The sequence below is a fragment of the Medicago truncatula genome, chromosome 3 (genome assembly GCF_003473485.1).
Source record: "Medicago truncatula cultivar Jemalong A17 chromosome 3, MtrunA17r5.0-ANR, whole genome shotgun sequence".
Taxonomy (NCBI): domain Eukaryota; kingdom Viridiplantae; phylum Streptophyta; class Magnoliopsida; order Fabales; family Fabaceae; genus Medicago; species Medicago truncatula.
In genome coordinates, this window is record NC_053044.1 from 41,025,675 (window position 1) to 41,083,709 (window position 58,035).

The 58,035-nt window shown below is 33.1% G+C and overlaps 5 protein-coding genes across 11 annotated transcripts; 3 read left to right on the forward strand and 2 right to left on the reverse strand.

Moving 5' to 3' along the window:
* Nucleotides 1-364: 364 nt before the first annotated feature.
* Nucleotides 365-8,140, forward strand: LOC11435666 (protein BREAST CANCER SUSCEPTIBILITY 2 homolog A). 4 transcript variants are annotated; one of them, XM_039831568.1, is made up of 19 exons: nt 365-694; nt 805-861; nt 1,411-2,367; nt 2,461-2,600; nt 2,698-2,846; nt 3,161-3,283; nt 3,388-3,585; nt 3,674-3,755; nt 3,843-3,893; nt 3,983-4,058; nt 4,152-4,263; nt 4,375-4,446; nt 6,048-6,243; nt 6,315-6,491; nt 6,757-6,899; nt 7,020-7,082; nt 7,186-7,399; nt 7,599-7,766; nt 7,854-8,140. In XM_039831568.1, exons 1-19 carry the CDS (start codon nt 514-516, stop codon nt 7,908-7,910), a joined length of 3,216 nt encoding a protein of 1,071 aa, XP_039687502.1. In that variant the 5' UTR covers nt 365-513; the 3' UTR covers nt 7,911-8,140. The 4 variants fall into 4 exon arrangements, 3 of the variants coding, with proteins under 3 accessions (XP_039687502.1, XP_003601582.2, XP_024633428.1); XM_003601534.3 differs by having other exon boundaries at nt 805-2,367; XM_024777660.1 differs by having other exon boundaries at nt 805-2,367; nt 2,461-2,585.
* Nucleotides 8,141-10,909: 2,769 nt separating this feature from the next.
* Nucleotides 10,910-12,420, forward strand: LOC11439464 (F-box/LRR-repeat protein 4). Its single transcript, XM_024778982.1, has 3 exons — nt 10,910-11,558; nt 11,743-12,299; nt 12,409-12,420. The coding sequence occupies exons 1-3, from the start codon at nt 10,910-10,912 to the stop codon at nt 12,418-12,420; spliced, it is 1,218 nt and encodes a 405-aa protein (XP_024634750.1).
* Nucleotides 12,421-21,204: 8,784 nt separating this feature from the next.
* LOC11439465 (protein argonaute 16) lies at nt 21,205-30,432 on the reverse strand. 4 transcript variants are annotated; one of them, XM_024779948.2, is made up of 23 exons: nt 30,253-30,432; nt 28,769-29,004; nt 28,488-28,690; nt 28,186-28,401; nt 27,927-28,063; nt 27,741-27,838; nt 27,564-27,661; nt 27,273-27,441; nt 27,018-27,134; nt 26,832-26,939; nt 26,625-26,687; nt 26,402-26,515; nt 26,139-26,304; nt 25,949-26,061; nt 25,693-25,830; nt 25,404-25,558; nt 23,456-23,521; nt 22,677-22,740; nt 22,428-22,539; nt 22,284-22,357; nt 22,026-22,120; nt 21,911-21,942; nt 21,205-21,828 (listed from the first exon to the last, which is right to left on the reverse strand). In XM_024779948.2, the coding sequence occupies exons 2-23, from the start codon at nt 28,988-28,990 to the stop codon at nt 21,662-21,664; spliced, it is 2,727 nt and encodes a 908-aa protein (XP_024635716.1). In that variant the 5' UTR covers nt 28,991-29,004; nt 30,253-30,432; the 3' UTR covers nt 21,205-21,661. The 4 variants fall into 4 exon arrangements, with proteins under 4 accessions (XP_024635716.1, XP_024635714.1, XP_024635715.1 ...); XM_024779946.2 differs by having other exon boundaries at nt 28,186-28,407; XM_024779947.2 differs by having other exon boundaries at nt 28,186-28,407; nt 28,769-29,046.
* A 6,627-nt stretch (nt 30,433-37,059) lies between these two features.
* On the reverse strand, nt 37,060-40,350 carry LOC11438506 (uncharacterized). Its single transcript, XM_003601540.4, has 4 exons — nt 39,920-40,350; nt 39,749-39,838; nt 37,516-37,688; nt 37,060-37,411 (listed from the first exon to the last, which is right to left on the reverse strand). Exons 1-4 carry the CDS (start codon nt 40,215-40,217, stop codon nt 37,217-37,219), a joined length of 756 nt encoding a protein of 251 aa, XP_003601588.1. The 5' UTR covers nt 40,218-40,350; the 3' UTR covers nt 37,060-37,216.
* Nucleotides 40,351-50,068: 9,718 nt separating this feature from the next.
* Nucleotides 50,069-53,964, forward strand: LOC25489668 (protein WHAT'S THIS FACTOR 1, chloroplastic). The gene is made up of 2 exons (XM_024779916.2): nt 50,069-50,241; nt 50,494-53,964. Exon 2 carries the CDS (start codon nt 50,530-50,532, stop codon nt 52,003-52,005), a length of 1,476 nt encoding a protein of 491 aa, XP_024635684.1. The 5' UTR covers nt 50,069-50,241; nt 50,494-50,529; the 3' UTR covers nt 52,006-53,964.
* Nucleotides 53,965-58,035: the final 4,071 nt, after the last annotated feature.

Below are 58,035 nucleotides of genomic sequence, written 5' to 3' on the forward strand. Positions count from 1 at the left end.
TTTTGCAGAAAAATTCATAATATTATAAGAATTTCTCCAAAAAAAATTTAGAATTTTTTAACAAAACATGAATTTAATATGAATTTTTATATTTTTTATGGTTAAAAATTCATATTAAATTTATGGTTTGTTAAAAAAATTCTAAAGTTTTTTGAAAAGATTTTTACAATATTCTACACATTTCTGCACAATATCATTAAAAAAATATTAAAATTAACTTAAAAATAGAGACCAAAAGTAGTGATTGAAAAATTTATAGGGACTAAAAGTTGAAGGAAAATTTTAAAAGGACTAAAATAAAAAGATATATATTTATAGGGACCAAAAGACATCTAGCTCTTTAATTAATTTCCGAAGGGAAAAAAGTGTGAGTGAGTGAGTGCGTAGCTAGGAGCAAAAATTTGTTTCCCGCCAATCCCCAAACCCAAAAAATCGAATCCCTAATTTGCTTAGTTAAACCCTCAAATCAAATCAAATCAAATCAAATGCAAAGAAGAAGATAGAATCGAAGAAATGTCGTCATGGCAGATCCTCCCCGACGCCGATAACAATTACCGGTGGCAAATCAACTCCGACGACACTTCAAATGTTATCCCACCTTCACCCCCTCCTTTTTCTATTCCCACCCCTCCCCTTCCTTCCATGTACGATCTTCTCATTCATGCCTCCGCCTCACACCTTTTTCAACCTCAAGGTATCATTCTCATATTCATTCATTAACCTTATTATTTCATTTTTTATTTTATTATTTCTTCATCATTTTATATAATAATCATAATAATTGAAGTGTATTTATTTTTGTAGAGGAAGAAAATGCAATAGATGATAGTTTTGGCTTCGCGAATTCGCTTTTCAAGACAGGTTCTGGAAGAAAAGTTACTATTTCTTCTAAAGGTCTTGTTAGAGCAAAGACATTATTAGGATTGGGATTGCATGAAGAAACTGTTGGTGCTAATATTCAAACACCTCAGAATGCTAAGAAATTTAACTCTTTTCATCAAGACGAACCTCGTTTACAGGTAATAGATAGCTGTAAAAAGACGAGTGCTGCGTCATTTCAAAGTCCTTTAGTTAGTAGATTGAAAAATGGTTTTGAGAATAAAATTGTGCAACCAGATACTGGTAGTCGTAGTGGTGTTGGTGCTAAGCAAGCTCCGATAAAATTCCAAACTGGTGTTAGTAATATTCAAGCCCCTCAGACTCAGAATGCTAGTTTTTTTGATGCTTTTGATGAAGAATTGCCTGATTTGCAGCTTATGGATAGTTGTAAAAAGATGAGTGCTGCGTCGTTTCAAAGTCCTTTAGTTGGTAGGTTGCACATGGGTTCTGAGAATAAAGTTGCGCAACTTGATAGTGGTAGTGTTAGTGGTGGTAAGGATGCACCACTCACGAATTCGCTTTTCAAGACAGGTTCTGGAAGAAAAGTTACTATTTCTTCTAAAGGTCTTGTTAGAGCAAAGACATTATTAGGATTGGGATTGCATGAAGAAACTGTTGGTGCTAATATTCAAACCCCTCAGAATGCTGAAAAATTGCATGCTTTTGATGAAGAATTGCCTCATGTACAGCTTATGGATAGTTGTAAAATGATGAGTTCCGCTTCGTTTCAAAGTCCTTTAGTTGGTAGGTTGAAGAATGGTTTTGAGAGTAAATTTGTGCAACCAGATAGTGGCGGTGGTGCTAAGCAAGCTCCAATTAAATTCCAAACTGCCAGTGGGAGGTCGTTATCTATTTCTGGTGATGCGTTGAAACGCGCTAGGCGCCTTCTTGGTGATCCTGATTTGGGAGATTTCTTTGATGGTGGAGATTCACTTTTCTCGTTTCTGGATCAGGGACAAACCAGCACAATCACTTCCTCCGCTGAAAGAAGTGAGAGTAAAAATACTCATACTCCTTTGGTGCATCAAATGACACCAGAGAATCATCCCAATCACATGTCAAAAAGTTTCACATACCCTTTGCAGCCTTCAAAACAAATGGAATTTTCAAATAAGCTTCGCAACGAAGGTAATGGGAATAACTTAATCGTGAAGTTCGATGATGTTGTGAATGAAAGTGACTGTGGCTGTAAAAGTAGCATAACTCCTGGACAGAAACCTTTGTATAACAAGAATGAAGTGGCTGACACGACAATAAAAAGCTCTTCATTGAATGGTTTTTCGTCAAGAATGGATTCACGTGAAAAACCATTGGGCAGGGCATTGGTGGATATTTCCAATACCATTAAGACAGTTCATACAAATCATAAGCAGCCTGCTAGTGGGAAAAGGAGAATAGGATTACATGCAACTGTTTCTTCCTTTAAAAAGCCTCGAATTTCCAATATCTCTGCCTCTGGTGGCCAAGATGTTCAATATTTTTCTAATGGTATGCATGGCTTAAGAGTTTTTTAGTACATTTCTTTCACTTTTATTGGTTGGAAGATCTATTATACTCATTTTGATATGTGTGATTCTTAAGATTTGGCTCAATTATCCTCTGGTGCTTCTGGATTCAAAAGAAAAGTTTCTACCCGATATCCATTTCACCATCCAAGGATGTACATCAAGGATTATTTTGCTGTTCCTCCATTAGAGCAAAAAGTGGTCAGTGTAATCAGTGTATGATAAAATGTTCTTTACTGTCTTGTCCTGAGACCTCATTTGGCACCGAGTAGTAGTAACTGTAATTTGTACACCAAAATGAAATTTGTTGCAGAATTTTCCGAACCCAGCCAGACAGGTGACATCATGTAATGCAGGAGCGTACATATTCCATGACGGCTCTGATAGTAATGATATGGGAGCAGAAGCTTTCATCCATCTATTGACACAGCACGGAGCGTCCCTGCGTTTTGCCTCCAAAGAGTAAGTTGCATCTATCCTGAACTTGTGCTTCCAGGATCTCTGGAAACTACTAAGGAATAGTTTTTCTATGTAATTTTTTAATGTATATGATGCAAGGCCAGATCAGTTAGGAAGTTAGAGCATGTTAGAAAGTAATTGCAACTTGATATATTCAATTGTTATGTGAATGATAAGAGCTCCTCTGTGGTTAAATTTAATAATTTACGGAGTTTAGTACTTGGAGGGCACTTTGGTGTATTATGTTTTACTTAAACAATGCTCTTTTGCCTAGTCTTAATTGGCGTAGTTTTAAATTCAATTGCACATCTCTCTAGGTGGGTCTTGAATCATTACAAATGGATTGTATGGAAACTGGCATGCTATGAGAGATGCTATCCAGCTAGGTGTGCTGGAAAATTTCTGACTGTATCAAATGTGCTTGAGGAACTGAAGTACAGGTATCTAGTTGCTTAAACATCATATTTTAGGCTTATTTTGTTTTTTGAAAAAGCCAGTTAAATATTTTAGGCCTTTTAAACTAACAATGATATTTGGTGCCTAGATATGAAAGAGAAGTGAATCATGGCCACCGGTCTACCATCAAGAAAATTCTTGAGGGGGATGGATTGCCTTCTTCAATGATGACTCTCTGTATATCTAGCATTCACTCTGATCATGTGCTTGACAGTGGGGCATTATCTGAGCCACAAACCGGGAATCAGAGCAATGAGGCATTAAAAGTTGAATTAACTGATGGATGGTTAGAATTTGAACTTGCGTGGCGAATGAATCTATGATTTCAAAATATGAGATTCCCTGGAACATAAAGTGTTTTTCTTTTTCTGCAGGTATTCTATTAATGCCATTTTAGATGTTCCATTGTCAAAGCAACTGGCTGCTGGAAGATTGTTTGTAGGACAGAAGCTTCGGGTAATGTGCTGGCCTGTTTTTATTGTTTATCTTAGTACAGCTATAACACAGATAATATTGAATTTCCTTCTCATATTCCTTGTGCAGATCTGGGGAGCAGGTTTATGCGGCTGGAATGGGCCAGTTTCACCCCTTGAGGTTTTTTCGTGGATTAGGATTATGATTGAGTATTTGCGTGGATGTGTATTCCTGCTGGATGGTTTTCTCAAATTCTGCTATATTTTTAGGTGTCATCAACAGTTAGTTTACTTCTTCACATAAATGGAACATATAGAGCTCATTGGGCAGATCGGTTAGGACTTTGTAAGCATCTTTTAGCTTGTGGATGTCATTTTTTTAAGTTAGAGAAAATTAGCATCTTGTTCCCTGAGCTTATCTTCTTGAGCTAATCGACAGGTAAAGTTGCTGGTCCACCTTTGGCTTTCAAATGCATAAAAAGAAATGGCGGTTTAGTACCTCAAACTTTGGCAGGAATTACCCGAATATATCCCATTCTTTACAAAGAAAGGTAATTTAAGAACTATTTTCCAGAAAATATGTACCATAAATTTCTTTTCAATTTTTTCTTTTCTTTTCATTATGCTATCCAGAAAATTAAGAACCCTTTTCCTTATATTAGGTTAAGCAGTGGACGATCTGTTGTCATATCAGAGAGGATGGAGAATAAAATGATGGAGCTGCACAATCAAAGGTGACTTCTCATATTCATAAGCAGAAATCACCGTGGCTTAATTAATATCTTAATATTGCCGTGAATCTCCTTTCTGTCTGATGTGAATATTTCCCTCAGTATTGATTGCTTTTGTGTTTGTACTCAAGTTCTCTATCTATGTGTGAGTTTCATACTAGACTATATTGCAAATTATCTGGCTAATTTTTAAAGTTCATGTTACTTTTCAAATGTACCTGCTAGAATGTATTAGATTCTGCAGAAAATTATGGTTTGGTAGGCCTAGTATCTAGAAGCAAGGAAATGAAAGGAAACTTCCTGTTTATCTTGTTATTTTGCATCTCATACAACGTCTACTTGTACGTAACTCTTCGAAAAAGCAACCAGTATAGGGCCTTATTTCTATGAACAAGTACTTGGATGTATTGAATGAAAAACATGTATAATAACTACAAATTTCTGATTTAGTTTCTATCAACGTCATCATCTTTATAAGGTATTGGGTCGTTGGTATCCTGCTTATTTTAATGTTAATACTACGAAGATATGTAAGAATGATGGATGATTGGCATGACAACTGCCAAGGATTATGATACTAATCATTGGGAAAATCTTGGTGATATTTTGTAATAAACTAACAATAAGAACAGGATGCAAAAATTTGACCAAAGTCAAAAGGGGAGCAGGATTGCTCATAAGAGTTCGTTATAAATATTCCAGAAGAAAGGACAAAACAAAAGGAATAAATTTCAAGTAAACCATTTCCTCCCATCTCTAGCAAAGAAATACGTACATCAATAAAATGATCAACTAAATCCTATTTGTAGTTTCTATCCAGCTTTCTTTTACTGTCTGTTTTCTATCTATTGTAAACATACAGTCTTTCATCTCGGGTGAACTATATATTTCTGCAATAGAAATTTATTGCCTTTAAAAGCATTTTTTGGTATACATTACAGATGGTTTGTTACATGGTTATGATAGGTACTCCTGTAGGTAATCAACTAGTTAACTAGTGACTTAATAAGTCATTTAGTTAGGGCATGTGAGATGGCAGGCTATAAATAGTTGAAAAGAGAGATCAGAGAAGGTATTTTTGGTTTTGGAAAGGAAATTGGAGTGTAAATGTAATAGAATTTACTATCAATAAACACCATTTTCTTCAATTTTTTTTTTTTTTTTTTTTTTTTTTTCCTATCAGGTTGCTTGAAGTTTTGTTGTCATGAAATGTAATAATGTTGAACACAAGACTTCGATGTATTTCTTCTCAAATTTGCCCGAATTTATGAGATAAAAATAGGAAAGGACCTCATTAATATTGAGTAATGATATAATTTGATGGCTATATAGGGCAACCTGGCCTTGGGACCAGCTTAACAATCTTAACTTTTCTGCGAAGTATAATTTCTGTTGCCACTGTAAATTCAGATATGGCTTGCTGCATAATGAAGGGCATTAGAATAACATAAAGCAAAAAATGTTATAAAATATACTTGTGACTATTTGTACATATGGGAAGCCTCGAAAAATGATCAGGTTTTTACACAGCGTGTGTGGTCATTTTTACTAGCCGTTAATATGAATTTTGTTTGTGCTGTGAATGATCACCTGTATGGCGTTAGACGCTCGGCTGTTGTAGATAATATCGTTTCGGAGTATCAGAAGGAAATGACTGGTTCACATATTTACGATTACGGCAATAGCGAAGGGGCTAAGATATATAAGATGCTGGAGACAGCTGCAGAACCCGAATTCTTAATGGCAGATATGACTCCGGAGCAACTTAGTTCTTTTGCTGCTTATAAGGCAAAATTAAATGTGAGTTATATTTCTGAATTAGTAAAAGTCTCTATGCAGAAAGATACTTATGGTTTCACATCCATCCTCAGGCAAATAGACAGTCACAAATGGAAAGTTCAATTGAGAAAGCTTTGAAAGATTCTGGCTTGGGAGACAGAGAAGTAACGCCATTTATGAGGTTGCGAGTAGTTGGATTAACTTATAAAAATCAACGAGATAAGCCTACAGAGGGCATAGTAACAATCTGGAACCCAACACAGAAGCAGGTGAGTCTGATCTTTCAATTGCAAACAATAGTCATATTTTCCCATATCAATAAATTTTCAGCATTTTTATGGTTGCAGAATTTTACGCAAATGATTTTCTCATGCATGCCTAGCTAGTTAGTATACACTTGATTTCCTTATTTTCAGTACCTTATCTTAAAATGTTTTTCCTTTTTTCCAATACCTTATCTTAAGTATTTGTCACAAATATCTGAAGATTGCTCACAATTTCAGAATTTCTTTATACCGTGTTACAATTTGATAGCGTCAGGAGCTGTCAGAGGGAGAAGCATATGCAATTGCAGAACTCATACCATCTGGCTCTGATTCGGATGTCCTTCACTTGCAGACTAGAGGATCTACTACCAAGTGGTTGCCATTATCTTCTAATGCAAAGGAACAGTTTAAGTAGGTATCTAGCAATCAGAATAGGATGGAAAAAAAAAAGAAGTAAAAGATAATTTCTTTCTACTTGGCTTTATTATGGTTATGTAAATTCTAATCCCAGCGTATTGTTCTCCTTTGTAGGCCATTTTCCAATAATCGGAATTCAATCCCATTGTCAAGTCTGAGTGACATCCCACTTTCCAAGTATTCTGTCCCCCTAGTCTTTGTGTGTGTGTGTGTGTGTGCTGGCATTCCAAAAAAAAAGCAAACAAATATTTGACATAGCCTTGTTATTATTCTTATACAGCGAGTTCGATGTTGTCGCATTTGTTGTGCATGTGGGAAAGGTTTATACGTCAAGTCAGCAAAAGAAGCAATGGGTTTTTGTGACTGATGGATCCATCATGAATGGTTTACAGTCACAAAAGGTTACCGACACATTGCTTGCCATTTGCTTTTGCTCCCCATTGTTTGATCATGATTCATTTCCACCGATCAACCATAACCTTGCCGGATCTACGGTAATTACATTGTTCTATGCTTTTTGTTACTGCTATTCTTAACTATCCGTTATACTTTTTGTTGCTTGCCATTTGCTTTTGCTCCCTATTGATTGATCATGATTCAATCCTGTTGTTTTAGGCTGTCTGGTTTGCAAAATTCTACCTATTTTCCATTAATTCAGATATTAGATAAAACCTATGTTTTTGTTTTATGCAGGTTGGTTTCTGTAATCTTATAAAAAAGGAGAAGGACCATACAAACCATATATGGGTTGCTGATGCTAATGAAATTTCAACCTATTATTTGAAGTTTGATTCCCCACAGTGTTCTCACCTCAGAAATGCTGCCAGCTCCGTCAGAAGATGGGCTAGCAATTCGAGCTTGGTATGCATCATGGAACCATACTGTATCAAAACTTGAGTTGCATGGCTCAATTTCTAATATGACACTTTGCTGCTTCTTTTTCTTCAGATAATAGAGAAACTCAAGGAAAAGGTGTTGGGTATAGTTGGTGATTGTAAAGCCTAGATGGAGAAAAGAGGAGGAACTATCTAAAGATACGTGCATGTTGCTCTACTGTCTACATAATATTAAACATTTTCTGAAATCCATGACAACATTCACGTAGTTAAAAGTTAACAGGTCTTAAGGTCTTTTTAGTATGTTCCTTTTGAAGAATTAAAATAATTTTTAGATAGTGTAAATGTAAATTTTATCGAAAGGACATTTTATTCTCTATACACTTTTTTGTTTGAGAAGATTTTCTATGCGCATTTTGATTCAGGATGGACAAAATTAAAATAATAGAGAAGAGAGACAATAAAATAAGAATTTAGAGGGATGAAAAACAAAGATTTCTTTTACATGGATTAAAATTAAAGGTTGCTACTTTTTCAAGGATAAATAAAATACGCAAGTTTTGAAAAGATTAAAATCAACTAAGTTTTTTTACTGAGACTAAAATAAAATAAATTATTAATTTCATAGAGATAAAAAAAACATTTAATCCTTAGTTATCTTTCAAATTTTCTTCTGATTCAGTTTTATTGCATACAGAAGCGTATGTCTCTAGCTACCACGTTTTCATACTCAGTGACCCTTTTTATTCATCTTTGAAACACACAGGCTCATCAAATGTTCACCATCATTAAATCTTCGTCAAATTAAAAACTAAAAACTTTCAAGATCTATTAGAATGTGTCCCTCTTAATCAATTTTCCAAGTTTGCAGTTTTTAGGTCTAATCTTCCTTTTCATTATACTATCCCTTTTTAAAATATTAACTATTACCAAACAAATTTAAATTTATATAGAGTTGAAAATATCATGACATACTTGTCATTAATAATCTGTGTTAAGAAATCTAATTTAACTTTTCCCTCCTACTTTCAGTATCTAAACAAAATTTGGGTCTTAACATCTGTGTTAACTATACAATCTCAGAGATATTCACACTTTAACTGGTCAATCAAAATGTTTTTGATGTTCCATCTCAACGAAAGAGCATGAATGTATTGATACTCTAGCAAGGGCCAAATAAAGAAGATACAGCAGATTTTAATCAATATTCACATGTGGCTCTCTGAAAATGACATGTGGCAGCACAAAAATGACGTGATTTTTATATAAATATAAAACAAAAGGAAATTAAGGTCGACAAAAGAGTCCAAACAAGTGGGCATGGTGTATAAAATATCGTGGGGCAATTTAGTAACATGTTCCATTACAAAAAAAAATATCTAAACGTGGAATCACAGTCTATACTCTATATAACAGTATCTAGAAACATAAACCAAAACAAAACAAACAAGAGCATCTTTGTCTTTGTGTACTCAACGGAGCATAGAAAGAACAGAAAGCAGAACAAAGCAAAGAGAAGATGGAGGGTGCTACAACTGCAACTGCAATCATGAAAATCAACGGTGGATTATTAGGAAGGATTATCTGTGATCGTCCGATTCCAAAGCGCGGTCAGGTGATGGTTGGAATTGTGTTGGGATTGGCCAACTCGGTTGTTTGCATCTTCATACGTTCCATATCATGTGCTGCTCCTTCTAGAGTCCAGCTTTTAGCTTAATTTGTAACATTGAATGTAAGCATTTCAATTTTTTTGAGAAAGCCTTCAACACTATCCTAAAGGAAATTCTAGTAATGTATATAAGAAATTTCAAGTTAACTGTGTTCATCTTTTCTCTCTCAATGTCTTGATGTTTAATCACTAACTCATGTATTTAAGAAATTCTAGTACAGTAGAGAACGATTAAAATTTGCGGATGTTTGTGTCTTTAATTTTGTGTATATGCGTGTTTGTAATTTCCAATATAATCTTTATCATTATTGGTCAAAATTTCTGGATCTGTTCTTGATTTTTTCATCTTCCTTAGTAAGACATGTCAAGTCTCCTTGAATTGAAAGGAGGGTTTTCATTTGCTGCAATGAACAATGGAAGAAGGAATGAACATTCTAATATTGTTTCTCATTTATGTATGCAGAACAAATGTTGCGAACATCCTTTTCACATTTTTCATTCAAAAATAATGAAGCAAATCAATACACTATGATCACCTGCAAACCTTTAATATATTGACGGCATAAAAATTTATTTTATACTATCAATGAAATAATGATTCTTTTGCATATCATTAATGAATGATATTTTTGTTGAATGACTTATATTTTTTCTTTTTCATATAACATTAAAAATAATATACTGCATATTAATTGAATAGTATTTCATGAAATACGGTTATATATTAGAAAAATACTTCATCCGTTTCAAATTATAAAAAACAAAAAATTATTTTCTTTATCCTAAATTATATGCATAAAATATTGACTTTTATTCTATTAAAACATGTTATTTCAAAAAAAATATCATTTTTAAAGTGAAATTAAATGCAAGTTGAATTCAATTTACGTTCTATCTTATTTTCTCATTAACCAATAAAATATGTTTTTACATTTTTCCGTGAAATTTAATAAGAAAACAAAAAACTTTTTTAAATGACAAATAAATACATAAATTATAAGAAAAGGAGAAAGAGAACCAAAAAACTAGACAACACCAAAAGAAAAGCTAAAACAACATCAAAAACGCAAAACTAAAAAGAGCTTTGCTATTTCTAGCGAAGCAATTTGTCCCAAAATTATCTAGAATAGCCTATCACCGTTAGATTGGGAACTGCCACAATACATGGGTGGATGACATACAAAGTGGATTGGGCTCCACTTAATTTAACACGGTCGGGATACTGTCGTGAATTGTTTTCTCGGGAGAAATAGCTTTTTCCAACTAGAGCTTTGCTATTCTAGATCATGAACTAATTTTTTTCCTTAGAACTAATGAAGGTATATAGTAAAAAAACTCTCAATCAACAAGAATTTTATGTATCACTAACGTTTAGACGAATACTCCGTCAACTCTTCTTATTGTTCTATATATATATATATATATATATATATATATATATGAATCAAGTGTTGGCAAAGTTATAAACATAATATATTTGGTTTCCACTTAGGAGAAGAATGGCAGCAGGAGGTGGTTTACCGGACGATTGCTGGGAATATGTGATATCCAAACTAGTATGTGATAACCATTGGTACTTAGATACTCTATCCCTTGTTTCCAAACAGTTCCTCTCCATCACAAACCGTTCTGTTTATTCCTTAGCATTAATCTGCAATCCATGGCCACTCTATTGCCTCTTCCAAAGGTTCCCAAACCTCAAATCCCTCGACCTCTCTGGCTTCCGCGGTGACCTAAACACACTTCTCTCTCGATTCCCTCCTTGGTGTTCCATCACTTCTCTCAACCTCTCCAACCACCCCACCTTCCCCGTATTAGGGTTGCAGACTATTCTCAAAAACACCACTATATCATCAACCTTGACCTCTCTGACTTGTTCAAATATTATTTCTCTCAAATCTATTGATATAACCTTCATTGCAGATTCTTTCCCGTTCCTCCAAGATTTGAATATCAGCTTTCCCCTAGGATTGAGCGGCTATGAGGATTACAACAATGCTCTAAAGGTTCTTACTCAAAAGCTTTCAAAACTCTGCAAGGTTAATCTCAGTGGTAACATTGATGATTCATCCCTCCTTCAACTGTGTTTGAACTGTGAGTTTCTAGAAGAGGTGGTTTTGTTTTATTGCCCTCGCATAACAGATGATGGTATGGCTTCTGCAATCTGCCACAGACCGACTTTGACTTCTTTCTCTTTTTGCAACCACTGGGCAGCAATAGAAGAGAAGAACATTACTTCATCCTTAATTAATTCATTGGCCAATTTGAAGAGCTTAACTTGTTTAGATTTGTCCTATTCATATATTAGTAAATGAATTGCTTCACTCTTTAGCACTTGACCCTCCTCCTTTGAGGAAACTTGTCCTCAAAGATTGCTCCAACTACACATATTCTGGGATATATTATTTATTGTCAAAGTGTCAATCACTGAAGCATCTAGATATTCAAAAAGCAACGTTTTTGAATGATCCACTTTTCAATAAGCTGTGCGCTTTTCTTGGTGATTTGGTGTTTATTAATGTGAGTGGTTGTGAATTGCTCACCAATTTTGCCTTGTTTGCACTCCTTAAGAACTGTCCTTTACTCACTGAGATCAAAATGGAGTCAACAGGAATTGGAAAGGTTTCAATGCCGTCACAGGATTTGGTTGTATACCATCAAGTGAAGTCTCTCCATTTGGCTTCCAATTCATGTTTGCGAGATGAAGACATCCACATGTTTGCTTTCCTGTTTCCTAATATGCAACTTCTTGATTTGAGCTCTTGCTTTTACATTAAAGAAGGTATTGATATAGTGTTAAAGAAATGTCGTAAGATTAGGCATTTTAAATTTGTCCGGTGCCGACAAGCTAATCTATGTTTGATCAACTATGAAGCTTCCAAACTCGAGGTATTGAACTTGTCAAACTCAAGAATTGATGATAAAGTATTGTATGTGATCTCAATGATTTGCCCTCGGCTTCTGCAACTGGACTTACAATTTTGTAATGATGTCACAGAGAAGGGAGTGAGACTAGTAGTAGAAAAATGCATACACCTGAGAGAGATTAATTTGCAAAATTGTCGTAAAGTGTCTGGTAATATTGTTTCCTGGATAACATTTTCAAGGCCTTCATTGCGAAAAATAGCGGTTCATTTTCATTCCTAAGACAATGATAGGGAACTCTCTGAGCAATGTATTGTTTGCTAGTATTCTAGAATTGCTCTGTTCGAGCTTAGTTTTTTAAGTTTCTGATCTTACTTTTCTTAGATTTTTTTTTTTGTTGAAAATGTAAACTTCCTTTTGTTTGAAGTTATGATTAAGTAAGAATCGCTCCAATTTATATCTTTCTCCTATTTTTCGTATTTTAATGAGATCCAAAAAGAGGCTTCAAAGCTCACCTTATTGTATGGATGTACTTTAGCAATACTCTCCCTTATCACTATCTTATTAAATACAGTTTATTTTAAACCTAATTGTAATAAAACCATATTTATTATGTGGTCATGTTTTACAATAATTTTACATATTTGATACATATTTTTTTCTTTTACAAAACTATTACTGTTACTTTTTCTTGGAAAATGGTATTGCTGGAGATGAAATCAAATTTATTTTTCACTCAGAAAATTAATACCGGTTGATTATTATATGATCATATTCTTGCAAAAATCTTCTATATGATTGCCATTAAAACTACTGTTTTTCTCTTCTTGAAAAATGGTGTTGACGAATATGAAATAAATCAAAAATCCGAAAACTATGGATGACAATGGTGCTTGCTTGATTTCAGTGTCATTTTCAACACGTTGTTTGGTCTCAACACAAATCTATGGATGACAATGTCTGCATTCAACATAATTGGCCTTGCTAGAGTCTGAGTTTCCCTCTGACTAGTGATCTGCTGTTAAAAACTAAAAAATTGATTGAATCTATGTAGGTCATCCATATTTTAAATAAGCGTTGCTTAAAAAAAGTGCATATAGCTAAATCTTAATTCGATAGCCTTTACAATTTTCACAGTTATTCCGTCATGGATTGGTTGGTTCTCTGTGTCCTTCAGTAGTGATAGATTTTCAAGTCTGACAAAAATACCTCAGCATGTTCCTTCCCCACCCTTTCATCCTATAAGCAGTGATAGATTTTCAAAATTTATACATGTATGTGAGTCAATTATCATTATTAGAGTGGTTCAGAAAGTGCAAGGAAGGAAATTTACTATTTTAGTGAGTTAACAAACATTAGTAATTTAGATGAAAAGAACAAGAACCTATTAGAACTGTGTTGGCAAAGCTTAAAAAGAACAACTACTAATCTTTTTTTGTATAAATAATTGGTGATGAAGTACTGTAAGCAATCCCAAAGAGTTTCCCTCGGCTTCTACATCTGAACCTGGAACATTGTCATGATGGCACAGAGAACTGAGTGAGGCTAGTGGTAGAAAACTGCATACGCTTGAGAGAGATTAATTTGCAATGTTGTTATAAAGTGTCTGCTGATATTGTTGCCAAGATGATACTTTTGAGGCCATCATTGAGAAAAACAATAGCACCGCCGGATTTTGCTAGTATTCTGGAAGTGCTTTGTTCGATCGAAGGCTTATTTTTTCTTAGATGTTACATAGATTTTATTTATTTTTGTTAAAAGTGCGAGCTTCCATTTCTTTTATTGTCACTGGTCTGTGCATGATAACTGCACGAGTAAACATTTATCTTGTGACATAGAATTTGAACATTTATTTTTGACGATCTGATTGTTTACAAACTTGGTACATCAAGTCATTGACTTTATAATGCCAATATTGGGTGTCATGCTCTTTTCACTATTTGAAGAGCTTTTCCTATTTTATTTTTCAGATTAAATATTTGGATTCATGTGCCTACTAACTCATGTGATCATTTGGGATTCAAATTAACTTTACAATTTGGCTATGCTGTTTTGGTGCACCCTGTCAATTCAATTTATTTAATTTTTACAAACCAAACTATTAAGTTGTAAATTTGTTTTCACCCTACTTTGAGTACCTAATCACTGTTGTATAGATACTGTTCCATTCAACATTTGTTTAAAGTCAGTTTTAGTTCATGGAACTATGTTTTTTTATATATATATTTATAAGTCTCTGGCCGGTATATTATATAAAAATTACCAATTTCACATTTTTATCATCTCAAGGACTTGGTTTAATTTGTCGGAAACATGTGTAATTTATAATGATATCCGTATTACTAATTTTGAATTAGAAAATTCTACTAGCTAATACTTATTGAAAGATTTTCCTTCTTGTCTGCCAAATTTGGAATACTAGTATTTTTCACATCAGTGTGACATTTGAGTACAAGGTGGGTAGAAGAAATAACTGTTTCAAAACAAGTAAATGTATGCAAAGAAGCTACCAAGTATAATGTGAAATATTTCCCACAACCCTCGCTGGGATTTCCTTTCCTAAAACAAAATGTATTTGATGTTCCATCTTAACGAAAGAACATGAATGTCTTGATACTCTAGCAAGCAAGGTCCAAATAAAAGATACAGCATTTTAATATATTCACACGTGGCTCTCTTAAAAAATGACATGTGTTGGGCCAAAAAATGAAGTAATTTTCAATAAATAAATAAAATAAATGGAAATTAAGGTCGACAAAAGAGTTCAAACAAGTGGGCATGGATGGACCTTCGGCTTGTGGCTGCCAGCATTTTGTTTTGGTGGCTGTAGTGTTTTTGGATCTTGATTATGCCTTGTGGATTGAAAGTTGTATATGTTGTTGTTTTGCTTTGTTGTTTATTAGTGCTTCTTACACGGGTATGTGGCTAATAATATTTGCCGATTAAAAAAAAAAGTGGGCATGGACCGCATTGTGTATAAAATATCTTGGGGCAATTTAGTAACATGTTCTATTACAAAACAAATATCTAAACGTGGAATCTCAGTCTATATATAATAGTATCTAGAAACATAAACCAAAACAAAACAAGAGCATCAAATTTGAAGATGGAGGGTGCTACAACTGCAACTGCAATCATGAAAATCAACGGTGGATTATTAGGAAGGATTATCTGTGATCGTCCGATTCCAAAGCGCGGTCAGGTGATGGTTGGAATTGTGTTGGGATTGGCCAACTCGGTTGTTTGCATCTTCATACGTTCCATATCATGTGCTGCTCCTTCTAGAGTCCAGCTTTTAGCTTAATTTGTAACATTGAATGTAAGCATTTCAATTTTTTTGAGAAAGCCTTCAACACTATCCTAAAGGAAATTCTAGTAATGTATATAAGAAATTTCAAGTTAACTGTGTTCATCTTTTCTCTCTCAATGTCTTGATGTTTAATCACTAACTCATGTATTTAAGAAATTCTAGTACGGTAGAGAACGATTAAAATTTGCGGATGTTTGTGTCTTTAATTTTGTGTATATGCGTGTTTGTAATTTCCAATATAATCTTTATCATTATTGGTCAAAATTTCTGGATCTGTTCTTGATTTTTTCATCTTCCTTAGTAAGACATGTCAAGTCTCCTTGAATTGAAAGGAGGGTTTTCATTTGCTGCAATGAACAATGGAAGAAGGAATGAACATTCTAATATTGTTTCTCATTTATGTATGCAGAACAAATGTTGCGAACATCCTTTTCACATTTTTCATTCAAAAATAATGAAGCAAATCAATACACTATGATCACCTGCAAACCTTTAATATATTGACGGCATAAAAATTTATTTTATACTATCAATGAAATAATGATTCTTTTGCATATCATTAATGAATGATATTTTTGTTGAATGACTTATATTTTTTCTTTTTCATATAACATTAAAAATAATATACTGCATATTAATCGAATAGTATTTCATGAAATACGGTTATATATTAGAAAAATACTTCATCCGTTTCAAATTATAAAAAACAAAAATTATTTTCTTTATCCTAAATTATATGCCTAAAATATTGACTTTTATTCTATTAAAACATGTTATTTCAAAAAAAATATCTAAACGTGGAATCACAGTCTATACTCTATATAACAGTATCTAGAAACATAAACCAAAACAAAACAAACAAGAGCATCTTTGTCTTTGTGTACTCAACGGAGCATAGAAAGAACAGAAAGCAGAACAAAGCAAAGAGAAGATGGAGGGTGCTACAACTGCAACTGCAATCATGAAAATCAACGGTGGATTATTAGGAAGGATTATCTGTGATCGTCCGATTCCAAAGCGCGGTCAGGTGATGGTTGGAATTGTGTTGGGATTGGCCAACTCGGTTGTTTGCATCTTCATACGTTCCATATCATGTGCTGCTCCTTCTAGAGTCCAGCTTTTAGCTTAATTTGTAACATTGAATGTAAGCATTTCAATTTTTTTGAGAAAGCCTTCAACACTATCCTAAAGGAAATTCTAGTAATGTATATAAGAAATTTCAAGTTAACTGTGTTCATCTTTTCTCTCTCAATGTCTTGATGTTTAATCACTAACTCATCTGTATTTAAGAAAGAGAAATTATATTTGTACATCTATTTTATGACAATTTTTGTACTAACATTCTCTCTCATACTCACATTATCTTCTTATTCTCTCTCTTCTTTTTTCTCTCTTTATTGTTTTTGACCAATAAGAAGAGAGAAAAGGTAGGTTGTCACAAAAGTTATCAAAAATGTTGTTCAAATATCATTACTCGTAAATTCTAGCAATACTTTGGTGGGTTAATAGTGTTTTTCACCCCTGTAATATATGTCATTTTCGGTTTTTGCCCCTATAAAATTTTCGGTTTGATTTGCACCATCATAAAAATTTTATTTTTCGGAAAACACCCTTAATAGACCATTCAAAAATCAAAATTTCTTGAAAAAAATTCTGAAAAAGGCCTATTAGGGGTGTTTTCTGGAAAATAAAAATTTTACGAGGGTGCAAATCAAACCGAAAATTTTATAGGGGCGAAAACCGGAAATGACATATATTACAGGGGTGAAAAGCACTATTAACCCTACTTTGGTCGAAATTTCTGGATCCGGTCCAGGAACTATTAACGGCGTTCCTTAGTAAGACTTGTCAATTCTTGTTGAATTGAAAGGAGGGTTTTCATTGGCTGCAATGAACAATGGAAGTAGGAATGAGCATTTTAATATTGCTTCTCATTTATGTATGCGTAAGAGTCCCACATCTGAGACTCAAGCAAGCAGCAGAACACATGTTGTGAACCTCCTTTCCACATTTTTCATTACAAAAATAATGAAGCAAATCAATACATTATGATCACCTGCAAACCTTTTAAAAACATATAGGGCAAGTTTGAATTAAGCTTATTTTATTTTAAACGTATGGAAAACAGTTTATGCAAATAAATAAGCTTTTATCTTAATTTATAACTTCTCACCAACGAAAATCGTATTTTTATAAACTGTTTTTTTCATAAATTACTTTTTCTTTTTTTGAAACGGAAAATATTATTCATCGACGAGAGGGTGTAAGACACTCCCAAAACTCGCGGAAAAAACGACATTACAAACTTATGAATAGTACCTAAAAATTAATTTATTTACATAATTTGTTTTGTATAAGCTCAAAATAAACCTAATTCAAACGGGTTCATAATGATGGCATACAAAATTATTTTATACTATCAATGAAGTATTTATCATTTTAGCTTTTTTCAATTTTTTTAATTTATCTGTTGCATATTATTGATGAAGGATATTTTTGTTAAATTAATGACTTATATCTTTTCTTTTTCATATAACATTAATTAATGATATATAATTTGAGACGAAATGAGTAATATATAATGAAAGTAATTAAAATTCTCAATCGTCAACAATTGAAGAAAAAAAATATATTGCAGTATTAATTGAATAGTAAGTATTTCATGAAATACGCTTATATATTGAGAAAAATACTTCGTTTTCAAATTATAAGAAACAAAATAATACTACTTTCATTGTAGCTGAAATCGAAATATTTTTAGTGAGTTTGTAGTGTTATGTTTGAATAGGCAACACACACATTCATTCACTCAAATGCCATTCCACGCCTACCAATAATAACGAAACCATGTAATTCAATTTTGTCATGCATCAGTCCTAATTCAATTTTGTATTTGTTCCTATTATCAATCCAAAACAAACTTGCTACTGTCTATCCTTGCTCCAACTGCACCAAATCTCTTGCACGTATCATTTTCGCCTCATTACTAATTTGTTTATGCACTACATTCAATCATTTTGATTTATAACTTCAGGTATTAATACTATTGCATCCTATATTGGTCCATTGTTGATATCAAACCTTTTTTATTTTTTATTTATTTTTAAATTGTTATCAAACAATGATAATTCAAACAACCAATGCTGCTGGTGTCTACTTTGAATGTTTTAGAAGTGTACTTCTGCTACTATCAACTTCAACATTGTATCAGGTAGGCCATGGCTGTGAAGTCCACATATTACCGACATATCCTTCATTGCCGATTATTTCCTTTCCCTCTCATGTTTCCTAATATGCAACTTCTTGATTTGAGCTCTCGCTATTACATTGAGGAAGGTATTGATACAGTGTTGTAAGATTAGGCATTTGAACTTGGCCTACTGCTAACAACCACAAGCTAATCTATATTAATTTGATCAACTATGTAGCTTCCATTCCAAACTGGAGGTATTGAACTTGTCACACTCAAGAATTGATGATAAAGTATTGTATGCGATCTCAAAGATTTGCCCTTGGCTTCTGCAATTGGACCTGAAACACTGTTATGATGTCACAGAGAAGGGAGTGAGGCTAGCTGTGGAAAACTGCATACACCTGAGAGAGATTAATTTGCGATATTGTCGTGAAGTGTCTGCTAACATTATTTCCTGGATGACACTTTTGAGGCCATCATTTATAAAAATAACTGCTCCGCCTCATTTTCATCCTCGTGACAATGAAAGGAAACTCTTCTTTGGACTTTCACATGTTTCCAATTAGATACGTTACTGATTTTGAGTTAGAACTTGATTTCCAATTAGATACCATTACTTTCTCCATACATTGGTAATTGCTAGCGATATCCATATACTGATTTTGAGTTAGAAAACTCTACTCCGCTTGTTTTATGACTAACTAATACTTTTTGAACGATTTTCCTTCTTTTCGGCCAAATCTGGAATACTAGTATTTTTTGACTCTAATCTTTTGCTAGAAACCTAACTTCATTGTGTTTTTTATCCTTTGAGATTTGCCTTTGATGATAGAAACAACTTCTATATTGCCTTTGATTTACTCTTACCCTTCTTTTATTTTATGGTGAGTTTAACTTTTTACCGGAAGAAATACACTGTTATTGATAGTTTCTGCCATTTTTCTTCTACTGTCAGATTTCTATCTATTGTGAACATATAGTTTTTCATCTCAGGAGAACACTATATTTCTGCCTTTAAAAGCATTTTTGATAAAAATTGCATATGATTTGGTACATGCGAGATGGTATGCTAATAATTGAAAGGAGAGAGCAGAGAGGGAATCTTTTGGTTTCGGAAAGGAATTTGTTGTGTAACAGTAGAATTTACTATCAATAAGCAGCACCATTTTCCTTTTTGTTTTGATCTACCTATCATATGCTTGAAGGTTTGTATAGTCATGAAATGTAATTATCCAAGTTGTTGAACATAATACTTCAATGGATTTCTTTTCAAATATGCTTGATCTAATATGACATAAAAAAAGAGCATCAACTTGACAGTCTTGACTTTTCTATGAAATATAATTTATGTTGCCTTTATAAATTTGGATATGGTTAACTGCATAATGAAGGGTATAAATAAATAAGATGAAACCAAAAACGTTGGAAACCATTACTGGGTCTATTAAGCATATAGGAAGCCCAGAAAAATAATCAGGTTCTCACAATGCCAGTATGGTTGTTATTTTCAGCCAATTGCAAAGAATAATCATATTTTCCCGTGCAATAATTTTTCAGCATTTTTATGGTTGCAAATAATTTTTTTTATGCATGCCTAGCTAGTTACTATACACTTCTTTGAATACCTTATCGTAATTGTTTATAATGGACATCAGAAGATCGCTCACATTTTCAGAATTTATTTATATTGTGTTACAATGTGATAGCGTCAAGAGCTGGCAGGGGAGAAGCATATGCAATTGCACGACTCGGACCATCTCGCTCTGATTTGGGTTCACTTGCAGACTAGAGGATCCACTAAGTGGTTACGGTTATATCTTCTAATGCAAAGGAACGATTTATGTAGTAGGTATCGCAATTAGAATAGGATAGGAAAAAATAAGCTAAGATTTTTTTTTCTTCTTCCATTCATTTGTGAGCATCAATAAGGTTTTAATCACCCTATTGTATGGATGTACTTTAAGCAATAATCTCACTTATCACTGTCTTATCAAATACAGTTTATTTTACACCTAATTGTAATGAAAGACCAACTATTTTTTTATGTGGTCATGCTATTACCATTACTTTTTCTCTTACAAAACTATTACTGTTACGATGTCAAAAAAAAAAAACTATTACTGTTACTTTTTCTTGGAAAATGGTATTGCTAGAGATGAAATCTAATCTAATTTACTTTACACTCAGAAAATTAATACAGTAAAGTTTATTATATGATCATATTTTTGCAATAATCTTCAATATGATTGCCATTTAAACTACTGTTTTTCTCTTCTTGAAAAATGGTGTTGATGAAATATGACATAAATCAAAAAGCCAAAAACTACTCAAAGGCACTATATGGCCTTTACAAAATATTGGTTCAGACATTTTTATAAAACAAAAATAATTATTCGTTCAGAACTACCATGCATTCAAAGGATATATACTGATAAATACTAAACCCTTAAATATGCCATCAACTGACGAAATTTATGAAAAAATATAAAGCCACTCACTAGATCCACCTATGTTTCACATCTAGAAAAATGTTTCAACTCAGTACTAGACTAGTAGTAATTCACTTCTCATCCTAACTAACACCAAAATAGTGAAATCATAAACCAAAATGATCAAAACCACGAAAGTAGGCTTCACATCAGTGTGACAGTACTACATGACGGACAGAGGAAATTACTGTTTCAAAATAAGTAATGTTCGCACAAAAGCTACTAGTATAATGTGAAACATTCAATATTACCACAATCATGGTAATAGGAATATTTCCGACAACCCTCACTGAGATTACCAAAAAAAAGTTGGGTCTTAACATCTATGGTAACTGTACATCCCATAGATATTTACACTTTAACTGGTCAATCAAAATGAATTTACTGTTCCATCTCAACAGAAGAACATGGAGTCCCTGACATCTGAATGTAACTTTGGAAGCTCTTGAATGGGGATGTTTCCCTCTGAATCGGGACTTGGAGATGCTTCTGATAAATCATCAAAATTCATAAATTTTCTCATTTGAGCTGCAGCATGGTGGGCATAGTATATAGGTGCCACTGAAGAAAAAAGGAGGGGGAAATTAATAATAAAAAACATATTTCAAACATTGTCATGCAAAAGACAATTCTGATGGCATACCAATTGAGGTTGCAGCTGTGCTCCTCTGGTTCCTAAAATAAGTAAAAGACAGTAAGCATGACAATCTGGGGGTAGGTCAAACATGATAATATAAACAAGGAGGTAGAATGCTTACACATAAGACAGCGAATTGATCAAGTTTTGCAAGCCATCTGACGAGAATCCAATTTCATCAAGCAACACATGATAATGCACAGGCCTAGACGTTCCCTATTATATATAGAGTAAAAGATTAAAAAGGCATATTAAAAGTTAAAATGTCAACACTTCAACTGGCGGTGAGATATTTCACTGGTACGACATGCTCTACTAATGCTTGTAAAAGGAATATAACTAAAAAAGAAAAGTGAGGAAACTAGATAGAAAAACTTACAATCATTCCAGCATGAGCACACATGTAGAAATCGTAATTTCTTGGATGCACAATGTTTGTATCAACAACTGTCCCTGTAGAGGAAAATTTATGATAAAATGTTCCCAATTGTTTGTATATGTACAGGACAGAAAAGTAGCATACCAGGAGGAACGTTTTTTTCCAGAGCATTAGCTTGAAACAGCTTTGTATGGTGATTCTTCTGTGCCACAATTACAGTGAACTTGGGAACATCCCCATCAATATGTTTATAGGCCTGTAATTATAACAGTTTATCATTTATTGTTGGTGATTCAATTAGGATCTTCTTTTGGTAAATTTCGTGGTAATTTTGTTTTGAAAATAGAAACAACCAATCAAATTGATCAACGAAAAGGGAGGGTTGCACACAACCTTTATTATCTGGTTAAGCTCTATATCTAAAACATGTTGAAATTGAGATTCACCAACTCCATCCCTGAACAAGAAAAGACATCAGAGTGAATAAATATCTTACGAGATGAAGGAATTTGAAGCAACCAAAAGTGAGTCCATTTTCCTGAAAAAACTAAAATTTGATAGCCACTCATCAAATACTAGCACAACATAAACTAATAACTAGATATCAATAGGTTGATGTTAGTTTTCTTTCCTTAAATTAGACACTTAATGTCTGTGTGTATCATTTGTTACTTATTTGATTGAGTAGCAAGTGATCTGATATGTATTAAAGCACTTAGGGAACCCTCCCTTAAAAACCAGATGTCAAGGCAGAAGAATAAAACCACTTAAAATACTCTAATGTGCATCCCATACTACTCGATGTGGGATTTAGGCAACAAATTAAACCGAAGTTACTATCACTGCACTGCCCTTGAGAGATGACGTCTTGGCGGCGGCACTCTGCAACATTTTACTCGGCTTTTTCCGGTCATCCCCTTCATAGGGAGCCACTACTTGGGGAACCCTCCCTTAAAAGCTAGCTATCAAGAGGGAATAACCAAGCCCCCTTAAGTACTCCACCGAACATCTCATATGGGCAACCCACAATGCCTAATTTCTACTAATAAATACAAGTAGCTCACCATGCATTAATGTTTTCTTGATGTTATTATAATAGCCATTATCAAAAACATCCTAAAGAACAAAGATGACTATATATCTAACAAACGTAACAAGTTATAGAATGACACCTGAAGAGAATAATTTGAGTTGGTCTGCGGTTACCACTTGAACTATAGAAATCTAGAAGCAATTCCCTGCAATGAAATATCATTCAAATTTTAATTGATACAATCATACATGTATACATCACAACAAATAAAGATAAAGAATGTCATTACAAGAAGCCCTTCATCGTAAACACCGTGTATGATTACCACTTATAAAAAAAAATAAAAAAATAACCATGTATGATTACCCTAAAAAAAAAAATTATGTTAGCACTCAACATGATATTAGAAAAGTATATTATGGAATATATGAGGCTGGACAATGATGAATGTGGTGTTGAATGTTGTTTCTTCGTTTGTCGCTTATCTACAGGGCTTGTATTTACTGTATCATGCAAAACTTCTAGAATATTATGGCATAATTATGTTACCCTCTAGAACATTCTAAGTCTGTTATTGTTTTCTTAGATGAGTGTCAAATAGTTAGGGACATGTAAGATTCCGTTTGAGTCTGATTAATGGATTTCTTGACAAGCTAAGACTCATATTGTTGTAGAGTCTACACTTTAAATTTACAAAGTTAGAAATCAATTTCCGAAAAGCATTAAATTTTCACTTTCGATTTCTCTCATTTTCATCCAAATCTCAGTTTCTATCACGGTATCCGGAGTTTGATAAAGCTCACAGGCATGGTTTCAAATTTTCATGGTATGTCGATGATTGCTGGTTTCGTACATTAACTTCAATCTCTATCTTTCTCAATAAAAGTGCAAATTAATATACTCAAAGCTGGATATTATATTTCAAAGAAACTAGAAATGGAAGATGCAAAATGCATGACCAAATGCTCCTAAGAAAAATTCGACAACATGAAACCTCAAAGTGATATGCATTCCCCTTGATGTGAAATATTCCTATTTTATCAAATAATATTTCTTTTACTACAAATCTACTAATTTTCCCTCCCCATACAGTCATTATATCCCTACAGTGCCCGTGTTTACTGTATGATGCAGAACTTCTAGAATATTATAGCATAATTATGTTACCCTCTAGAATATTCCAAGTCTGTTATTGTTCTCTTAGATGAATGTCAAATAGTTAGGGAATTGTAAGATTATGTTTTAGTCTGATTAATGGATTTCTTGACAAGCTGAGACTAATGTATAAATACTGTTGTAGAGTCTACACTTACAATTTACAAAGTTAGAAATCAATTTCCGAAAAGCATTAGATTTTCACTTTCAATTTCTCTCATTTTCAACCAAATCTCAGTTTCTATCATGGTATCCGGAGTTTGATAAAGATCACAGGCATGGTTTCAAATTTTCATGGTATGTGGATGATTCCATTCTGGTTTTGTGCATTAACTTCAATCTCTTTATCTTTCTCAATAAAAGTGCAAATTAATATACTCAAAGCTGGATATTATATTTCAAGAAACTAGAAATGAAAGATGTAAAATACATGAAAAAATACTCCTAAGAAAAGTTCTGTATGCCCCAGGCTACAAGATGAAACCTCAAAATGACATGCATGAAAAAACACTCCTAAGAAAATTTCTGTATGCCCCAGGCTACAAGATGAAACCTCAAAATGATATGCATCCCCCCTATGTGAAATATTCCTTTTTTATCAAATACTATTTCTTTCACTACAAATCTTAACTTTCCCTCTCCACATAGTCATTCTATTCCTTTCCAAAGCACAACTAAGAAAAGTAGTTTTTATATCAAATTTGTCAATAACGTATATTCTCTTTTCTAAAGTATCCTTCAATTATTCAGAGAGAGAAATGATTAGCCTTTGATTCTCTCTGTTTAATTAGGGATATTTTTGTTAATAATTAATGCATCTTGTAATTTGAAAGGGTCTTATAAAAAAGGACAACAAAATTTTACAAGAGGATTTTATATATGAAGGTTGGAGGTAGTACAAAATAGAAATATTTCAATATATTTAATCAAACCTGATAATACCATCATCCTTTTTTTCTAAAATACCATCATCATTCATCTTATCCACAAGCTTGAATAGAGAATCAATCATCTCCACCTTAGGAGACTGTGATCTTACAGATGCTCTATATCTCGAAATTAGAGGCCAGCATCGAGATCCAACAACCTAAATCCAACATAACTAGAATTAGCTGCAGAAATGACCAAAAATACAAAACAGGTTTGCAAGGATAACATAGCATTGTGTTTGATTGTGTTACAACAAAAATAGGGGAAATAAAAAAAGAAAAATAGCCTTACAGCAGCTATTGATGGAATATCTGATCGGCCAGGGGATCCATGAGAGACATCCATCCCTAAAATCATTGTTGGGGTATCTTTAATCAAGGGAAGATGCCCAGAATGCTCTATTGCCAGCAAAGAATTTATTCCTCCAAGCTGTGTAATAGGAATATATGTACAAATTTTTTAAGACTGCATAACATTATCTTGTCAAAATAAGCTACAGATGTTATGCATTTAAATATAACATGGTTGTATAGTAGTCTTTTACTACCTTAGAATTGATTTTAAGAAGTACGTTAGTAAGGTATTGATCAGTGATCTTGAGAGGGGAAATGCACTGTGTGACAACCCCAACATCACTCAGACACTTCCTTTTCCAAGGCCCTAAAATTTACAAAGAACACAGTGAATAAAAATATCAACGTAAAGGAAACACTGGAAAACGTTGCTAAAAGAAATACCATAGATGTCACAGTTTTTCCTCTCTGGCAAGACACAAAGAATCAACTTTGGATCATCAGTAAGTTTTGATTGCAGCAAGGAAAACATCTTTTCAACCCGTGCAACAGGGTTAGATTTTCTCATTTGTGCTTCTTCCTCTAATAAAGTAAATGGCCGTTCAATATTCTGTGTAAATACTCAGGAACATGAAACAGTCAATTAAATGAAGAATAAGATGGTAGATAAGTATACTATGACACATAGAACAAGGTAGAATACATACCATTCCCTTGCTCATTCCACATTTAATCAGCTCCCTTGTTATGTAACTAGTATCACATTGTTTAGAAAAGTTTACAACAGCCCAATAACCGATATGTGATGGTTGTAGAAATTTCTACAAAAAGGGAATGTAGAACCATCAACTAATGAACTAGTTAATTAAATTTGAGATAAGAAACAGGAATTCTTGAATACATTCTGAATGTGAAACAATAATGCAATACCTTCGTTTTAAAATTCCACCTTCCATTATTGGGAAAGCAGTCCTCATTCTTACCTACCTTCAACTGTGTCTCAAAGAGAGCTGTATTAGGGTGCACTCAATTCTCAAAATTTGAAAAAAAAAAACAACTCCTTTACACTGCTTTCTCAATTATCATTCTGACTCTCTGCTGCACACAAAAATGTGAATATAGCAAGTTGATGCATACCTTTGGTGCCTCAAGAACTCTACCTTCAACTGGAGTAAATTGCTTGTCAATAGAAATGCCACATGCGGCAAGAACAGCATCATCATCATAGCCAGAATTTCCAATAGCCTATAAATCTTAATGAGCATTAATTAATATATTATCATTTAAAAAACAGACACAGCATATCAATAACTATAAACATACATTTGTCAGAACTTCGATTTTTTCTTGAGGCTTTTGGCGTGATTTTTCTACTAAAGATGCTCTTTGCACAGGAGATAATGCCTTTGTATACCGCTGAAGGGGAACAAGTGAACATAGCTACACAAATAGAACAGAAAAGGAAAAATAATAATCAGATGTAACCAATCCAAAAGAAAAACTGTTACAGCAAAATAATACAATTGGTACAAAAGAAGAACAAGGATATAGTTCATTCGGGCATAGAATTCAACAAACCTCCAGGGGCAAAAAGTTGGGTCGATTTGGCTTCCCAACATCAAGACATGGAAAGTAAGCTGAAGAGGTCAGCTCAATGCCACGGTGTTTAGCGAAATACTCATATACAGTAATATCCACTGTCTGCTCCGTGTTATTGTCTTCTCCAATTTTCATCTTCATACTAAAACTGCCGAAGAAATAAAAAACTTCATGTTTTTCCAGTCATGAGACCCATCACTTTTTATTTTCCCTTTTCTGAGATTTAAAGTTAAAAGAATAAACACTTGACCATCAAAAATAAGCACTTACAGTTGTTGAATGCAGGGTTTCTCACTCATGCCCGAAATTTTGAATTCTTGGTTACGATGTGTAGCACGAACTCTTAAATTTTTAAGGATTCTCTTGGCCTATAGATTACCCAGAAAGAAAAATGCTTTCAGGAAATTACTTATGCCGAGTTAAGAATCTTATTTAGTTGTTTATCACCTTTGCCCAGTCAATATAACGAGGTTCCCTCACACTCTGGTTGGATAGGAGAAAATCAATTACAGGTCCAGGTTTTACAATCGTTGTTGTGGACACATCTGAAATAAATACATTAAGAACATAAGTGAGAATAGAATACAACTTTCTGATGCCAAGATTCCATGAAAAGTATGGGAGCATTCCTACCCATATTAAGAGACAATCCTCCCTCTGTAAGACGAAAACTGGAATGAATACCCCGAACTCCTTCTACTCCGCCTCCAACATCGATGAAATTCCTCAAGTCATTATGAAAAAAAGATTGCCTTACCAAGAGACACCCTCTTTCCACGCAAAAGAAAGGATTCATGTTCAACTAAGTTAGACCATGAACATAATAACTAAATTCATGCACCAAAATTTCAAGATACTACTTTAGTTTTATCTTTACAGAATGTAAGGGTACCTGTTAGCTGCTTGCTGCCTCAGTACGGTATCAAGAACCCTCAATGCATCCTGAGAATTAGCATATGACTCGATCCCTTTAAGGGAAAGAACAATGGACTGCAAGGGTATTTTGGCAGCAAAACTTATCTCCACTGTGAATGTCTTCGACTGAAAAGAACGTTTTGACCTTTTATTTTCCTCGCGAGGGCTTCCATTAGCACCAAAACTCTCAGTGCTGCTGCTAGAGTTTAAAAAGGCAGTATAAGCTTCAACACTAGAAATCAAGGCAAAGCTACAACAGTCATATACAGAGTTTACCACCTTGCAAATGTTTCTTCAAGAAATACATTGAACTCAAATTTATTATCTGGAAGAGGACCCACTGTGTACAAAGTTCTTTCTCCATCGTACGCAAAGCTTTTGCCACCAAGTTCAGAAGAGTATGTTTGGTGAAGCCTATTAATCAGTTTTCTCCTGATGCCCTTGCTTTCAACAGTTCTTTTATCTTCTGAAGTGACAGCAACCTGGAAAAACTTCAATAAGCCAAAGCCAAAGCCAAAGCCAAATAAGGGAAATTGCAATGACAGAATCACTTGACATACATTATACTGGGAAAAGGTTGCATCTGTAGCATCGGCAGCAGCTTTAAAGAAATTTGCAAGCAAATGTATGCGTTTTCCTGTGGTTCCGACACTCGGCCTACTGATAATAGAATAGGTTGGGAGAGCTATTGGTTCCGCTTCCATACTAGACAGCACATCAGGAGGTGATGGAGGTAAAGCTGGTGGCTCAACAGCTTCTTCAAAGTGAGGTACACTCACCATCTTCTATGCTTTTGCTACAAATGCCACTTTAAACCATCAACCCGGAAAAGAAAATACTATATTTGAAAGCCAAAAACACAGATATGTAAGCAGCAATTTCAAGAGATTATTCAGTAATATGTTACAGTTGTATACATTTTCAGAAGAAAATACAAAAAGAATGGAATTTTTTCCGGCAAAAATTAAGTCAAATGCCAATTTGATGCATATGAAACAAGCACTGCCAAAAATTTCTCTACAACAACTCATTGTCATTACTGAAGATCATTCCAGTCATACACCATTGTCTGGTCGCGGCAAGAAGAAGCAAAATTAGATGTATTGTTTCAATATAAGTTAGTGTCATATACCAATTATGACAATCACTCCGAGTAACAACAGAAGAAAACAAACAGTGTTTCTACAAAGCACCTCATGTATCTAAACAATAAATAAAAAATTTCACATATTGCTTCTTGAAGCTCCTATTTTTAGCGTCAAGCACAGTTGTATTTTCATTTCAACCAAACATTATTGGCTATTGATAAGTAATCAGTATAGTACTACAAAATCAAGTGAACAAAAATGGATTTAAACTAATATGGGTCAGTGACGATTCTTTTTAAAAGTTTCATCAGAATGGAGCCCAAAACAACAATCAAGCTTTATCCCACTAAATGAGGGTTGACTACATGAGTCAAATGACGCCATAATGTTCTATCATATATCATACCCCTATCCAACTCATTAATCTCTAGATATATCTTAATAGTTTCTCTTAAGTTTTTCTAGGTCATCTTCTGCCTCTGGTGATTTAACTACGCTTCATCTGATCTACTCTTCTTACTACATAATCCACGTACATTCTCTATACATGGCCAAACCACCTAAGGTGAGTTCCCACCATCTTTTCTATGTTAAGTGCTACCCAATTCTCTCTCTAAAACTCCACACAAATCACTCATGCGCCAACATGGATTGAAGGTGCTGATTTTGTGCATGTTGTCCAAATTGAAAAAATGGCAACGGCCAAACGAAAATAAACAAATACCTTAAAACTAAAATGAAACCCAAATATTACGAAGATTCTGAGAGGCAAAACAACGATCTAAAGAAAAGTGGGAAATGCAGAAGAATGAGAAAACCCCTAAGATTGGAAAATAACAACATGCAATGCAAGAAATGGGTTTCATGAAACTTGATTTTCAGAAACCGGGTGAGTGTAATGTGTAATAATCAACGAAAACAAAAGCACAAAAGAACTAAAATTGAAGGGTTCATACCTAAATGAGGTTGAAATTGTAGGGTTTGGGAGATGAATAACGGAAGAACGGACTATTAGTTTCTACTCTTCATAGGGAGAGTGTGACTGTGACTGTGACTGTGAGTGAGGGGACCTACCTAACAAAAGAGAGGGAAACAATAGGTCATTGACTTCTCGCCTGCAACCTCTACTAAGATTTTCGTCTCTTCGTTTCTTTAATTTAGAGAAATAAAGACATAAAATAAAAAAGTTTAAAAATAATTAACAAAGTTTAAAAGTAATTAACAGTGGTGTGAAACCTATTTAGTGGTAAACTCACTATCATTATATATTTTTTGTATATTCATTTCTCTTTAAATGACATTATCCATTTATTTTAAGTAAATTGGGAGAATCTTTACCATAGTTTTGAAAATCGGATTGGACCGGCCGGTTGAACCGGTCCGACCAGGAACCGGTGGGGTGATCGGTTCGAGTTGATAAACGGATCGGTCATGTAATCAAACCGGCGTGACTCGGTCAAACTCGGGAAAAACCGGTGAACCGACGGGTTTGACAAACCGGACCGGTTTGAAGTAAAGCAGAAATTAATTGAATTAATTAAGCCAAAAAATGGCAGCGCTGTTGAACCCGCGTCCTCCAACTTGCAAGGAAATCACTTATCCACTGCAACATGAACCTCTTTTGTTTTAAAATTACTTCTTATTATTTATATATAATAACCGAACAGTTTTTTTTAGGGCAACAAAGTACACTCTATTTTTTTTAAGTAACCAAGCACACTCTTATCATTTAAATATTATTGTCCGGCATCTCAAATATTTTAATAAACATTTTTTTTACAATATTTTTTTTGAAATAATTTTTTTATTTTACTATATTTATTTGAATATGTATTACTCTCTTCGTCCATATATTTAAACACCCATTTGATTTTATTTTTGTCCTTAAATGTAAACCTTTTTTAAATTACAACACTCATTAATTATTTTAGTTTCTAAAGTGACCGAGTCACCGATTCAATCCGAGTTAATCCGGTTAAATAACTATATAAATTTAATCTAAGGACTGAGTCATCCGAGTGGTTACGATTCAGTCATGCGGTTCGACCAATGACTCAGTGGTTCGACCATTGATCCATTGACCCAGTACCCCCGCCAAGTCGATGACCGAGCCGAGTTTTAAAACTATGATCTTTACTCATGTACTATCTCTTGATTTTATTTTATTTTTGAAAGAATGTACTATCTTTTGATTAAAATGTTCTTTTTTAAGGACCCTTAATTAAAATGTTTTTTTTTTTTAGAGAAGAATTAAGGTTATACATCTTTACACATATGAGGAATGCTAGCAACACTCTCTTTTGAGCACTCTCTCTAGCACCCACTCTTTTATTGGTTGAATTCAATGTAGGACCTACACTTTAGAAATGGAACCCACATAAAGTGGTGGGACATACATTGATTTCACCCAATAAAAGAGTGGGTGCTAGAGAGAGTGCTCAAAAGAGAGTGTTGTTAGCATTCCTCTTACACATATTCGAGTTAAAATCTCGCATCTCACACTAAGTTTGACTAATACTTACCACTTTGTTAAAAAAAAAGTACATACGTTGAATAAGTAATTTTCAATTTTTCAAAAAGAAAATAAGTATTTCTCATGAAACCATAAAAAAAAAAAAGTATTATTTGTTTGCATATATTGATTAATTAACCTTATGTTAATTTTTTTAATGTTAAATACTAATTTTGAAGTTTAAAAACACATTTGAAGATAAAAGTTGTAAGTTTAGTTTCAAGTTAAAATCTATTCTAAAGAAAAGAATAATTTTATCTGAGAAAAACATGTGTAATGGTATGTTTCGATCAACGTTTCAATTGTCATTTCGCGTTTCAAGTCTCCTTTCAATGTGATTTTAAGAAGCTTTAAAACTAAGCTTCCACGTTGACGTGATTTGCCACTGTAATTTTTCAAAATGTATCGCTATTCTAAACACTCACTAAATCAAGTAATGTTTTTAAAATCACTTTTAAGGTCGGCCCAACACATTAAGGTCTAAGACAAAAAAAATTATGATGCCCCTTTTGAAGGATACCTTGAATTTAATTTTTGACAGGTTTAGAAAAACAAAATCATTTATTAAATTTTTGTGATCAATCTCCTTTTCTAATGGTAACAATCAATTAATTTAGGGCTTGTTTGGATTGAACTTATTTTAAGCTGATGCAAATAATTAAGCTTTTACGTTAATTCATAAGTTGTTTCTCTATAAACTATCTTAACAAGCTTATAAATAATACATTAACGTTTATTTATTTGCATAAGCTCTAAAATAAGTCAATCCAAATCCTGATTTCTAAACTATTATTTAAAAAAGTTAAACACCTAAAATTTCAATGAACTGAATAAACATATTTTCATATAAATTAACCATTTAAATTCCTTAAATAGTGTCCCATGACACTCGTTAGCAATTCCCTAACTTAATATATGTTTTTGTTGTCCCAATCTAATGGTTTGAATGATATCTTGTCTTGCGTTAAATCCCCAATTCGAAATGGAGTTACGGCATTTCTCCCTCCCAAAATGTTTGTTTATTTGAGTGTATGTTGACAAATAGAAAAATAAAAAAATCGATTAAATATGAATTTTAGATAAGATATTTCATTAATTTTATTTTTTTAGGGGATTAATTTTAGTTTTATAAATTGTAGAACATGGGACCTTGTATCGAGTAAAAAATTATATTTTTGAGGCTTAGCGTGATTGTCTCGATGGTTTTACTCCTGGCCAACCCTTCTCACTTTCATCACTTACCAAAGTAAATTCAAACATGAGCATACTGATATTTTTAATTTATGCAAATTGATATTTTATTGATTATATTGATTTTTCTGACTGCGTATCAATATCTCGATATTATCAATATACTAGACTTTCGACCCGTGCGACGCACGGGTCTTATCGACCATAATAAAAACAATAAGTGATCTTAGACCCGTGTAATGTACGGGTCTATCAATAAACACAAATGACAATAAATTTAACAAACACTCAAATGAATCTTATTTCTAGAGGAATAAAAAATAATTTTTTTAAAGTGTGAAAAGACTAATTTTAACTGTACTAAAAAAACTATTTATAAATGGAGAAGTGAATGTTGACCTCTACTAAATATGGTGTTCATTAACAATAAGTTTAACCCATAACCCAACTTTTGGGTTCAAATTGCAAGTAGTATGATGCATATATGCCCAAATCTCAATTGCACCTTTCACGTTATTCAAATAGATGTAAATGAATAGGCATCAGCTACTACCATCAAAATATGGCTGCAAGTTCTACACATGAGTAATGCATCAAATCCACTACTTTACGGTCCAAATGTAACGTGTCATATTGGAGCTTTTTACAAATCTGCAAATTGTACTTCAAATCTAATGCATGGCCTATGGTTACGTGACTATTGTCATGCCATCAAGTGATCAAATCTTTTTCAGATAGAAGTATACACCCTCTCCCTCCCCCGTTTCACAATGACGTTTAGCAAATAAAATAAATAAATGGAGTACTACAATAACTTATATATTATCCTCAAACATTGAGTATCACTATCTATAAATGATCATCAATCTTAACATATTTTAGCCAAGTAAGGAATTTTATATAATAATATAATCATAAAAAGGAAATAAGCAAGATAAATACTCAATTTAGATCGAAATATTTCGTAACTAATCAGTGAAAAGACACAAATGTTGAGAAAAAAGAGCAGCATTGCTTCAAGTTTTAAAAAAAAAAAAAAAAATCATAGCCTAAGGCATAAGCCACAAACAAATATAATATGAAGTCTTATGAGAGAGCCTATTTTGATCCCTTTGTCAAGCCATCTTCTTTCCATAGATAACTCACAACTTTGTTGCTAAAGCACATTTACTAACTCCTTAACTACTAAGGATCTAATTATTGTGTTACTGTGTTAGGGCCATTATAAAGATGGAAAGATCTCCATTGTTGTTCACTGTGTCCACAATAATTTTCATATAATAGATGAAAAATCTTTGTTGCTTTACATATGAAGAAGGAAATATCTCCATCGCTTTCATGTTCTATAATATTCTGCAACATATTGGGCAGCTGTGGGATGACTTAATCACCTGTAACATATGAAAATAAATTGTATTTTAGCATTTATATATTTGAATTTGCTGCTTCATACTTGTTTTCAATAAAATTAAGGAATTACATACATAATATGGATCAACTTGTATTTCCATCTCTTGAAAAAAAACCTCAAATGAAATATGATGCCACACATGGCTTGAATATTTTGAATCAAAAGCCAGACTAAGACATTGACTTGAAATACAGCATAGAAGACTAAAAATGGATAAATAATGAATCAAACCCAATTTGATCATATGCATACTATGTTCTTATGAAAATTAAACGGGAACATGGATACATCTCACAGTCCACAAGAATTACTGAAATTGATATCAAACTTACATTTTTTTCTATTCCTTTGATTTGCTAGTCTAGACCACAATTCATGTCATATGTACAATTAGAAACTTTCTCAACCTCTGTTGCAGTGATTCCTAAACCTGCATAGTCAATTAATATGTCTTTGAGCATATTACACAAATCAAAATCCCCAAATAGGAAAAAAAAATCCAAAATATCATAACGCAAAGGAACGCTTGAAGCCATAAAATGACATTCAGATAGTTTTTTTTTTTCTTTCCTTCTAAACAATTGCCAATAGCAGTGCCTGCTGCAGCAAAAACCAAGAACCAAAACACTTGAAATGGGGAACAGTCAAATCCAAACAGTAGCTTAAAACAAACCCAAAGCTGCAACAAAAAATAACAGCCGTAGCATACCTCAAAAAACCAAAGCCGAAGGGCCATGCTACCGACTTGTAGACCCAAAAATTAAAACCAAAATGTAAAATAAAACAATAGCAGAAAACTAAAACCAACATATGGCAGCAATGAGAGCCCACACTTCGAATATAACTCCTTTAACCACAAACGCATCAGACTAAATTTACAAATGACTCAGCTTCCTTGAATTTGTTATATAAATATCACATCTAAATGATAAGTTAGTAACATGTGTTTTAGGACCCATGATGCAGGGGAACATTATTTTAGCTTGAGCATTTCAATCAAGAATCTCTTATTTGTTATTTATTCTGCATAACATTTAAAAAAAATTGTGGCTACTAATTTCTTACTTCAAATGTTTAGCAGGATGGTTACCTGTTAGAAATATGGCATGCTATAAGAAGTATAAACTAAATAAAGTGTCATCGATCCACATTTGAACAACTTTAGTTTAGCACTTGTTATAAAAGGTCATGATCAACTACCTTAACACCATGAATTATTTATCCACATTTTGACTTAACCTAGAAAGATAACCATCACTACTACTAAGCTATAATAAAACCAGTATGTTAGTGTCATAATATCTATAAAGAAATACATACTCCTACGTATCATACTATTGTTAGAGAATAGACACCATTATAAAAGTTACTTTGATTCACCAATGACAATGATTATCACCAAGTGCTATTATTCAACGTAAAAGATACTAATGAGCTAATCTATTACATTAATGATTCCGGTGTAATAACATGTCTTAGAAAATTCAAAGGAGTTGAAGGCCAAAGGAAATTTACCAAAATAAGAGTGGCATAGTACGGTAAACAATATACATGGACAAATGAAAAATGCATGAATGTCAATTGCACAAATCTGTCACTTTAAAAACTATATATTTTGATGTTATTTGCTTGAAACAAAAAGCAGTAGTGTTACATAATAAACAGAGTAAAATTGAAATGATTAGTAACGGGGGAAGTTAAATAATGATATTATTAACATATCATTGCTTTCAAAATTTTGCATATGCTCATAATCTAGTTCTTAACATAACTAAAGACTTAATTACCAAATATTATCTCTTTAACAGTGGATTTCAAAACAGTTTTGAAAGACAAACTCAGACAAAAAATTCAAGTAGAAAAAGAGGAATAAGGTGAAAAGGAAAATGTTGATAAACAAATCTAAACATGAGCGTCGATGAGTACCATATTAAATAAGCTCGTCCTTGTTCAGTTATTTTTGTCGGGAGCGAACCAAATATGTCCAATCTGAACCTGCAAATTTCAATTAATTCTTACACCAGCAACCAAAAACATATCCATGACGGAGTTCTGTTTGTGATCTAAGAAAAAAGATAGTGAAAAGTAAAGTACCTTAAACTAAATGGGATGAAAACAGAAATATGCACTTAATTGTTAAAGCTAATTTGCCACCAAACCTTCACAGGAAAAAAGAAAAACTCTCAAGAGATCTACTATTAAGCTATACTGTCTGTTTTAATTATGGTGGAGTTTTAATATGCATAGGGAGCATAATTGGCATGTTGGGAAAATAAAAGGGCTGCTAGAATTGAAACTGGCGTAGGATTTGGGAGAAAACAATACAGATGATTAAATGCATTAAATACAGTAGGAGAATAATGGATCGGCAGAATTGGAATTTTGTGGGATGAAAACTTGAATTGTTGAGTGAAATGCTGATAAGGAAAACCACTCAAGAGAATTAAATGTTTGATTAGTGGAGGGAAAATATTAGGTTAAGAATTAGGGTTACTAATAGCTTGACCGGTAGTAATAAAGATTAGCACTTCTTTGAGTTCTTGAGATAGTTATCAAATAGTTCATGAGATGCAATAAAATATTCAATTTAATGTCTTCTATACAAGAGAGCCATTTTTCTTAATCTGATTTGCAGCGTTAAGTGCTTTCTACAAAATAAGGTAACATGTTATTTGTCTTGGAAAGATGTGATTATGATTCAACTCAAATGTAAAACATTTGACAGATACAAATTTCTCTTCATGATGCCAATATTTACAAGCTAGCAAAGTATATATACATGAAAACGAGAAACACCAAAGAAGGCTCAAACAGAAGGACTAGATCTGAGAACCCTCTCAAGCTTCTCAGCTTTAGTGTAATCCTTGTCACTAAGAGGTCCGGCAGGAAAAGGTGTGATCTCCACAATGAGATGAGGAGTTGGTAGCTCGTCGAAAAGAGCTCTCACGTTGTTGCAACAAACACTTTCTCCATGAGCACTTTCTCTTCGAATTTGACAACCCTACAATGGTCATTTAGTGCCATCAATTTATGAGGATAAGAGAAAAATTCTATTAAAAAACACTAGCAAGTAGCAACCGAAACATACAAATGAAAATTGCAAACCTTGTGAGAAGTGGCATCAACAAAGTGGTCATCATCTGACAGTAGAGATGCAATGGCTTTAAGAAGTCGTCGCCCCTCTGACTTGGATGGGACTCTGTAGTTCCTTCTCAGTGTACCCTTGGTTGTAGGATGCCATTTACTCTTAAGGTTCCCTACATTAGCTCCTTCCTTTGCTGACCAAATAAAACAAGTAGAAATAAACAACACACATTGTAACAAAAACACACTTTGACAAGACCCTTGAGTGTTGAGCCCAATATGGAAGGTAATGTTAAAGGTACAGTAGCTCAGCTGTTAGGAGATAGCCTAAGATATGTTTCGTACTTTCTTTGTCTCTAGTATAATCCAACTCTTCATTATCATACTTGTCTTCTGTTTTATAATTACATGCATTTATTATTTCACTTCGAGTGATTTTACCTGGTTTGTATTCACTAAGGAAACAAAACAACATGGAGATCCGAATGCATATCGAGGGGTTGATGATGATGGAAGCAAAAATCAAAATGGATCAGTAAGTGAGTTTATTGAGCCATGAACAGCAGAAGTTAAAAAAGGATTTGAAGGAGCAAGCTGAGTTTATGAGATAGATGGCAAGTTTCATGTGAGCGTGTGACATTTAGAGTGTTGGAATATGTGAAAAAACATCTCATAATGTCAATAGTGTATCTTAAAATATTTTAGAGTATCTAATGTTATTTGGTAGGATTAGTTTCCACATCATCTTTCTCCTCACTGAGGATTAAGAGTGTGGTACAAGTATAAAATAGGGATTAGTGTTTATCTTTTGTATTATAACAACACATTATGTCACATAAAGTAAATATCATTAGTCTGTATGAGCTGCCATCTATACCTCAAAGACTAAAACCTTATACTTCCAACATGATATCAATGTGGCACCATCTTCTGTGACCTATCTTGCCACTATTCTGCTGCTGAGTTCAGTAAATTAGACCTATTGATAGGACTAGAATATAGACTGGAACGAGGCCTAATGATACCTGCAGTTAACATTTCACCCGCTAGTTTTCCTGACCTCGGCCTTCTGATGGTTAGGTAACCTATATGGCCTCAGATTTGGCATACAACTCATACCTCGATAATAATGGCACGATCCTGTGTTCAGGGTAATAATAAACCTTAAGGATCTCCAAAGACATTCTTAAGATTCTTCAATGCTTTTTCAACAGCCTCTGAAATCTCTCCAAACTCAACAGAGGAACCAACTAGGATATTTGATTCTACAAGGAAACCGCAGCATTCACCTTGCAAATATGTCATGACCAACTATAAGGATGCTGCAGATCTGCACAACCTAGGTTTGCCTTTAACATCATCTCCTATCCCATTATTTGCATAGTCAAATCCATAAAAGCGACCCTCGTCTCCCCTAAGCTTGTCACCCCCACCCCACATAAACCAAAATGTAAGAAATCAAGTTGAAATTCCATCACTTGCGGTTTCAAAGTAACTCCTTGGCCAAAAATATTTTACTTTGAATGAGACTTATGGCAGATCTAGTGAATCACTCTACCAGATCATTATTCTTCTTTAAATGAGAAGTGATTCAGGGGTTTTCTTTCCCTGGTCAACTGTAGTCCTTTCACGTCCATCCCTGTCCATTTTGATACACACCATGATCCATGAAGTTCCGTAGATTTTGGGAGCACCACTACTTGATACTAGAGGGTAAAGTACGCGTGTCTGCTGTTATGTTAAGTTTACAGAGCTAGCTATTACGCTTTCTTAAGCTTTAAAGTATAATAAGGTGTAGCAATCCTGCTGTTAGTTGCAGTTTCTTAATCTTCTATAGTAAACTTTTCGTAGTAGTTGTAGTACAATGTATATGGTTCAGCCTCTGCTTTAGAGAACTGACATTTCTAAAATAAAACCTTCGGCTTGTCGGATATTCTCTTCCCTCTACATAGCTATAATCATCCTCACTGTCTAATTCTTTTCATTCACAAATAGTTGGATGCATTCATCTATGGCGAGTCTCGGTTCTGAGATTCATGCCTTCTTATATACAAAAACAAATCCGAGCAAGTCTAATGAGTTACAATACGATCGTCCACTAACACAAACGGATAATTCACAGTTTCATTTAATCCACCAGTAGTTATAATTGCTACTCATTTCAATAACATTATAAAGTATCAACAAACAAATACAAATAACACATTCCAGTTCCTCTATGAAGCATGAAGTAATCAATACTAAGTAGATATACCTGGTTTTCCTAGTATGACCTGCGTCCATTTAGAGAACCCTAAGTCACCACCAGATTCACTACTGTCACCAGCATCACCAATTTCCAAACCTGAAGCAAAAAATGAAGTTAACTTAAAATCAAATTAACCCCAGTAAAAGAAGAAAGCTAAAATTGTTAAACTTTTAAAACCTGAGAGAATTGGGTTTGATGGAGATCCAACGAAGCCAGTTTTGACAAGGGCGTAGTAGATGCAGATCCTACCAACCCATAGAACTGGAGTTTCAAGCAAAGAAGCACGGGTAGTAGCGAGTTTTCTGGTTTTTTTGAATGAAAAGGAGGGTGAAGTAGCAAAACCAGGAAGAAGGGATTTGTAGAAGATAGTTGAAGAGGGATTGTGAGAGTGAAAGGAGGAGGAGGAGGATTGATGAAGAAAAGAGACCGTTGCGGTGGTGGTGGTGGTGATTTGCAGAGATGAAAATAGAGTCATTTTCTTTTTGATGATTAATTCTTCTGAGATTAGAGTTTACACTGTCACAAGTGACACCAAGTGTAATGTAACTGCAAGGAAGAAGAAGAGGAGTGAGTTGGGGTTTCTTTTCTTTTTGTCGCTATTCCTTTTGGATAACTCTATTATCCTTTAACTTATTATAAGGGGGTGTTTGTTTCAATGTTAAGAACGATATTTCCGGGAATACATGGTTAGGGAATGATTAGACCCATGTTTGTTATGAGGTTGAGAAAAAAATATTCCTGGTATAAAGGTTTCTGGGAATAGAGTAACTTCCCATGACTTCCATTATTCCCATAAACTTATTCCCATGTAAAGAGATGAGAATGTACATTATCATGATATTATGCATAGATTTTTAAAAAAAAAATTGTAACTTCCAATTTTTCTAGGAATGTCAAGTTATTTGCCAAACACTTTTTTTAACAAATACCCAAGAATCAAATTTTCATATTTTCACTCCCGGGTATGTTATTCCTGGGAATAATTTGTGTTTCCCAAAAACAAACGCCCCCTAAGTATTTTAAAATTAGCTTAATTGATCTGCCGGTCCTTTAACTTATTTCTTTTATTTAATTTGGTCATATAAGTCTTAACTTTCTCAAACACGTCCCTCAACTTATTTCTTTTATTCAATTTGATCCAATTTTAATAATTTTAATCCCCTAAAAAAAGAGACCGTTGGATTAGGGAGGTCTATAAGATTTAATAGTGTCTCATCAACACCTAATTTATTTACTTTCTTCTTCTTCTTCCATCATCTTCATTCATTCTTCATCATCTTCACAAAATAAAATAGAAAAACCCAATTTTTTTTTCAATATCATCTTTATCAATCTTCATACAAAAACTCAATTAAACCTCAACAAGTTCCAAATTTGACATAAGAAATAATGACCCATATGCAAAAGCATGGATCGGTTTTGTTCCATAAAAATAAATAAACTCAGCACAAGAAATTTCTTAAGCTTTAATTTATGTGATTTTCAGTAAATTGATCTGCCACATGTGGACCCATTGGAGTAAGCTTTTGAAGAAATTTCTGTCATTTCAGAACCATGCAGTGTAGGTGGGAGTTACAGCTACAGCTACTCCACCGCCACCGTGCCGGAAACAAGAGAAGACGAAGTTACAAGTAAGCGAAGGATCAGAGAGGGAACTCATAACCGGAATCGGAATCAAAGGCACACCAATGCATCAAGGAATCGTTCTTACAAAGCTGACAGGAATATAGTCGGTGGGAGAGAGCGACGACGACCCAAATTATCGGCGTGGGTACTGGAGATTCCACGGGAGAAGAAAGTTGTGGTTGGTTCAGGGTCGGTTCGTCAGAGGGAGTTTTCCAACAAGGGATTTCTATTTTTTTTTTTGTAGTGATTTGAAGAATCTTTTTGTTTTCTGTTTTAAATGAAATGGTTTTGAAATGATTCGACGGTGATTTGGGAATCTGTATGTGTGATTTTGAATTTTGAAGGTTTAATTGTAATTCAATTTTATATAAAGCTCAAGTATCTAAAAAATTGTTGGATTTCTAAAAAAATTCAAAAACCCATTTGATGATAATGTTGGATTTGGGTATGAGATTTGATTTTGGTGTGTTACAGAAAGAAACAGTGTGACTTAGGGAAGCAATTATGTGGATTATGATGATAGTGTTGGATTTGGGTATGAGATTTGAAGTTGGAAGTTTGATTTAGGGATGGTTATGGTAGAGTGATTGATTTTGGGTTTGAGTTGATGAGGATGAAGGAGGGTGTTGATGATGATAGATGAAGATGACTATGATGGTATTGTAGTGATCAAATAGTAGGTTTAATTTATTTTTTTTCATGAATATTGATGAAGGATGAATGAAGACGAAGATGAGGGAAGAAGAAGAAGAAAGTAAATAAATTAGGTGTTGGTGATACACTATAAAATCTGATAGACCTCCGTAATCCAACGGTCTTTTTTTTTAGGGGATTAAAATTATCAAAATTGGACCAAATTGAATAAAAAAAATAAGTTAAATTGAATAAAAGAAATAAGTTAAGGGACCGGCAGATCAATTAAACCTTTAAAATTTTATTGTATTTTTGTCTTTTTAAATAGAAGAAATGAAAGAGATTTGAAGTAAGAAAATGAGTGAGTTGAGATTTTTTTTTTTCTGCGCTAAAAAGGTAACGACATCTTATAAATATACTCATTTGACGCTATTAGTTTTGGATAACTCTATTATTTATACTCTTTGTACCATATTATCCTTTACGTCGGTACTTTTATTAGATTTTTTTCTTTCAATTTTTCAAAAAATTGAATACAAAATTGCTTTAAACAATGCAACGATCCACGAGTTTTAGATCAACTAACTTTCTTTTTTTACAAAAGTTCAACTAACATTTATGAATGAAACTTTTACCAATAACTTTTAAAGAAATAGAAATGTTCATGTGAATCGTGAACTAGATGTGATTCTAAATTTTCAATATCTTTTTATGATGAGATTCTGAATTTTCAACATAAACTAATTTCCATGTCATACTTTAATTCCTAACTTTCTCATTTAATGTTACGTTATTTGTTAGCATTGATATATGAATGTGGATTTTTTTTGTTCCAGAGATTCTTTGTAAATATCTTACTAGTAAGCACGGGTTGAATAACGTGTTTTGTAAAAAAATTATTCGAAAAGAAATATTTATCAAAATATTTATGAAAGCTCTACCAAGTCTTGATTCATGAAAAGAGGATATACTATGTTCATGAAATCAGGAAAACATGATCATAATTAAGTTGAAACTAATTGAAACCAATGCAGGGTAAAGAACATAGAAATAAATTTGAACTTCATCGAGTTTCTTTCTATTTTTTAAACAGTTTCACTTATCACCTATAGAAGTTGAGATTTGATTAGATATGATTGTCGGTAATATTTTTTTGTATAATTAACCTAAACTTTCTTACAATATTATTAGTGCAATTTATCTCTGTATAAACTTCCTAACTCAACTCCTCGGGAAGCTCTATGAACATGTAAGTCAAACATTTATTCAGAAAAAAAAAAAATTTGATTAGTATCAGACGGCCAAAGGACTAAAGTTTAAAATAGTAATTTTACCACCATGACAATGATAATTTTTTTCAATCAAAGAAGGGTACCACCATTCCTATTCCTCAACTATACCATCAATTGTACCACAAAAATATAAACGTATCACTCACCCTAACTTCCTTTAGTTATGCAATAGACTTCTTTGGATGGAGATGCAAGAAATCTTCATCTATCGATGGTTTACCCCTCGGACCAATAATCGACACAGTGGGCTACTTCCGATTGAATTAACATCCAAACTAATACAATATGCAGACATTGAGGCGTAAACAAACGCAACACATACATATTTAATTAATGTGTATCAGAATCTAAACATATATTAAAAACCACGACAATCCAAATAAAATAACTAACCCTTTCTTAAATTCAGCAGCCTCTGATATATCCGGATTGATCATAATTCGGGTAGTATTCACTACATTTTGCGGGGATCCATTCTCTACAAAAATTCAACCAATGACAAAACTTATAAGAATATAATATTCATACATTAAAATTTCAAAATGTTTAGAAGAAATAGACCAAAAACACACCACTGAAAATCTTCACTTTTGTGAACTGCATATCCAGCACATGCAAACCTTCATCAACTTTGGCCATGAGTTGTTTCAAGTGATCCACATAATATCCAAACAGAGCAATCTCACATTTTCCACTTGTGACAAAAATCAAACAGAAGTTTAAACGATGGTCCCTTCTATAAACAAAACGAAGATAAATCTTAACATGCCTCATAAAATAAGATATCAACATGTGACCAGTTAGTTGAAGCAAAATCATCTTGGTGATCTTCCCATCCTTAATATACTCCCTTATCTCCGATATTACAGTCATTAAGCCAATGCCATCTAAACAACAAAAACGATTAAGAAAAGAAAGAGGTAATCATAACAAAAAAGGAACAATAACAAAAGGAAGCATAAGGAAAATAAGCAAATTAGGAAGATATGTAGATAACTCTATGAAAACAACAAACCAATCAAATAATCGGTGTCCACGGTTTGATGGTTAACCTCAACTATATTAGTCAAAGTTAATCCAAACATGGGAAGCAAGGGACCCTCAACAACACTCACTTTGGTCCTCATATGGAAAAACAACTTATAAGTAAGGGTAGTTGTCCTGTACAAACCACTGCTTGGAGCAACTGAATTCTAATCTTATAAACGCATAATTGCTTGAATTCTAATCTTCCGATTTTGCCAAAGACATGTCCTGAAAATGCCCTAGACGACAATGTAGCACCTTTTTATTCTACTCTGTAAGGGGATGACACAAAGCGTTATAAAACATTGATGCATAAAAAGTGTCTCTTTCACTCTGATCAAGAAAAACTGGTGCAACTATATAGTAAACATTTTAATATTTTTATTAAAATTAGGTGTCATTGCATGAAAGTTATATTATGTAGTTCGTAACACGATTGTTTCTACAAATGTGTTTTCATGGAATGCTATTAACATTTTTGTCTTTAAATGTATGCAACATGTTTTAGCAATTTTTTACAGAGATGTTATTTTTCATTTGTTTCAACAATGTTGATGCATTTTTTCTAAGAATATTGGTTAAGATCATAGACGAATCAATTGGATGACATAATGCACTGATAAAGTTAATATTTTCCGTCTTATGCTACCAATTATAAATAAGAGTTTAACCGTTCTTGTTCATTGGTGACTATATTCAACCAATTATTTTTTTTTAAAAGAGGCAGAAATAGAAATCATAAATTATGATCAATCTTATGTGTTTCACATACTAAAAAACTTTAAAATTAAAAAAAAAAAATTGTTCAACTTACATACATGATTTCTTTATCAGATTAGATTTTGGAAACAACCATTATTTTCTAGTTAGAGATTCTGACTAACATCTGAGAATCTAATTATATATGAAAGTCAAATAACTTTGCAAGAGTCTATGGAATGTTTTCAAAAAAGCAGACAAAGAAAAGGTCAATCACTCCTTCATGATGTGTTTGGCCAGCTTAGTGGAAGACAATTGCGTTGGATTATAGGCATAAGATGCAATGTCATCTTGGTATTTTTAAGTGGACGAACGCTTTGCATGAGTGAAATTCCAAATCATTTTCACCACAAGCAGAGAAGGAAGGTTGTCACAATAAGGATAAAATTTTCATAGTTAAAATGAATATAATATTAATAATTACAATAAAAAATCACAGAGAAATTCAATGTGTTTAATTATTATACCGTGGGAATGTTAAGGGAATCTGAGCACTTAGCAGAAGCATTATTCTTCTCAAGAATGAATGTCTAGGTTGGATTATCATAGATAACATTCTACAATAATAAAATGAAAATCAAATATAAGTGACAGAAAAAGAAACAGTCAAATCAATTATTAAAAAAAAAACACGACAGACACAAAGAACCTCATCAAGTTGTTGCTCCTCTAGCTGAAGATGAGACTTAATTTTTTTTGATGACAACAGGATCACGGGAAACACCTCAAACGAATGATTGATGATAGTATGGCTGATGGTTGACACGTAACACAAACTCAAGGCAGAGTAGTTTATATAGATGTTTTTGGTATATTTTAGGATCATCCTCATCGACCTTCATAAATAAATACAATTACATAAGTTATAATATCTATCAACCATGCGGAAAATAAGATGAAAACTAAATTAGGGATACCTCTTGTAACACCCCGTTTTCCCAATATTTAAAATTTCTTTAAAAAAAACATAACATTTATCAGAGTAAACATCAAACAACGGGATATCACATATAACGTAATCCAACAGTTAAATAATAATTTAACCAATATCTTAAACATTTGCAGCGGAAAATCTTAACCATAATTCATGAAACGTTTTGGCACGCAGGCCCAACAAGTATCTCAAAAGAGTTAATCAAAACAGTAAATATTCATGGCAGTTCACGTAAGAGAATGAAGCATGTTATAGCATAAAACCCCATCCCGTTACGTATCAGAGCGACCTAGACGACACAGTGAAGGCAAGGCCACTCACGACGGCAACTGCACACTAAGCACGATCACCTACAAGTTACCCATATGAAGGGCAACATTTTCAAGCAGAAGGGGTGAGATTTCATAATAAAATAACATTAATCAATGTAATTGCGAATCATAAATTAACATCATAATCATTCCATTATTAACTTTGCGTAAATGCTAAACAGTTATCACGTAATCATATATCTAATTCATTATGAACAACGTAACATAATCAATAAACACTTATCACGTAATCACATATTCATTCATTATCAACAAGGCATCTTAATCATGACAATGTGACAATGCTCCTAGACTCCTTATATGCATGTGGTACCAATCGTCATCATAAGTATTAATATACTTTAATCGTGCGGAGGACAAAGCTCCTATAAAACATGCGGAGGACAAAGCTCCTAATATTCGTGGTGAGGACTAAGCTCAATGATATGCTATGCATGGACACATATGAACAAAACATCGTAATCAACTTATCAACATGCATCCAATAATTTGGAGCTAAACTTCATCATATAATTATGCACTTAGTTAAATAACGGAAGCAGCATAAACAGGTCACATAACAAGATGATATCATTATATCAAGCACATAATTTGTATCATTATCACATCTTCTTATCTTGCATGAATATACAATACAATAGTTCATATTCAATTAATATTAATATAACTTAAACAACTCTACAGTCTGCATTAAACGACATCACTAGGTCTCATTACCAGTTAGGGGTTCACTCTTGATCAACAAGTGCGACACAGATCGCATAAACACATAAACAAGTTCATCCTGGTTGTACTCGCGAGGCGAGAGTACTTACTCGCCATGGCGAGTACCACTCAACTCCCAAACTAAGGTTGTTCTGGGTTCCCTCTGATCCTACATTCATTCCTAATCAATACTAGGTATGTTCAGGTACTCAAAGGCATACAAGATTCAACTAAAAAGGTCGAAACACGAAATATGACATGCACTCTGCCTAAGCTCGCGAGGCGAGGAAGGGTTGCTCGCCATGGCGAGTTGCACCAAACAACTCACGAGGCGAAGGGAAGGGACTCGCGTGGCGAGCGATGAAGTTCATCACTCGCGAGGCGAGGATCATCACTCGCGAGGCGAGGATCATCACTCTCCGTGGCGAGCGATGAACAGAAGCACGGGCAGACTAGGGTTTTTCTCAAAAATCCATCACACAACATGGTTCAAAGCGTGGTTTTGATTCCAGAATTCATCCTAAACATATTCTAAGGTTAAAGGACGGTTCTTTCATCAATCTAACAAGTTTTACCGTTTGATCATCAATTTTTAGGGTTTTGACCTAATTCCAAAACTTCTCTAAATCAATCCTAACTTTGTCAACTAATCATCAGAATTACAGTAAATAACATTATTGAATTATTAGTCTCACCCTTACCTTGAATGAAGAAATCGCAGCCCTCACTCTAGGTTCCTCTTCTCTTGGCTTTTTCTTCCTTTTCTCCAAAAACAGTCGTACGTACTTTTTGTTTTTCTAAACTAGGTCTAACCTTTTATATCTCCTCTTAAAATACTTATCTTATCTCACTTTCTCCCCCAACACTATCTAAAATATCAAAACAGCCCTCAACTAAATATTTTATATTATTTTCAAATCTTTATTCTATTTAACAATAAAATAAATCTCATATCATAATCAAATCCTCCAAAACTCATAACTTATCACGTCATCAATCAAATCATCATAAATCATCAAAACATACCAAAATCATGCATATATTATATAATTATAATATAATCACCTAAACTCGATTAAATAAACGATTAAACGAAAGTGGGCGTTACACCTCTTGCATAGTCTTCCTAAGAGCTTGGGTAGTAATATCAATAATCTGAAGACCTTCACTATCCCATAACACAAATTTAGCCTTGTGACTATCATGAACAACTTGCACAACTACCTTGTATATGATAAAATGGATAGATTCAAAAACATATTATAAATGTGCCAAACAAAAAAAACACTAATCCACCACATGAAATTTTAAATATGTAACCTAGTCAATGGAGCATCAACATCCTGTCCGCATGTACATCTATAGCTAGAACTATTTGACTTTGATTCCTTTGGATATTTGGTGCAACTCTTATAATACCATCCAAATTGGTCAGGATTAAATTTAGTTATTTTCCCAATAGTGATGCAGTATGTATCTTAACACAAATTAACAAATTTCGTTATAAGAATACCATATTTTTTGTGACTTTCAAAAAGATAAGAATTTATATTATTTGACATTATATTTACTACATTGTTGGTGTCATTGAAACATACATGTTTAGTTTTTTTGAATAAGAAAAATATTTGTATAATTTATTACAATATAAAGGTGCAAAATATATATAAGTATAATTTTTTTAGGCATCTATACTTGTAATTTTAATTAAAATCAAAATTTTATAAAAATACATATGCATTATGCAACGCTAAAAAAAATTATACGCATTAGCGTAACAAAAAAACAGACAGACGGACATAAAATATTACTCTAAATGCTAATGTGTGTGGATATATTTGCGAGGTTGAAGATAGGAAATAAAAATATTTGGTATCACTAAAAGACAACGTGAATAAAAATATTTGTGAGGTTGTGATGATTAAACTATATTGAAATTAAATATATGAGTGATAAAAAGATAATAAAATTAAATGGAACGGTTCAAAAAATAAAATAAAATTAAACGGAAGAAAAAAAAATATTGAAATATAATATTAAAAAAATAAAGGAAAAGGTTCCCAACATGAGTTTAAGAGAAGTGCTTGTAAAATAAATTGTCGACAAGTAGTTTTTTGAGATAACATTCCACAACTTTTGGCCAAAGCTCATTCCATTCAATTTTATGCATTAAAAAAATATTTTTTTTAGTAAGTACTTAATTTGAGTGGTTTAATTTTGGCTCGTATCAAACATTTTGGCCTAACTTCTCCTTAAAAATGTAGAGAAGTTGAAAAAAAAGTTGGGTCAAACGGTGTCTTAATCTCCCACAACGACAGTTTAAAAACAATATATATATATATATATATATATATATATATATATATATATATATAATGTGGTGAGGTTAATGGATAATTGAATTACCAAATTGCCCCTATTGAGGGCAAAAATGGTAATTCATAGGATATTAACTTTTATATAAGTAATAATAGATAGCACAAACAAAAGGCAACACAGCCAAAATATTTTCTATCCGCGTTTTTTATTTGCATTGTATCAATTTTAATTTAAGCTGCTTATTTTAATTTTATAATATTTATACCTCTCAGAGAAATTTGCTTAGACTAAGATTCACTAAAATTTGTTGTTAGATTTTTAGTTCCTCAAAATTAAAATAATTGAATTGTGAATGATGCAAAGACATATTTATAACAACTGACTTATAGATAGTGGATGTTTGATTGTACGATAATCAGAATTGATATAATTGATTTTGATTTAAACAATAAAAAAATACCTTTTGTCTCAAAATTGCTTTTGAACCGTGTAAATGATCCAAATGGTTTTAAGAGATATATTAAATATTTTCCTTCAAAAAAAAGATATATTAAATATTTGTGGGTCAATTTTTTATTCAAATTTAGATAATTATATAAATTTATATTATATATAAATATGTTAAATAAAAATAATATAAAAAATACAAATATTACCCCTTTTTTATATTCAAATTTTCTCTCATTTCTAATGCATTTTAACCAGACACCACAAGAAAAAAACAGTCTCAATCAAAAAACAAACCCAGTGAGTGAATAAACAAATTCAACTCTTCCCTGCAAGCAACTAGAATCGGAAATCCCCAACTCCTTCTTCTTCCCTAACTTGCACAGGAAACTCCTCAACAAAATTTCTCTCTTTTTCAACCACGAGGTACTTCCCTATATATATGCTGCCAAATTTTATAGCTTAGTAACTACATGCTGCATCTTACCTGTTTGATTAAATGTCTGTGTTGTTGGATAAAGTTTAGGTGTTTGTTTGTTGCCATCCCAATTTCATCTCAAATCTGCTATAGCAAATAATCCGAAAGAAACTAACGTTCTATGTCATGTAAATCGATTAAATCAGAACCATGTGTTCTATATCTCATTTCAGTTTTTTCCCTTTTGTTTTCATTTTCAGGTTCATTGTTTTGTTTTTGGTTGAAGTCTTAAAAAAATGGCATTGTGCCATCCTTTCTTAGTCACCAATAACGGACCGGTAACTTCCCTCAATTCAACTTTTCTTCGTGGAACGACACCTTCATCCTTTTATGTGAATAGAAAACTGAAAACCTGTAACCTTAAAAATGTATCTGTTTCAATTAGTTGTTCATCTGTTAAAACTGTTCGTGACCGCACTCTTGACAGGCATGTTGTCATGAGGAACAGAATCCGGTTTGTTCAAAAGTTGAAAACTTTGCTGCTTTCTAAACCAAAACATTTTCTTCCTATTAAAATTCTGTCCAAATGTAGGGCTTATCTTTCACTTCATAAGCCTCGTTCCTTACTGTCTATGATCCATCGATATCCATCCATTTTTGAATTGTTTACTATCCCATGGCCACCCACACCTCTCAATGCTACTAAGTTATATCCTCAACTATGTGTTCGTTTGACTCCGGCTGCAGCCGCACTTGCAGCTGAGGAATTGAATCTTAAATCGTCTATTTCAACAGTATTGGCAAACAAACTGCAAAAACTTCTTATGCTATCTTCTCACCGCCGGTTACTACTGGCAAAATTGGTTCACCTTGCTCCTGATCTTGGTCTTCCTCCTAATTTTAGATCCCGGTTGTGCAATGACCATCCAGACAAATTCAAGATCGTTGACACTTCCTATGGCCGTGCACTTGAGCTTGTATCGTGGGATACCAACTTAGCAAAGCCTTTACCGCCACGTGAGTCACATTCTCTTGATTTAATAGTTGACCGACCTTTGAAGTTCAAACAATTGAGACTTCGAAAGGGGCTTAATTTAAAGAGGCCTCACCGGGATTACTTGCTGAAGTTTGAAGAAATGCCAGAAGTGTGCCCCTATAACAACCCCGCTGAGAGTTCGACCAAGGAATCAATTGAGGCAGAAAAGAGATGTTGTGCTGTTATAAGAGAGGTTCTTGGAATGACAATTGAAAAGAGGACATTAATAGACCACTTGACCCATTTCAGAAAGGAGTTTGGACTCCCAAATAAATTGAGAGGAATGATTGTGAGGCACCCCGAATTATTTTATACGAGTTTGAAAGGGCAAAGGGACTCGGTTTTCCTGGTAGAGCGATTTGATGAGAAGGGTAACCTATTGGAGAAGGATGAGGTTTTAGCCTTACAAGATAAATGGATGGACTTGGCGAGGGAGTCCAAGAGAATGAGAAGAGAGAGAAGGAAGGCTAGGATTGATAAAGAATTTGGCAGGTTGAGTGATGTAAATCAAAATCCCGATGATAGTGATATTGATTATGATGATAATATTGAGATTGATAATTTCAAAGATGGTTATGATGATGGTTTTGAGGATATATTTGAAGACTTGGATTTTGAAGCTGAGGATTATGACCTGGGAAATGATTTGTTTGACAACAAGATTGGAGAATTTTGGACTGCAGGACCTTTTCCAATTCAAAATGGTTCGGATACAGAAGAGAAGCAACCCTGGTAATTGTAAAAGTTAAGAATGCAATTTTCATACGTTAAGTAAAGGTTGAAATGAATTTTTGATATGGCAAAAGGGAACCAGCCTGCATGTACCATATTATGATTATGATGGAGATAGATAATGCTCTATGCTGGACTGTTGACTATAGTCTATCGATCATTCAAAGTAAAATTGTGTGTTTATAATAAGATTTGAGTAAAAGTGAGAAAGTTCAGAGGCATTTGTACTTGTACATATTGAAGGTTCCACCACTCGATAGTAATTAATTGTCTTTTGGACGCTAGCTAGCATTAATTTTTATTCTTTTTCAATATAATTTTTATAACTCAGCATATCTAGGAATAGTGATTTTGTAAATAAGTTATGACTCTTGCATTAAGCTTATCTACAGGATCCTCCTTTTCTCCTCTTGATGACGCAATGCTTCTGACTCCAACTGTTGTTTTATGGTCAGTCTATTATGTGGTAAGAATGATCTTTAGTAACAAAAACTTGGAAGTTTTCGAAATTAAGCCAAGACTTCAACTTTTTATTCAAACCATGGCAAGTGTTTCTGTTTCTTCTATGGGATTTACAGACTTGAGAGCCTTTAATTTATCTATGTTGCTGAAATAAGGGTGGAATATCATGAGCAAACCGGATAAATTAGTCTCTAAAAAAGGCGAGGTATTTTCCAAACTACTCATTTGTTGAATGGTATGTCGGTCAAAGTAATGAAGGATCCATGGTTAAGGGTGCATGAGAGTAGTTGGATGCCTTCATTTCATAATCAAGAAATTCATAATATGCATGTGAGTGAATCTAATGGTTCAAGGCCAAGGTGTTTGGCTTGCCAACAAAATTCATTCTCTGTTTCATCCTTTGGTGGCCAAAAATATTCTTTCGGTACCTCTGTTATCCCCTAATGATTCTGATTTACTGGTTTGGAATGAAGATAGCAGTGGAATATACTTGGTTAAATCAGCTTATAGATTGATGAGGAGAATTATGTGGAATGAAGAGAAGTTTCAGCAAGAGGGTGATTGGAATATGGTGTGGAATGTGAACGTCCCGCCAAAGGTTAGGAATTTGGTTTAGAGAATTAGTAGAGGTTGTTTACTGATGCAGAAGAAGCTTGATGAGCATCATGTACCTTGCCGTCAGGTTGCGCGTTATGCACGGAGGCGGAGGAGATCGATTGGCATTTGTTTCTTCCGTGTGATTTGAGTACTCGGCGTTGGCAAGAAGCGGGACTGTGTTATGCTGTGCAGGGCAGAATGCAGAGATATTTCAATATTGCAGATGCGATCCTTGGTATATGCTCGAGAGAAGTTGTTGATGTGGTTGCTCGACTCATGATGCTGCTATGGGGCATTTGGCACAATCGGAATTATCAAGTGTGGAACCACCGTCGCAGAGATGCACAACAGATTTGCATCAGTGCTAATGATGGAGTGGATAGCTGCACAAGACGTGCGTCATAGAGGTAGTGATGACACAGACAGAAACAGCAGCGTTTGTTGGCAGATTCCAGTGGTTGGGGATGTGAAATGTAATGCCGATGCGGCCTTCCGTCGCTCTTTGAATTTAACTAGTTATGGTTGTTGTGTGCGTAATTCTAATGGTGATTTTGTTACTGCTATGTACGGTTGGATTCATCAGGAATTATCTGTTTATGAGGGCGAGACCCTTGGATTGTGGCAAGCTATGACTTGGATTCAAACTTAGGACTCTAGGAAGTAACTTTTGAGACCGACTCCAAAGCTCCTGTGGATGCTATTCATTCTTCATCTGTGGGAATTTCTGAATTTCGTTTTATTGTAATGAATATTAGAGCTTTGTTAGGATTGAATTACAATTTTGAGGTTGAGTATGTTCATTGTCAAACTAATATGGTTGTTCATAGTTTAGCTAAGGCGGCCATTTCTAATACTAGTCGACGAATATGATTTAATGCAAGTACCACTTAGAGTATCTCATTAACCATTAATGTTTACTGTAAGTAGTTAATCACTTATTTATATGGTTTCAGTTAATAAAAGAGTATGTATTTGACCAAAACAAATCAAAAATAAAAGAGTATGTATTAAAAAAATGTCACAACAAGTATTCTTTGCACTCCTCAAATATTTTTATTGGTTAATATTCTTTCAAGACTACTAATCAAGTAAATACAAGCATAATATTCACGGGTAATGCAAGATCACCTCATTGCATTCATGAAGTTCATACTTCATAGTACAAACCAACTCAATGAGAGGCACTTCGCTTACATCAACTTAAAACGTAAAAAATAGGGTGAACAATATTTTCTTTTTGGTCAATTTTTTGGACAATAATAGAGGTGTATTTTTGTAACACAAATACAAGGTTGTGTCATTAACCAATTAGAGTACTTCATTAATTCCAAAAGCTTTTATGTCATTGGTCCTTTTTAGAGGTATTATGTTGCTAGTTGTCACTTTCAAATTATAATTTCTTTTAGCTATATTATTGGTGTGAAATATTCGCGGATTTGTTAATGATTGCTCTTCAATGAGTAACATGGTGAAATGTTTTAATTCCTGAACATTTATTTCGTTCACAAAACTAGAATCAAGATATTACCACCTCATGAATATAAATAATATAAGTACATTTTTTATTATAAAATAATACAACAAAAAAATAGTTATCTACCAAAAAACTACCCATTATAATTTTTTATAACCATGTAAATATTTAGATAAGTTTTTTTTTTTTTTTTTTTTTTTTTTTTTTTTTTACAAAAAAAATTAGATGAGTTGAATCTGACGTTCATTTTTAAATGAGTCAAATTAATTTTAATCAATTGGACCAATTTTCGGAGGCCGGTATTTTTTAGAGCTATTATGTTGCTAGTTGATAGTTTTAAATTATTAATTTTTTTGACTATGTTGTTACTGTGAAATATTCATCGATTTGTTGATGACTAATTTTCAATAAAAACTTTGTGAAATGTTTTATTTCCTCAACATTTTTTTCATTCACCAAACTTAATCCAAGACATTGTTTTATGGATACATAAACATTAAATCAAATCATAACCATATGAAAGAAATATAATGTACCATACCAATTGATTTTTTTTTTTTTCCGAGGGAAGCATAGATTGAACTCAAATAATTAATTTGATTTAAAGACTAATTGTTAGAGTTTAACTTCATAGTTCGACAATGTCGTAGATCCTAAAAGCAATATCTATCGACAAATCTTTGTAAATTTATTGACGACAAATCTTTAAAAAAAAACTTTATGAAATGTTTTATTTCCTCAACATTTTTTTCATTCACCAAACTTTAAATCCAAGACATTGCTTAAGGAACTTAAGTTATATTCCGTTCAAGTAATGTTAGTTTTCTTAAAATATAGATGGATAAATAAGAGTAAAATCAAATCATAACCATACGAAGTGATTTTTTTTCTTCGAAAAAACATACTAAGTGATTGAATTCATATGATTAATTAATTTGATTTAAAGACCAATTGTTAGAGAATTTCAGAGTTCGACAATGTCTTAGATCCTAAAAGCAATATATCTATCGACAATGTCTTGATTTTGATTTATGACCAAAAGAAAGAATATTGAGTTTCCATGGTGGTGGGGGACATGATCATAAAAGGAAATTTATTTGTGGGTCCAAATTAGAAGCAGAAAAGAAATAGCAGTAGATAATTGGGTAAGTGCCGAATTCTGCAAGTACATGAATGAACGAATAATTTAATGGTTATATGACTCATATACAAGCTGCTTTTTATGAGAAAGTCGATCAACAGAGTCAGAACAAAGCATAAAAATGCAAATGTGTGGACGTGGATTGATTAAAACCTTATATTCTCCAACTTTGTGGCAATTTTATCTTCAATCATGCGCGGCAAGAATATCCAAATGTGGCCATCATCATATGTATTTTTGGTATAAAGTAAAAACTCATCATAATTAGGGTTTTGGCTCAAGACTCCTATGAAATTAATCTTTCCATAGAGTGTATATGACATAGATTGATTGAAGCACAGACTCAACAATGTCTTGCCTTTTTTATTTGTTGATAAAATTGTTGTCACGACATAGATTAACATTGATTTTTTTTCTTTTAAATTACATTATTAAGTTTAACTTTCTTTATAGATAGCACCTATCTTATTTTTTGGTTTGAAAGCTTGTGGAAAGGCCCTGGACCGCAAAAGAAACTGACAATGAAACAATGGTACATGCATGTTAAAAGTTCCTTTCAAGTGCAACGCAATATGGGACCAACAACTATAACTATTTGAGTCTATCTATTGGTGTCATTGGTAAATATATCATGTATGCAATTTTAGCACCTACCACCTATTAGAATATCATTGGCATCATTTTATTAGCATTTTTTTATGTGACTATCATTTTAGGAAATAATTAAACAATCATGATCTTAATTGACCATAATTAGAAATATAATAAGATTTGATTGGTTTACATCAGAAAAATATTGAATGAGGGAGGCTGCTTTAATTTTATATATGCAATTATTTTGAGCACATGCAGTGTAGTTGCATCTAATTTTTATCATCCACCCTGTAAACTATGAAGAATATATGCCATTTCTCTTGCTTTTTTGTTTTTCATTTTTATTGGCTGAGAAAAATATGTATTAATATACATTGCATCTTGCTTCTTTCTGGTATTTCTCTCATTGGCAAGTTCTCCAACAGCGACAATATAATTAATTGTCCTCATGCAATGAGAGAGGCTTCACCACCAAAAATATTTATAATTTCTATATTTGGTTTAGTCAAAAAATATAATAATTTCTATTTGGTAAAAAATATACTTATAATAACAATGACTCTTCTTTCAAAAAATAAATAAATAACAATGACTCTAACCTTAGAGTGTGTGTTTGGTTCAAAGTTATCCACGAATATTTTTGAGGAAGTGGAGTATTGAAAAGATTACATAATCATGTTTATACTATTTATAAAAATTATTTCCGAATATATAGTATTTATTCTATGCAGTAAGATATCCGTTACTTATCAATTTTATATTTTCAATTCGAGGTTACCAAAAAATGTTCTCAAGGGTGAGAATCTTTTATTCTTGTGAGAATAGAATGCAACTACCAATAACTACCCAATTTCCTCTACTTATCTATTCTACTTTTAATTTTAATATATTTGAACTACGTAAATACTTTAATAAGCTTTGCAAATTATAAAAAAAAAAAAAAAAACATAAATACTTTAATGAGGAAGGTGAAGACAAATACTAGAACAACATCATTACAGCAACAACAACAGCAACAACAAAAATGATCCACTAGATAGATGGATTAAATTGCAAATATTGATTTCTTTGAAGATATGCGGAGAATGTTCATATACCCACACTATAGTCGCACCGATTCTCATATGCATGTCTTTTATTACAATTGTTTTAATAAACAAGTGTAACATTGACAAATATATATTTTAATATGACAAATAATTAATGTATAAATATTTTAAATTAGGTACAAAACCATGCATTACACAAATTGAGAGTTCAACCGACTAAAAGTCTAAGTTGAAGATTAAGATTGAGAATTCAACCAAAAGATGAATTAAGTTAGATTAAGAGTCGTACACTAATGAAATAAGGTGTTAATCACATGGATGGCTAAACATTAAAGGCATGGAATGCAATGAAGCTTTTAGGAAAGTCCTAGAACGTTTGCTCGTGATTAGAAATAGTCCATATACAAGAGAAATAATGAATTGTTGATTGAGTAGAATGGAAACCAAATTGCAAAAATAGGATATCCACCAAAACAACCCAAAGTTTCGTTTAATTTGTAACATTCCTCTATTGTGTAAGTGCCTAATCTATCTAAATGATTAATGAAGGCGAACATGCACGTACCATTATTAACCCATTCAACTCGTAACCTATTTTTTGGATAGCTACGGTCTTTCCCAATCTAAGAAATATTAGATTAATTATCCTCTGACAAAAACACGTTATATATGTGTACCATATATTAGCTTTTAAGGTGGAGAGATAGTTGAATTTCA

Bases quoted from the DNA above. Each gene is read 5' to 3' on its own strand.
- LOC11435666 (XM_003601534.3), top strand. From the start codon at position 514: ATGTCGTCATGGCAGATCCTCCCCGACGCCGATAACAATTACCGGTGG. The intron at 7,400-7,598 runs GTAATTACATTG...TGTTTTATGCAG, and splicing joins ATAACCTTGCCGGATCTACG to GTTGGTTTCTGTAATCTTAT. The intron at 7,767-7,853 runs GTATGCATCATG...CTTTTTCTTCAG, and splicing joins GGGCTAGCAATTCGAGCTTG to ATAATAGAGAAACTCAAGGA.
- LOC11439464 (XM_024778982.1), top strand. From the start codon at position 10,910: ATGGCAGCAGGAGGTGGTTTACCGGACGATTGCTGGGAATATGTGATA. The intron at 11,559-11,742 runs GTATGGCTTCTG...TTCACTCTTTAG, and splicing joins CCCTCGCATAACAGATGATG to CACTTGACCCTCCTCCTTTG.
- LOC11439465 (XM_024779946.2), bottom strand. From the start codon at position 28,990: ATGGTGAGTGTACCTCACTTTGAAGAAGCTGTTGAGCCACCAGCTTTA. The intron at 27,839-27,926 runs GTAGGAATGCTC...TATTTATTTCAG, and splicing joins AGGATTGTCTCTTAATATGG to ATGTGTCCACAACAACGATT. The intron at 25,831-25,948 runs GTAGTAAAAGAC...CCTATTACACAG, and splicing joins TTCTTAAAATCAATTCTAAG to CTTGGAGGAATAAATTCTTT.
- LOC11438506 (XM_003601540.4), bottom strand. From the start codon at position 40,217: ATGACTCTATTTTCATCTCTGCAAATCACCACCACCACCACCGCAACG. The intron at 39,839-39,919 runs GTTTTAAAAGTT...TTTTTGCTTCAG, and splicing joins ATCAAACCCAATTCTCTCAG to GTTTGGAAATTGGTGATGCT. The intron at 37,412-37,515 runs GTTTGCAATTTT...TGACCATTGTAG, and splicing joins TTGATGCCACTTCTCACAAG to GGTTGTCAAATTCGAAGAGA.
- LOC25489668 (XM_024779916.2), top strand. From the start codon at position 50,530: ATGGCATTGTGCCATCCTTTCTTAGTCACCAATAACGGACCGGTAACT.